The sequence below is a fragment of the Carcharodon carcharias genome, chromosome 9 (assembly GCF_017639515.1).
Source record: "Carcharodon carcharias isolate sCarCar2 chromosome 9, sCarCar2.pri, whole genome shotgun sequence".
NCBI lineage: Eukaryota > Metazoa > Chordata > Chondrichthyes > Lamniformes > Lamnidae > Carcharodon > Carcharodon carcharias.
In genome coordinates this window covers 69,972,845-70,044,933 of record NC_054475.1, presented here as the reverse complement: position 1 = coordinate 70,044,933, position 72,089 = coordinate 69,972,845, and the positions used below count along the sequence as shown (strand labels likewise).

The 72,089-nt window shown below is 47.5% G+C and overlaps 1 protein-coding gene and 1 pseudogene across 1 annotated transcript; both read left to right on the top strand.

Moving 5' to 3' along the window:
• The first annotated feature begins 34,986 nt into the window (after window positions 1–34,986).
• Window positions 34,987–45,570, top strand: rabif (RAB interacting factor). The gene is made up of 2 exons (XM_041195893.1): window positions 34,987–35,211; window positions 45,037–45,570. The coding sequence occupies exons 1-2, from the start codon at window positions 35,005–35,007 to the stop codon at window positions 45,283–45,285; spliced, it is 456 nt and encodes a 151-aa protein (XP_041051827.1). The 5' UTR covers window positions 34,987–35,004; the 3' UTR covers window positions 45,286–45,570.
• Window positions 45,571–52,016: 6,446 nt separating this feature from the next.
• LOC121282429 lies at window positions 52,017–56,477 on the top strand (annotated as a pseudogene).
• Window positions 56,478–72,089: the final 15,612 nt, after the last annotated feature.

The window sequence follows — 72,089 nt, the reverse complement described above, 5'->3', positions numbered from 1 at the left end:
GTGGCCGGGAATGGGCAGGGATGTGGCAAAACATTGTCAGCGATGTGTTACCTGCACCCAGTTTAACACTGGTAAAGCTGTAAAAATCAAAATAGCCCATCAGCCCAGACCCAAGGGGCCTTGGGAACACATCCAGATAGACTTTACCAGGCCATTGCCCCCCCAGCCAGTGCATGATGTACTGCTGAGTCATAATGGACCAGTCCACCTGATGGATCAAAGCATATGCGACGTGGTTGTTCCGCTAATACTGTAGCAAGAATTTTTGCTGAAGGCTCTCTCTCTCTCCACGCCCCCCCCCCCCACCCCCCCCACCCCGACACCTTAAACCAGCTTATATTTCAACTCTTTCTTGGACTTGAACTCAAGTTCTGTCGAAGGGTCATGAGGACTCAAAACGTCAACTCTTTTCTTCTCCGCCGATGCTGCCAGACCTGCTGAGTTTTCCAGGTAATTCTGTTTTTGTTTTGGATTTCCAGCATCCGCAGTTTTTTTGTTTTTATTTAGACCGAGGGATCCAGCCAGGCCTGTTCTACAAGAGCTCAAGCAATGCCAACTGTGATCAGGAGCCCTTAAATATCACTGTTAACAAACAAGTGTGCCTAAGATGTATCCCAGGGCACTTGGGATTGGAACAATGGCACCATGAGAAGTACCCTTGGAATCTCCTGAGTAAAGGGGACAAGAGAAAAGAGACAAGCCTGACCCTCCCCGATGATGCATCAAGTGTCCGTGATAAATGTTTTGATATTGTATGCATACCAGATGTAATAACTGACAGCACCACCTCAGATTCCCTGAGTCTCAACTTAACGGGCTGGGAAATGTGTCGCTGGAATGGTTTGAGGGAGTTTTGGAGGGATTAAGGCAGGTGGAGGGTGCGCCTGTGGAATGTTCCAAAAGCCATGCCCTCACCATTAACCAGGTGTCAGCATTCCTACATCAGACCTTCACACACGCAGGCAGGGACTGTGTGTGCATAGCCTAGCACATGGAGAAGTCCAGCACAATTTGGCCCAACTCCACAGCGGAGATGTGCCAGACTGAATCATGGGTGACACATTATAAACTTGGGTGCCCAAAGGTGGAAATTATGCACCATGAAAAGACTGATATGAGCTTACCCAAGAGCTAAATGCTGTGACACCACACACTTGTGATTAAGTGTGTCCTGGCCATACTTCAACAAGATAGAAAATATCAAGATCATAAGAGCTGGCAAATGGCTAAAGTACTACCCTGTCCAAATATGCAACCCAGAGGAGACCCCTCTTTACAGGAATCTCGCTTGTTGGGTGTAGAGACAAAGGGAATAATGTTGCCTGCCCACTAGGGAAGGGGACGAGAACTTCCAAAGTTTTAAAACCACCCTGAACTGTACCCTTGAAATTTCTAGCACCCTCCATGAACCAATGCAGATAGTATACCATGGAGAATGGGAATACTACATGACCACCAACAAGCCCCAGTACCAGTATGGTAACATCCACTGTCCAGTGATCAACTCAAGTTTCTGCTTCCGCCCCCGGGCCCCAACAACAGTTAAACATTCGGCAATAACCCACATCTGGCCTCCTCGTAAGAAGCATGTGAATATAACCGATGATTTAAAGGAGGACTTATTGAGATGCTGGCTTCCTGAGGGAAAGCAAAACCCAAAGTTGCTGGAACATCTACTGGAGTTGAATACAGGCCTAGTCAATCCAATCTCTCCTCATACGACAATCCTGCCATCCCAGGAATCAGTCTGGTGAACCCTCTCTGCACCCCCTCTATGGCAAATACATCCTTTCTTAGGTAATGAGACCAAAACTGCACACAATACTCCAGGTGTGGTCTCACCAAGGCCCTGTATAGCTGCAGTAAGACATCCTTGCTCCTGTACTCAAGTCCTCTCGCAATGAAAGCCAGCATACCATTTGCCTTCATAACTGCTTGCTGAACCTGCATGCTTGCTTTTAGTGATTGGTATATACAGACCCCCAGGTCCCTTTGTACATCAAAATTTCCCAATTTATCACCATTTAAATAATACTCTGCCATTCTGTTTTTCTACCAAAGTGGATAACTTCACACTTATCCATGTTATACTGCATCTGCCATGTACTTGCCCATTCATTCAACATGTCTAAATCACATTGAAGCCTCTTAACATCCTCCTCACCACTCACATTCCCACCAAGTTTCTTGTCATCAGCAGACTTGGAAATATTACATTTGGTTCCCTCATCCAAATCATTGATATATTTTGTGAATGGATGAAGCCCAAGCACTGATCCCTGCAATACCCCACAAGTCAACGCCTGCCATTCCAAAAAAGACCCGTTTATTCCGACTCTCTGTTCCTGTCCGCTAACCAGTTCTCAAACCATGTCAATATATTACCCCCAATCCCATGTACTTTAATTTTACACACTAATCTCTTATGTGGGACTTTATCAAAAGCTTTCTGAAAGTCCAAGTACAGCAGATCCACTGGTTCTCTGTTATCTACCCTGCTAGTTACATCGTCAAAAAATTCCATTAGGTTTGTCAAACATGATTTCCCTTTCATAAATCCATGTTGACTTTATCTAATCCCACTAATCTTTTCTAAGTGTCCTGTTATCATATCCTTTATAATAAACTCTAGCATTTTCCCTACTACTGATGTTGGGCTAACCGTTCTGTAACTCCCTGTTTTCTCCCTCCCTCCTTTTTGAAATAGAGGGGTTATATTTGCCACCCTCCAATCTGCAGGGAGTGTTCCAGAATCTACAGAATTTTGAAAGATGACAACCAATGCATTTTCTAATTCTATGGCCACCTTCCTTAGTACCCTGGGATGTAGATTATCAGGCCCTGGGGATTTCTAGGACTTCAGTCCTATTAATTTCTCCAGCACTATTGTTTTAGTAATACCTTCAATTCCTTCAATTCCTCTTCTCACTAGATCCTTGGCTTCCTAGCATTTCTAAGGAGTTATTTGTGTCTTCCTCTGTGAAGACAGAACAAAAGTAGTTGTTTAATTGCTCTGCCATTTCCTTGTGCTTCATTATAAATTCTCTTGTTTCAGATTGTAGGGACCTACAATTGTCTTCACTAATCTTTTTCTTTTTACATACTTACGGAAGATTTTACAGTTTGCCTTGATGTTCCATGCAAGTTTTTTTTATTCATTCATGGGATGTGGGCGTCACTGGCTGGGCCAGCATTTATTACCCATCCCTATTTGCCCTTGAGAAGGTGGTGGTGAACTGCTTTCCTGAACTGCTGCAGTCCCTGTGATGTAGGTACACCCACAGTGCTGTTAGGAAGGAAGTTCCAGGACTTTGACCCAGCAACAGTGAAGGAATGGTGATATATTTCCAAGTCAGGGTGCTGAGTGACTTGGAAGGGAACTTCCAGGTGGTGGTGTTCCCATCTATCTGCTGCCCTTGTCCTTCTAGATGGTAGTGGTTGTACGTTTGGAAGGTGCTGTTGAAGGAGCCTTGGTGAGTTCCTGCAATACATCTTGTAGATGGTACGCACTGCTGCTACTGTGCATCAGTGGTAGAGGGAGTGAATGTTTCTGGATGTGGTGCCAATCAAGTGGGCTGCTTTGTTGTGGATGGTGTCAAGCTTCTTGAGTGTTGTGGGAGCTACACTCATCCAGGGAAGTGGGGAGTATTCCATCACACTCCTGACTTATGCCTTGTAGATAGTGGACAGGCTTTGGAGAATCAGGAAGTGAGTTACTCGTCGTACAATTCCTAACCTCTGACCTGCTCTTGTGGCCACAGTATTTATATGGCTAGTCCAGTTCAGTTTCTGGTCAATGGTAACCCCCAGAATGTTGATAATGGGGAATTCAGTGATGGTAATGCCATTGAACATCAAGAAGCAATGGTTGGATTCTCTCTTGTTCGTGATGATCATTGCCTGACACTTGTCTGGCGCAAATGTTACTTGCCACTTGTCAGCCCAAGCCTGGATGTTGTCCAGATCTTGCTGCATTTGGACATGGATTGCTTCAGTATCTGAGGAGTCGCAAATGGTGCTGAACATTGTGCAATCATCAGCGAACATCCCAACTTCTGACCTTATGGTGGAAGGCAGGTCATTGATGAGGCAGCTGAAGATGGTTGGGCCGAGGACACTACCCTGAGGAACTCCTACAGTGATATCCTGGAGCTGAGATGACTGACCTCCAACAGCCACAACCAACTTCATGACGCCAACCAGTGGAGAGTTTTCCCCCTAATTCCCATTGACTCCAGTTTTGCTAGGGCTCCTTGATGCCACACTCTTGTTAAATGATGCCTTGATGTCAAGGGCAGTCACTCTCACCTCACCTCTGGAGTTCAGCTCTTTTGCCCATGTTTGAACGAAGGCTGTAATGTAGTCAGGAGCTTGGTGGCCCTGGCGGAACCCAAACTGGGCGTCAGCGAGCAGGCTATTGCTACGCAAGTGCTGCTTGATAGCACTGTTGATGACCCCTTCCATCACTTTACTGAAGATCGAGAGTAGACTGATGGGATGGTAACTGGCTGCATTGGATTTGTCCTGCTTTTTGTGGACAGGACATACCTGGGCAATTTTCCACATAGCTGGGTCAATGCCAGTGTTGTAGCTGTACTGGAACAGCTTGGCTAGGGGCGCGACAAGTTCTGGAGCACAAGTCTTCAGTGTTATTGCCGGAATATTGTCAGGCCCCATAGCTTTTGCAGTATTCAGTTGCTTCAGCCGTTTCTTGATATCACATGGAGTTTACTCTCATACTCTATATTTTTCCCCTCTTACTCAATCTCTTGGTCCTCCTTTGCTAAATTCTAAACTGCTCACAACCCTTAGCAAAAACAGAATTACCTGGAAAAACTCAGCAGGTCTGGCAGCATCGGCGGAGAAGAAAAGAGTTGACATTTCGAGTCCTCATGACCCTTCGACAGAACTAAGTAGAAATAGGAAAGTGGTGAAATATAAGCTGGTTTAAGGTGTGTGTGTGTTTGGGGGGGGGGGGGGGGGGGGGGGGGGGCGGGGTGGGGGGGTTGGTGGGTTGGGTGGGGATAGAGAAGTGGAGGGGGGGTGTGGTTGTAGGGATAAGCAAGCAGTGAAAGAAGCAGATCATCAAAAGATGTCACAGACAACAGAACAAAAGAACACATAGGTGTTGAAGTTGGTGATATATATCCTCAGGCTACTTTTTCTAGCAACTTTATATGACTCCTCTTTGGATCTAATACTATCCTTAATTTCTTTTGTTAGCCACGGTTGGGCCACTTTTCCTGTTGTGTTTATACACCAGAAAAGAATGTATAACTATTGCAAGGCATACATTCTTTCCTTAAATATTAGCCATTGTGTATTCACCATCATGACTTTCAATGAAGTTCCCCAATCTACCTTAGCCAATTTGCCTCAAAACCTTTGTAGTTTCCTTTGTTCAGATTTTCGGATCAGACTACTTCACTTTTCATCCTAATGAAGAGTTCTATCATGTTATGGTCACTATTTCCTAAAGGAACCTGCACAACAAGGTTATTAATTAAACCCTTCTCATTGCACAATACCATATCTAGGATAGCCTGTTCCCTAGTCCGTTCCTTGACATATGGTCTAAAAAAACATCTCATACACTCTCCAGGATTTCATCCACCACAGTATTATTGCTAATTTGGCTTGCCTAGTCTATATGCAAATTAAAGATACCCATGATTACTGCAGCACCCTTATTACATGCATCTCTAATTCCCTATTTAATGCCATCCCCTACCTCACCACTACTGTTTTGAGACTTTTTGACAACTCCCACTAATGTTTTTTACCTCTTGGTGCTTCTTAGCTCCACCAGACTGATTCTACATCTAGATTTTCTGAGCAAATATCCTCTCTCACTATTGCACTGATTTCATCCTTAACTAACAACACCATGTGGTGGCCTAGGCACCTACAGGGAACCAATTTAGTGCTAAAAGGGTTAATGGGGAAATTGAATTATATGCCTAGGCCTGAGAGAAAAATACTGCAACCTTGAGAACAATACCATCTTGTCTGACCACAGTTGTAGGATGAGCCCTGAGACATTACATTTCGTTCTTTCTCAGGCCGAATGTAATCAGGATCATGATAAGCATTTGCGTTAAGCACAACATCTGTTGTGCTGGGAATGAAAATTTACTGAAATATGGATTGGTCAGTTAACTTATGCAAATAAGCGGATAGGTTTGTGCAAAATTTACTGATTGGCTGTAAAAATGCTTTTAACAGGTCTGCGGGTACTCTACTATGAGATGGTACAATAGCTCTCGTGTTTTCTCCCTTGTGCACAAGTAATAAATGGGGTTTCTAAGTACTAAATGATACCTTGGTGTGATTAATCTCTGACAACCACCCCACCTCCTGTTCCTTTTTGCCTGTCGTTCTTAAATAATGAGTATCCTTGGATATTCAGTTCCCAGCCTTGGTCACCCTGCAGCCATGTCTCTGTAATCGCAATCATGTCGAACCCGTTAAAATCTATTTGCTCTGTGAATTTGTCTACCTTATTGTGAATGCTTCCTGCATTCAGTTACAATGCCTTTGAGAAGGAGCATCGCTCCTAGATGCCCTTGTTCTGTTCCATCATGACTATACCTCCCAGTTTTTGGCACACTCCCCAGCTGCTCCATATAGATTAGGCAAGCCACATTAGCAATAATACTGTGGTGGATGAATATCCCAAGCACCTGACTTGATGGTGAAGGGGACAAAGGATCGGTCAGCCTAGTTCCCCAGAAAAATGGCCTCACTATTGCCACAATTTGCTTTTGCTCCCGAATTCAGTTCAAACTGGCCTCAGATGCTCATCAATCTGCAAACCAACAGCAGATCCAAATAAAAGATGGCAACATCATCCATGTACAGGGAGCCTTTGACCTGAGAGCTACCGTAGCCTGGGATTGACACCACTCTTATGCCTGTATCCTTCCTGATGGATTTAATAAAAGGTTTGCTACAGCACATGAACAAGAGGATAACCCTACCTGACTTCAGATTTGATCAGAACACTTTCCAAATCCCACCCACTGATTGAAATTGCACTACTGATGTTTGGATCCAATTGCAGATTCCCTCCCCAAACCCCATTTTGGACAGCACATCCATCACGTAGGTGTACAATATTCTGTCAAAGGTTTTGTCCTGGTCAAGGCTGAATCATATCCCTGAGTAACGTGAGGCTATCAGAAACCTTTCTGCCGAGTACAGCACAAGTCTGATCAGGGTGGATCACCAACTCAGGAGCAGACTTGACCCCATTGATGATGAGCTTGGATAGAATTTTGTGGTCCACTTCTGCTTCTAGATTTGGTCTTTCCTCATTTGCCTTTCCTCATAGATTCTGGCATGTTATTTGTCAAAAGCATACTCTCGTATATTTCCAGCAGGTCTGGGCTGATCTAGCCCCACAGAGTCAAATAAAATTCAGCCAGTAAACTGTCTCTTCCAGGAGTTTTACTCATCTTGAAGGACACAACAGTCTTTGTCAGCTTATCCAGAGTAAGCAGTTTCTCCAGGCACTCCCATGTACTGTTGTCTAAGACCTCCTTATAGATGACAGGCAGGACTGGGAGGCTGTGTTTTTCACATTGTACAGCCCAACATAAAAGGATTTGTTGATGCTCAATAATGTCAGGCGGCCTTGACATTATTGACCATCTTCTTCCTTCAGGCTGCTTATCACAGAGCTCCATATGTGTTCATTTTGGAAGCTGAAACACAAGCACATCTTATCCTGCTCAATGGAGCACTCTCTGGACCAGAAGATGGTCTTGGATGCCTCTGCAGCAGAGTGATCCCTGCTGACTCTTCACCTCTTGGAGATCCTTCTGCACGTTGACCCCACAGACTGCAGCAGGATCAGATTCTGCATGCTTTTCTGGAGCTGGGATATTTCCCTCCATCTCTTTCACCTTCTGAAGACCTTTGAGTATGATGAGCCTCTTGAAATTTGCACTGATCACTTCTCACCAATGCATCAGGGACTCAAAAGAAGAGTTTCATGATTCTCGAATCTTTGTAATCCCTTTTGAGTTCATCAATGTTTACTGGGATGAACAGTTTAACATTCAGCTCCTCTGTCCCCCTGCCAACTCTCTGGTCTTCCTGCAGATGACAGTCAGCCAGTAGGGGGTAGATCAAAGAATACTGGCTTGACATCATGGTTCTGACCATGAATTCTTCAGAAACAAACAGGAAATCTATCCTGGAACGGACAGACCCATCTGGCCTTGGACAGGTGCAGCTGTGCTGCACTCTATCTGCGGGGTTGCTGAAAATGCCATGCAGCTTGGCATGTTTTACCATTTCCATCAGGAGTTTTGATGTAGCATCCAATATGCTGTTGGCAGCAGATCGTCAAGCAGCACTGATGATGCAATTGATGTTATCAGCTAGAATGATCAGTCAGGACATCACCAGCAGCAGTGGGAGTTTTGAAGATGGTGAACCTGCCTCCCTGCAGCAGAATTCCCAGACTGGAGGAAGGGGAACCATTTCCTCCTAACCAGATTGAAAGCCTGTGGGTCCACCAGTGTGACCATTGCCTGTAGGTGCTCAGCTGTAGTATTCTGCACTCCTATAGAAACAACAGGTCAGCTTACACCTTGGCAAGGTATCCCAAGGCTGAAAGGCATTGTGCAGTTGATTTAACACTACACATATTAATGGAGGCAAACTTTACACCCAGTAAGACTATGGCTGGAATTTTCCATCCCCTTTGGCATCAGGCATCATAGCAGTGTGAGTGGACAATATGGCAGGAAGGCCAAGAACAGGAAGGCCAAAAATCAGTTTCACACAATCATGAAACCAGCTTGCAATTGTCCACTCCACCCATCAATGGCAGGCCACCTTTCCCGTCATTGCACATCAGGAATGTCATTTTAATACATCTACATCGAATTATAAGCCCTGCTCACCAGAATCATCCCCCAGGTCAAATTTACCACCCACGTCAGCAGGAAAACACACCGGCCCAGAACACGTCTTGAGAAGTGTGATGTGCAGAAGTTGGGACTTATCACTAGGGCCTTGTTCACATTACCGACATCCAAAGAGCAGAAGCCTTACAGCTGCCAGACCCTGGAGGAATACATGTATTGCATGCTGGGCAGATTCTCATGGACATGGCTCCACCATAAAGCAGCTCAAGGAAGCTGGGAGGTCTCCATTGATGTCTGGAGTCTGCTTCGGAATATCATGGTCTTGGCCATGGGCTGCTACAGATGATCAGCAAGGAGGGGTTGAGGAAGGTCCAGCAGCGAGTGGGAGAAGAAGGTGTAGCGGGTGGGGGGGTGGTGTTTGTGGAGGTGGGTGTGGAGAGGAATGTCTAGGTTTGGCTGGGGGAGGAAGATGAACCGGGGTGGGGGTATGAGGTTGAGAGGGGGGAACAAAGGTGTTGGGGGAGGTGAGATTGGACAGGGGGAATGAAGGTGTGAGTGGGGCTAAGGTTGGGGGGGGTGGGTGAGGGATTCCGGGTTGGAGGGTGTAACAAGGGAGAATACGGCCACTGGGGAGGTAGCTGTAAGGTGGGGAGGAAGTTGCAAGGGAAGTAGCTCAGAGGGGGGAAGGAGTCCAGAGAGGGGAATGACTTCATGGGGAGGAAGGAATTTGGAGGTGGGTGGAGAAGGATTCCCAGGGAAGGAATTAGTTCAGAGTAGGAGAAGGAGTTCAGAGGGAGGAAGGAGTACAAAGTGGGGAAGGAGTCCAGGAAATGGAAGGAGTTCGGTGGGGGGTTGCGTGGTGGTGGTGGGGGGTGGGGGGGGGGGGAAGGAGTCCAAGAGGAGGAAGGAGTCAGCAGGAGGGTGGAGGAGGGAGTAAGGGAAGATGTCCAGCTGAATGTACAAGGGAGGGGACTGCCTCCTGGGGTGCAAACTGAGGATGGGCATGGTAGGAGGGAAAGGCGAGTATGAGAGGGGCAGAGTGTGAGAGGGTGAGGGTGCAAAGGTAGCAGTAGAAGGCAAGGCGAGGGTGTTTGATGGGGACACGGAGGCAGACACAGACCCTCAGGGTGGGAAGGAGGAAGTTGGGGAGGTCAGTGTGGATGGGGGTGGGATTCTCAGGATGGTAGGGAACATGCACATTCACCTGGACATCCTGGAAAGAAAAGGGTTCTGGATGGTAGGTGATGGTGGGGAGGTGGAAGGTGATGTCAGGAGCGTCAATAGTGATGGGGGGAAAGGATATGGGTGACTGGGGTAGGGTGCTGGAGGGTGCTGCATAAGTATGATAAGTGGGCGGGTGGAGGTACAGATAGACAACTGAAAGAGAACCCCAGCAGGCGGCATTGAAAATGCTCGGGACATTAAGATGGAGGAAGGCTCTGCATGCAGGGAGAGTGCCTGCACAAGGCTCCAAAAGGCCCTACCACATAAATACACAGTTCTTCCTGCAGAATCACTTGTGGCTCAGCTGCATGCAGCTGCACTGGTAGGGAGGACTTGCGAAGCCTGTAAATGATGCTCAAAGACACCATTACACATTACTCAGTGAAAGTGAATATATTTTCAGATTATAAAGTGGCAAAATGTGTTCATCCATGCAGCCACTTCTGATCAGAAATTCTTAACTTTTCCAGGCCTACCACTCCTTCTAGGTGCTGCACTGACCTCCGCAGAAGGAGTGGAGACATCCTATGCAATGTTTGGCCCTGTGAGGACTTTGTGTGGGTCCTTTGTTGAGTTGAGGGCCCTCCTGGATTGCTCTGACTGTCCTCCTGTGGGCCAGCTGCTTCCTCTGCAGTGACAGAGAACAAGGCTGAGGGAGTCATGGGCAAAGCAGACTCGGAGGGAACGGACAGCCTCTGAGATTACTGAGTGGTTGACCCACGGGTCTCCAGCTGCCGCTCCTCCTCCCTTCAGGTGCATAAGGGCCCCAGCCTGACTCCTTGACGGGAAGGAGCACCTAGAGGGATGTCAAGGTGTCCCGTTTCCCTCTCATATTGTCACTGCAGGAAGTCACCTATGGCGACTGCGATGGAATGCAGGTCTGTGGGCATCCCCGCATTCTGCTGCACCAGGGTCTCCATGGCCTCCACCACCTTCCCCATGGAGACCTCAATATACGCACATGTAGGCACCGCTTCATCAGAGAGCAGGCGGACACACTCCTCCAACTCATATGCCACTCTACTGAGGGCTTCGAACAGCTCTGCATAATGTTTCCCGCTTTCTGCTGACTCTCCACAATAAGTTGGAAGGCCAAATTCAGAGGCTCATCATCTGATTCGGACCTCATAGATACCTCTTCTTCAGCAGTTATCCAAGCACCAGGGAGGTCAGCTGAACCTGCCTCCTCCTGCTGTGGACACGTGTCCATGCAGTGACCACCAGATTGTGAACTCGAGCCTGCTCCAAATCTAAGTCCCACCGAGGTGTGTATCTCTGCTCTGGTGGAGGGTATGGGTAAGCTTTGTGATGGGTCTTCTAGGCTGTTTATTTCCAGCTCTTCAATGGAGGGGGGTGTCCTCTTGGCTGGAGATCAGGACATGGATGGAGCTGAGGGACTGGCTGGCTAAGGGTGTCAGTCACTTGGCAGAGCACCCTGTGAACCAAAGTAGAGATAATTAATGCATGGCAGCAGAGTCAAAAGCAGGAGAGAGAGCACTCACATTTGCATTGAGAGAGGGAAGAGGTGGTGCAGGATTCTCACACGGGCATTTGCCACGACCTTAGTGTCGCCTCAGACGCGGTCTACATACTCACCAGTCAGCGCGACAGCACACTCCTCAAAGTGAATTAGGGGTCTAACATGGGACATTCCACCCCCGATCTGGGACTCTTCCCTGCGTGTCAGCCACTTCTCCTGCATGAAAACAGATGGAGAGAGTGTGAGCATGGCACTGTGTGGAATATTTGTGTGGTGAGAGGAGAAGAGAAATTGAGACGACTGATGTCACGCTGATAGTTCTCAATGAAAAGATCAAGAGAAGGTAAGAATCCAGAGGGAGGGGTCCAGATGGAGGGAGACTATTGGAGGCGGGTAAAAGGATCTGTTGCTCACTTCTTTGGGCAGCAGTCCTCTCCTCGTTCAACCCGCCTCCAATATTCTCCCTCCATCTGGAGCCCTCCCTCTGGATTCTTACCTTCTCTTGATCTTTTCATTGAGAACTGTCGGCGTGACATCAGTCGTCTCAATTTCTCTGCTCCTCTCACCCACTCTAACCTGTCTCTCTCTCTGAACTTGCTGCACCCCGTTCTCTCAGGCCCGACCCTGACATTGTCATCAAACCTGCTGACAAGGGTGGTGCTGTTGTTGTCTGGTGTACTGACCTCTACCTCGCAGAGGCTGAGCGTCAACTCGCAGACACTTCCTCCTACCTCCCCCTGGACCATGACCCCACCACTGAACATCAAGCCATTGTTTCCAGGACTGTTACTGATCTCATCTCCTCTGGAGATCTTCCTTCCACAGCTTCCAACCTGAGAGTCTCCCAACCTCGGACAGCCTGCTTCTACCTCCTACCCAAAATCCACAAACAGGACTGTCCCGGCAGACTGATCGTGTCAGCCTGTTCCTGCCCCACGGAACTCATTTCTTGCTATCTTGACTCCATTCTCTCTCCCCTTGTCCAGTCCCTTCCCACCTACTCTGTGATTCCTCTGACACCCTACATCATATCAACAATTTCCAGTTCCCTGGCCCCAATTGCCTCCTCTTCACCATGGACGTCCAATCCCTCTACATCTCCATCCCCCACCAGGATGGTCTGAGGGGTCTCCATTTCTTCCGCGAACAGAGGCCTGAACAATCCCCATCCACCACTACTCTTCTCCGTCTGGCTGAATTTGTTCTCACACTGAACAATTTCTCCTTAAACTCCTCTCACTTCCTCCAAATAAAAGGTGTGGCTATGGGTACCCGCATGGGCCCCAATTATGCCTGTCTCTTTATGGGGTATGTGGATCATCCCTTGTTCCAGTCCTACTCCAGCCCCCTCCCACAACTCTTTCTCCGGTACATCAATGATTGCTTCAGTGCTGCTTCATGCTCTCGTCTGGACCTGGAAAAATTTATTAATTTTGCTTCCAATCTCTACCCCTCCATCATTTTCACATGGTCCATCTCTGACACTTCCCTTCCTTGACCTCTCAGTCTCAATTTCTGGTGATAGACCAATATTCATTACAAGCCTACCAACTCCCACAGCTACCTCGACTACAGCTCCTCACACCCCGCTTCATGTAAGGACTCCATCCCATTCTCTCAGTTTCTTCGCCTCCATCGCATCTGTTCTGATGATGCCACTTTCAAAAACAATTCCTCTGACATGCCTTCCTTCTTTCCTAACCGAGGTTTTCCACCCACATTGGTTGACAGGGCCCTCAACCGTGTCCGGTCCATCTCCCGTGCATCCACCCTCATGCCTTCCTCTCCCTCCCAGAAACATGATAGGGTACCCCTTGTCCTCACTTATCACCCCACCATCCTCCACAATCAAAGGATCATCCTCCACCATTTCCGCCAACTCCAGCATGATGCCACCACCAAACACATCTTCCCTTCAACCCCCTGGTGACATTCTACAGGGATCGTTCCCTCCGGGACACCCTAGTCCACTCCTCCATCACCCCCTACACCTCAACCTCCTCCCATGGCACCTTCCCATGCAGAAGGTGCAACACCTGCCCCTTTACTTCCCCTCTCCTCACCGTCCATGGGCCCAAACACTCCTTTCAAGTGAAGCAGCATTTCACTTGCACTTCCCTCAACTTAGACTACTACATTCGCTGCACCCAATGCGGTTTCCTCTACATTGGAGAGACCAAATGCAGACTGGGTGACCGCTTTGCGGAACACCTTCATTCTGTCTGCAAGCATGACCCAGACCTCACTGTCGCTTGCCATTTCAACACTCCACCCTGCTTTCATGCCCACATGTCCATCCTTGGCCTGTTGCATTTTTCCAGTGAAGCTCAATGCAAACTGGGGGAACAGCACCTCATCTTCTGACTAGGCGCTTTACAGCCTTCCGGACTGAATATTGAGTTCAACAATTTTAGATCATGAACTCTCTCCTCCAACCCCACCCCCTTTCCGATCCCCCTTTTTTCCAATAATTTATATAGATTTTTCCATTATTTTTAAATGTATTTCCATCCATTGTTTTATCTCTGCCTTTTAGCCTATTTCAATCCCTTCCCCCCACCCCACCTCCACTAGGGCTATCTGTACCTTTATTATCACATTCCTTAGATAATATCACCAGCTTCAACGCCTCTTTGTCCTTTTGTCTATGACATCTTTTGGTTATCTCCACCTATCACTAGCCCTCTATCCAGCTCTACCTGTCCCACCCACCCCCCACTATTAAACCAGCTTATATTTCATCTCTTTTCTATTTTTCCTTAGTTCTGTTGAATAGTCATATGGATTCGAAACATTAACTGTGTTCCTCTCCGCAGATGCTGTCAGACCTGCTGAATTTTTCCAGGTATTTTTGTTTTGCTTTTAAACTGTACTATGTTGTGGTCGCTATCAATACAATGCTCGCCCACCACCACCTCAGCCACCTGACCGGCTTCATTCCCCAGAATTAGGTCCAGCACTGCACTGTCCCTTGTTGGATCCTGTACATATTGACATAAAAAGTTCTCCAATACACATTTCGAGAAATCCACTCCATCCAAGCCCTTAACACTATGTCTATCCCAATTAATGTTGGGAAAGTTGAAATCACCAAACCTATTGCTATCGTTTTTACATACCTCCTCAAATTGGGCACATATTTGCTCCTCAATTTCCCGCTGACTATCTGGGGGTCTATAATAAACACCTACCAATGTGGCTGCCCTTTTTTATTCCTAAGCTCTACCCACAAAGCTTCATTTGATGCCCCCTCCAAGATATCATCTCTCCTTACTGTAGTAACTGACTCCTTAACTAATAATGCAATGCCTCCTCCTCTTTTACCCCCTCCCCTGTCTCGCCTGAAGATTCTATATCCCGGAATGTTGAGCTGCCAATCCTGCCCTTCCCTCAACCACATCTCAGTGATGGCTACTATATCACAATCCACGTGTCAATCCTCACTCTTAACTCATCCGTTTTACCTGTAATACTCTTGACATTAAAGTAGAGGCCATCCAGCCTTGCCTTACTCCCTTGAAACTTAATGCAGCTGTACTCCCTCTGACTTGATTGTTTTACTGTATTATGATGTGTCCCTATTCTGCTAACATCCTGTGTCCCCTCCCCCTGCCGAATTAGTTTAAACTCCTCCAACAGCACTAGAAAACCCACCCACAAGGTTGTTAGTCTGGCTCTGGTTCAGATGTTGACTGTCCTGCTTGTAAAGGTCCCACCTTATTTAGAAACAGTCCCAGAGATCCAGGAATCTAAAACCCTCCCTCCTGCACCAACTCTTAAGCCGCATATTCATCTGTGCTATTCTCCTATTTCTGAGCTCACTAGCATGTGGCACTGGGAGTAATCCAAAGATTACAACCCAAGAGGTCTTGCTTTTTAGTCTACTGCCTAATTCCCTGAATTCTTGATGCAAGGCCTCGTCCCTCTTTCTACCTATGTCATTGGTACCAACATATACCATGACCTGTGCCTTATCACCCTCCCCCTTCAGGATGCCCTGCAGCCATTCAGTGACATCCCGGACCCTGGTTGATGGCCACAGTTGTGCCTATCTGTTCCCCTGACTATAGAATCCCCTATTACTGTTGCTCTTCCTCCCTTCCTCCCCTCCTGTACAGACAGGCTGCCTGTGGTGCCAGAAGCTTGGCTCTGTCCACACTCCCTGGAGGAACCAGTGCCCTCATCAGCCTCCAAAACAGAATACCGATTTGCGAGCGGGACCCCAGAGGTCTCCTGAACTACCTGCCTGTTTCTTTTGGACTGCCTGGTGGTCACCCATTCCCTTCCTCCCTCAAGTCCCTTCAGCTGCGGTGTGACCACTTCTCTAAACGTGCTATCCACGATGCTCTCAGACTCGTGGATGCTGCACAGTGACCCCAGCCGCCATTCCAGCTCTGAAACCCGAGCTTCCAGGAGCTGCAGCTGGACACATTTCCTGCACACATGCTGGTCCTGGGCACTGGAAATGTCCTCAGCTTCCCACATGGAGCATGAGGAGCACACCATGGCTTTGAGCGCTCCTGCCACGACTTATCCCTTTACATTTAACCGTATAAGTCAATTACTCTAGGGCCCTTCTTTCCTGATCCTCATTACTGTAGAATATACAAACTGTAAACCACAAAAAGATCTTAAACTATAAGCGATTAAGGTAGTAAATACCTTACCCACTACTTACCAGTGATTCCTTTCCCTTGTAACCTCTCCTGCTGCAGAACACTCTGAAGATTTAAGAAGTTGGATAGCAAGGAAAAAATCAAAGAACACCTCATCCCCTAAGCATCGAATTCCCGTTTTGCACCAAATTCCAAATACCCACTCTGGCTGTGCCCCATTCAGGATGTGCTCTCTCTCCTGTTCGTGTGCAAGTACACAGTTCACAGCAGTTTCCTATCCCTTGAAGAGTGCTCTATTCAGGGGCGGCCTTTAAATATGGTGCCCACTTTACTGAAGGCTTGAGGTGACCGCAGGGCAGGTGAATCAAGAGGCCACCCGCCATCGACCTGGCGTGTTTCCTGAGAAGGCATAATGAATGAGACGGGAATGGGACGATACAGCGTGAAAAGCCACCATTGCGGCTGACGGGTAAAACGTCCTTTTTCCCACCCGCTACTACATTTAGTGCAAATCTAGGACGATTCTGCCCTGTGTGTTGCTTACCAGTCCCATTGTCTGTGATAGTTCTGAGTCTTGGGTATGTTCCTGCTTTCACATGGTATTCACAATCATTTTCACCATTGTTGGGCTGAGAAAACAGTTCTGGTCTACTCCGATAGGGTTGTTCCACCAAGCAGATATTGGGGGAGGTCCTGTGGACATGGAGGTTTGGGCTGTCTTCCATTGGTGCTGTTTCGCCAGTCTGTTCCTCCTCAAGGGCGTTACTGCTCCCAACTTCCCAGAGCTGGGGTGTGTTGGGTGCTTCACTGACCCAGCCTGTTCATCCTTTCCTGATATATATACATAGACATTTCTTGTATCATCCTTGTAAATCTTCTCCACACCTTCTCCAGAGCTTCTATATCCTTTTTATACTATGGCAACCAAAACTGAAAGCAGCACTATAAACATGGTCCAGCCAAGGGTCAATGCAGTTTTAGAATAACTTATCTACTTTTCAATTCTATCCCTCTAGAAATAAAGCCTAGTGTTTGGTTTACTTTTTTTACAGTCTTGTTAATCGTGGTGCAACTTTTAGTGTGTCACATATTTGTACTCCAAGATCCCTTTGCTGTTCTGCCGCACCTAGGCTTTCACCTTCCAAATAATAAGTGACCTCCAAAATGTGTTAAACTTCATTTGTCAATTATTTGCTCATTCTGTCCTCCTAATACTTGTTGCAATGCAATATTCCTCAGTATTAACTATCCTGCTTCCCACCTGCTCCCGATGGCCCAATTTGATGTCGTCCACAAATTTAGAAATTGTGGACAGAATTGTGCACCCAATTCCACTCTTGGAAGCTCATTAATTAAGCACAGGTGAGTATCGGGCCGAATCAACTGGTGGGTCGGGTGCTTATTCATCTGCCCACATCAGCAGGTGGGCACCACATTTAAATGCCAGTCCAACACATACATCTCACTCTCTCACACCCACCTGTCTCCAGAACACATGCAGAGATGTCTTCCAGCCACAAGAAGAAGGCCAAAAGACTCAAGAAGAGGGCAGCACCCTGCTTCACCCTCCAGGACCTCCAGGCCTTGATCAGAGGAGTGCAGGTGCACAGACAAGTCCTGTATCCCAGAGATGGCTCCAGGAAGCACAGCAGCCTCACATCTCTGGCCTGGGAGGCTGCCGCAGAGCAGGTCAGCGCAAAATATCATCTAGTGCAGGAAGAGGATGATTGATCTCATCCGATCCACCAGAATAGGTCATCCTTCAACTCCCTCCAATATCAAAATCTCATCATGGCATCATGCACTCAAAAGGCTACTGTCTTCAGGGATCTCAAACAACCAATTAGCGGGGGACACATATCAACACTCATTCTCTCACCAAGGCTTTCACTTCACCACCATCCCATCTATCATGTTGCTCACACTCCATCCTATAGCCCTTCTGGAAGGGTTGACCACAGGGGACATGCATCTCACCCAACCTCAGCTTCATCCCTTCTCATCCCATGCCTTTCTTTCTTCTTCATACAGGCCAAGCTGGCACACAACCAACATGAAAGATCACAGACCGGAGGAGTGACGGCTGACATCATTGCCCTTACTCAATTTGAGAAGGCTGCAGCCAAACTGGTTGAGGCGAACAGGAATTGCTCCTGTTGGGAAGGGAGATTGGACTCTCCCAGCAACCTAGTGCAGATCACAGCTCCATCACTTCATCAAATCCTGACAATCACAATGAGTCACATGCAGTCTTATCTAGCTCATGCTCATTAACTGAAAGTTTATTTTCTATTTTCTACTCACCAGCAGATCGAGGCCCACAAGGCAGTTGAGCACCAGCGTGAGCCCCCAGACCACATCTGAAGAGGAAGCTTTGGAGGAACCATCGCAGCATTCACAAGCACCCTCCTCCTGCTCGGAAACACACACCTTGGTGAGGCATATCTCTAGATTAGGCTTGGGGTCACCTACTGGAGAACACCTCACTGACATGTCCCCACAGCAGTTGGAGGGCTGCTAGAGACCAGCCACCAGTTCATTCCGAGTCAGGTGATGAGCCTCTGGAAGCAGCTGCCAATTCAATGCTGGAGATGCAATGACTAGTGGCAGAACATCAGGCAGAGATTCAACAGTCATTCAGCATGCTAGAGCAAACTATGGAGGAATCCGTATGCGTTCTGTCTGATATCATGGCTCCGACATGCGAGCGCCTTGATGTTACCATGGGAAATCTGGCAACCACCATGGAGACCTTGGTCCAGCAGGTCTTGCTGGATTTGCATTCAGCCCTGCACCCCATGGCCACACACATGGGGACAAGGCACCTTGACCCCGCTGGAGGTGGACAATCTCCTGCAGGAGTCAGGACAGAGCCCTCAAGCACCCACAGGGAGGATGGGCGTCAGCCAGACATCCAAGGGGCCTCCTCTCAGGACTCTACAAGGGTGTGCAGCTGCTCACAGCCCCCTCTGCCTGTGACGCCATCCACTCCAGCTGCTCAGACTGCCAAGGCGGTTCTGCCCCTGAGCAGGTGACCCTTATCAGGCTGGGGCCCTCCAGACCTCAGGCCACCAGAGGAAGTTTGCCAAGGTCATCACAGACCTCTAGACATAGAAGTTAGCAGGCTGCCTCCACCTCTGCTGCAAATGTCAGGGTTGCACCCAAGCATAGCAGTAGGGTTAAGAAAATTAAGAAAATGTGATGTCACTTTTGGGTCACAGGTGTGCTATAACTGTAAAGAAATTGCACTTTGTGAATACATTTGATGGTTATATGAATGTTTTGGTCAACTGAAGGTGTTGTGATTTTGTACATTGGAATCCTCTTATGTAAAGGTTCAGCCATCCTCCCACTCAGTGATAGTGTCCCACTGTGAGATCAACATTCCTGTGATGTCAACTAGTTCAACTAGTCTCCGCAACCTTGTGTGATGTAAGGGATATGTGTTTAAAGCTTTTTTTGAAGTGCTCGATGTAAGCATTTCTAACCTTTCTTCTTCAAGGAACACCACTGAGTGATGGCAGCTCATCAGCATTGATATTCTAGTGGCATTTGTGTCTCCTCAGGGATAGTGGCAGAAGACAAGACATGTATGGGCCGGGGGAGGTCCCTAGACATGTCCACATCTCAGTCGCAGCAGTGTTTGCATTATTACTTGCATTACAAGTCTTCTCTCGCATCACTCTTGTTTCTCAGTGGACTCTCAGCTTCCAGAGTGAACCGATTCACAGGGCACTGCAGACCAAAGTAAAGATCACGGCCTCGTGATTCATGAGGCCAGAACGCGCAAACTCTGTCCATGTCACTCATAATTTTCTAAACTTCTATCAAGTTGCCCCTCAATCTCTGTCGCTCTAGTGAGAACAATCCAAGTTTCTCCAACCTCTCCTCATAGCTAATAACCTCCAGACCGCGCAGCATCCTGGTAAACCTACACTGCACTCTCTCCAATGCCTCCATATCCTTCTGGTAATTTGGTGACCAGAATTGCACGCAATATTCTAAGTGTGGCCTAACCAAGGTTCTAAACAGCTGCAGCATGACTTCCCAGCTTTTATACTCAATACCCCTGCCAATGAAGGCAAGCATGCCATATGCCTTCCTGACTACCTTATCCACCTGTGTTGCCACTTTCAGTGACCTGTGGAACTGTACACCCAGATCCCTCTGCCCGTCGATGCACTTAAGGGTTCTGCCATTTACTGTATAATTCCTAACTGTATTAGACCTTCCAAATTGCATTACCTCGCATTTGTCCGGATTAAACTCCATCTGTCATTTCTCCGCCCAAGTCTCCAACCGATCTATATCCTGTTATATCCTTTGACAATCCTCTTCACTATCTGCAACTCCTCCAACCTTAGTGTCATCTGCAAACTTACTAATTAGCCCAGTTACATTTTCCTCCAAATCATTTATGTATACAACAAACAGCAAAGGTCCCAGCACTGATCCCTGCAGAACTCCACTAGTTACAGCTCTCCATTCAGAAAAGCACCCTTCCACTACTTTCGTATCCATCTTCCAGCTCACCTCTGATCCCATGCGACTTTACCTTCTGTACCAGTCTGCCATGAGGGACCTTGTCAAAGGCCTTACTGAAATCCATGTAGATAACACCCACTGCCCTTCCATCATCGATCATCTTTGTCACTTCCTCGAAAAACTCGATCAAGTTAGTGAGACACGACCTCCCCTTCACAAAACCATCCTGCCTCTCACTAATATGCCCATTTGCTTCCAAATGGTAGTAAATCCTGTCACGAAGAATCTTCTCCAATAATTTCCCTACCACTGACGTAAGGCTCACTGGCCTGTAATTTCCTGGATTATCCCTGCTACCCTTCTTCTTAAACAATGGAACAACATTGGCCATTCTCCAGTCCTCTGGGACCTCACACGTAGTCAGTGAGGATACAAACATTTCTGTCAAGGCCCCAGCAATCTCCTCCCTTGCCTCCCTCTGTACTCTGGGTTAGATCCCATCTGGCCCTGGGGATTATCCACCTTAATATTTTTCAAGAGCCTAACACCTCCTCTTTTTTGATCTTAACATGATCCAGAATATCTACACACTCTTCCCTAGACAAATCGACTGCTAAGTCCTTCTCTTTGGAGAATACTGATGAGAAGTATCTCATCCATTTCTTCTGGCTCCAAACACAGAATCCCACCTCTATCCCTGAGCGGGCCTACCCTTTCCCTGGCTACCCTCTTGCTTTTTACATATGTATAAAAGGCCTTGGGATTTTCCTTAATCCTGGTTGCCAGTGACTTTTCATGACCCCTTTTAGCCCTCCTGACTCTTTGCTTAAGTTTCTTCCTACTTTCTTTATATTCTCCAAGGGCTTCATCAGTTCCCAGCCTTCTAGCCCTTACAAATGCTTCCCATTTATTTTTGACTAATTTCACAATATCCTTCGTTATTCAAGGTTCCTGAAACTTGCCATGCTTATTCTTCATCCTAGCAGGAACATGCCGGTCCTGAATTCTTATCAACTGATGTTTGAAAGCCCCTCCACCTGTCAGTTGTTGATTTGCCCCCAAACATCCGCCTCCAGTCTAGATTCCTCAGTTCCTGCCTAATATTGTTATAATTAGCCTTCCCCCACCTTAACCCGAGGATTCCTGTTATCCTTATTCACCAGTACCTTGAAACTTGCTTAATTGTGGTCACTTTTCCCAAAATGGTCCCTTACTGAAACTTTAACCACCTGGCTGGGTTCATTCCCTAATACCAGGTCCAGTATTGCCCCTTCCCTCATTGGACTATCCACATACTGTCTCAGAAAGCCCTCCTGGATGCACCTTACAAATTCTGCACCATCCAAACCCCTAGCACTAAGTGATTCCCAGTCAATAAAGGGAAAGTTAAAATCACACACCACAACAATCCCATTGCTTTTACACCTTTCCAAAATCTGCGTACATAACTGTTCCTCAATCTCTCGCCGGCAATTGAGAGGCCTATAGTAAACACCCAACATTGTGACTGCACCCTTATATTCCGGAGCTCTACCCATATTGCCTCGCTGTATGAGCCCTCCGAGGTGTCCTCCTGTCGTACAGCTGTGATATTCTCCTTAACCAGCAGTGCAACTCCCCCACCTCTTCTACATCCCTCTCTATCCTGCCTGAAACATCTAAATCCTGGAACGTTTATCTGCCAATCCTGTCCATCCTTCAACCAAGTCTCTGCAATAAGAATAACATCATAGTCCCAAGTACAAATCCAAGCTCAAAGCTCATCTGCCTTGTCTGTTATACTTCTTGCATTGAAACAAATGCATTTCAGACCCCAGTCCCACTGTGTTCAGTAATTTCTTCCTGCCTGCTCTTCCTCTTAGTCCTACTGGCCATATTCACTGGTTCCCAGTCATTTATTTCACCTGCTGACCTATTGCTCTGATTCCCACCCCCCTGCCATACTAGTTTAAACCCTCCCGAATGACACTAGCAAACCTCGCAGCCAGGATATTGGTGCCCCTCCAGTTTAGATGCAACCTGTCCTTCTTGCACAGGTCCCACCTGCCCCGGAAGAGATCCCAATGATCCAGATATTGGAAACCCTCCCTCCTACACCATCTGTTCAGCCACATGTTTAGCTGCACTATCTTCCTATTTCTAGCCTCACTGGCACGTGGCACAGGGAGTAATCCTGAAATTACAACCCTAGATGTCCTGTTTTTTTAACTTCCTGCCTAACTCCCTGAACTCCCGCTGCAGGACCTCGTTATTCTTCCTGCCTATGTCGTTGTTACCAATGTGTACCATGACTTGTGGCTGTTCTCCCTCCCCCTTCAGAATGTCCCGTACCCGATCAGAGACATCCTGGACCCTGGCACCAGAGAGGCAACATACCATCCTGGTGTCTCTTTCACAATAACAGAAGTGCCTATCTGAGCCCCTGACTATAGAGTCCCCTATAACAATTGCTCTTCTGTGCTGTGACCACCCCCCCGTTGAACAACAGAGACAGCCGTGGTGCCACCGCTCTGGCTACTGCTGTTGTTTTCCCCTGATAGGCCAGCCATCCCCACCCCTCCCACCCCCCCACCCCACCCCACCCCACCCCACCCCCCCCCACCCCACCCCCACACCCCCCCCTACCCCCCTCACCCCAACCCCCCCACCCCACCCCCACACCCCCCTCCTACCCCCCTCACCCCACTCCCTCACCCCAGTGGCACAGTGGTATTATCACTGGGGTAGTAATGTAGATACCCAGGATAATGCTCTGGTGACCTGGATTCAAATCCTACCATAGCAGATGGTGCAATTTGAATTGAATAAAAATCTGGAGTTAAAAGTCTAATAATGACTATGAATCCATTGTTGATTGTTGTAAAAACCATCTGGTTCACTAATTTGTCATCCTTACCTGGTCTGGCCTACATGTGACTTCAGACACATAGCAATGTGGTTGACTCTTAACTGCCCTCTGAAATGGCCTACCAAGCCACTCAGTTATATTAACCACCAAGAGGCCTATAAGGAACGAAACCGGATGGACCACCCGGTATCAACCTAGGACCGGAAACGACAACGGCAATCTCAGCCCTATAGACTCTGCAAAGTCCTCCTTACTGACATCTGGGGGATTGTGCCAAAAATGGGAGTGCTGTCTCACAGACTAGTCAAACATCAGCCTTTCATAGTCATACTCACTTAATCATATCTTACAGATAATGTTCCAGATGCCACCAGACACCACCATTACCATCCCACTGGCAGGACAGACCCAGCAAAGATGGTGGCACAGTGGTATACAGTTGGGAGGGAGTTGCCCTGGGAGTTCTCAACAACGACTCCGGACCCCACGAAACCTCATGACATCAGGTCAGACATGGGCAAGGAAACCTCCTGCTGATTACCACATACCTCCCTCCCTCGGCTGATGAATCAGTGCTCCTCCATGTTGAACACCAGTTGGGTGAAGCACTGAGGGTGGCAAGGGTGCAGAATTTACTTTGGGTGGGGCACTCCAATCTCCATCACCAAGAGTGGCTCAGTAGCACCACTACTGACCGAGCTGGCTGAGTCCAAAAGGACATAGTTGCTCGACTGGGTCTGCGGCAGGTGGTGAGGGAATCAACAAGAGGGAGAAACCTACTTGACCTCATCCTCACCAGCAAGCCTGCCGCAGGTGCATCAGTCCATGATAGTATCAATAGGAGTGACCACCGCACAGTCCTTTTGGAGACAAAGTCCTGTCTTCACATTGAGGGTATCCTACATCGTGTTGTGTGGCGCTACCACTGTGCCAAATGGGATAGATTTTGAACAGATCTAGCAACCCAATGCTGGGCAACCATGAGGTGCTGTGGGCTATCAGCAGCAACAGATTTGTACTCAAACACAATTTGTAACCTTATGGTTTGGCATATACCCCACTCTACCATTATCATCCAGCCAGAGGATCAACCCTGATTCAATGAAGAGTGTAGGACAGCATGCCAGGAGCCGCACCAGGCACACCAAAAAATGAGGTGTCAAACTGGTGAAGCTACAACACAGGATTACTTGAGTGCCAAAGAGCAGAAGTAGCAAGAGATAGACAGAGCCAAGTGATTCCATAACCTACATATCAGATCTAAGGTCTATAGCCCTGCCACATCCGCTCGTGAATGGTGATGAACAACTAAACTCACTGGAGGAGGAGGCTCCACAAATATCTCCACCCTTAATGATGGAGGAGCCCAGCACATCAGTGCAAAAGATAAGGCTGAAGCATTTGCAACAATCTTCAGCCAGAAGTGCTGAATGGATGATCCATCTTCGGCTCCTGCAGAGGTCCCCAGCATCACAGATGCCGGTCTTCAGTTAATTCGATTCACTCCACGTGATATCACGAAATGGCTGAAGGCACTGGATACTGCAAAGGTTGTGGGCCCTGACAATATTCCAGCAATAGTACTGAAGACTTGTGCTCCAGAACTAGATGTGCCCCTAGCCAAGCTGTTCAGTACAGCTATAACACTGGTATCTACCTGGCAACGTGGAAAATTGCCCAAGTACATCTGGATACAAAAGGCTGGACAAATCCAACCCAGCCAATTACCGCCTCATCAGTCTACTCTCGATCATCAGTAAAGTGATTGAAGGGGTCATCAAATGCTATCAAGTGGCACTTGCTTAGCAATAACCTGCTCACTGACGCTCAGTTTGGGTTCCACCAAGATCACTTAGCTCCTAACCTCATTACGGCCTTGGTTCAAACATGGACAAAAGAGATGAGCTTCAGAGGTCAGAGTGACTGCCCTTGACATCAAGACATCATTTGACAGAGTGTGGTATCAAGGAGCCCTAGCAAAACTGGAGTCAATGGGAATCGGGGAAAAACTCTACGTCAGTTGGAGTGATACCTAGTTCAAAGGAAGATGGTTGTGGTTGTTAGAGGTCAGTCATCTCAACTCATCATCACTGAAGGAGTTCCTCAGGGTAGTGTCCTCAGCCCAACCATCTTCAGCTGCTTCATCAATGATCTTTCTTCCATCATAAGTTCAGAAATGGGGACGTTCGCTGATAATTGCACAATGTTCAGCACCATTCACGATGCCTCAGATACTGGCACAGTCCATGTCCAAATGTAGCAAGACCTGGACAATATCCAGGCTAGGGCTGACAAATGGCAAGTAACATTCAAGACACACAATTGTCAAGCAATGACCATCTCCAACAAAAGAGAATCTAACCATTGCCCCTTGACATTCAATGGCATTACCATCACTGAATCCCCCACTATCAATATCCTGGGGGGTTACCATTGACCAGAAACTGAACTGGACTAGCCATATAAATACTGTGGCTACAACAACAAGTCAAAGGCTCAGAATCCTGCGACGGGTAACTCACCCCCTGATACCTCAAAGCCTATCCACCATCTCCAAGGCACAAGTCAGGAGTGTGATGGAATACTCTCCACTTGTCTGGATTAGTGCAGCTCCAACAACACTCAAGAAGCTTGACACCATCTAGGACAAAGCAGCCCACTTGATTGGCACTCCGTCCACAAACTTTCACTCTCTCCATTACCGATGCACAGTGGCAGCAGTGTGTACATCTACAAGATGCACTGCAGGAATTCACCAAGTTTCCTGAGACAGCACCTTCCAAGCCCACAACCACTACCATCTAGAAGGATAAGGGCAGCAGATAGATGGGAACATCACCACCTGGAAGTTTCCCTTCAACTCTCTAACCACCCTGACTTGGAAATATATGCCTGGTCCTTCACTGTCGCTGGGTCAAAATCCTGGGACTTGCTTCCTAACAGCACTGTGGGTGTACCTATACCACATGGACTGCAGCGGTTCAAGAAGGCAGCTTACCACCACCTTCTCAAGGGCAACTAGGGATCAGCAAAAAATCCTGGCCTAGCCAGCGATGCCCACATTCCCTGAACGAATTTTAAAAAGTTGAAACATTTCTTTAATGAGTGGAGATATCTGTGTACAACCAAGCATTCTGGAAGAAGCAGATGATGACCTACAGCAGGGCAACTGGATGCCTTTCAATGGAGGAATTTCAAACGTCATTTCCAGAATGAATGGATTTTTATTCAACAGCAGCTGGTGAGGTTTATTCCTTGAGCGGTGGGTCATTCTCCATCATAATGACACCCAGGGCAGAGATAAAGATTGTGGACCTCCCAACTAGCTAGGACAAAGAATGTGGACACAGCAGGCACTGCAGCAGACAGTGAGCATCCACAAAAGCTCCTAAACCTGGTTTGGCTCTTTCCTGAGGAAGGTTATGAAAAAGATATCATAGCACTGAGTAATCCATTGGAAGATGAGGTCTTAGAGATTGATATGTTATTCTACGGCTGAGGCATATAAAGCATATGTTGTTTTTTGAGGAGTCAGCAATGTTTGCTGTGGAAGAGCAGAATTTGTCCCACTGAACCCACCAACAAGATGCCTTGGATATCACTGGTTGATCGTGGAGAGTTGTCCGAGGAAGAAAAGCTTGATTACATAGAGGATCACACTGCCAGAGCGTTGGTAGAGAACATTAGCTTGAGTAAAAGTAAGTCAATACCCTCTTATTACCAGAAAATAATCTGTTATGGCCCGTTCCTGGGCGAGGTTCCCCCAATTTGTTATGATCCCGGACGTGGTATCCCAAACTGTTAAGCTCCCTGGTGAGGAGGAATGAACTGGCTCCCCTTCTTTATTCAACCTCTTCAATTGGTCACAACAAGATTAATTTAAAAAGGATCCCATCCCTAATGGATATCTATTCCCAGACCAAATGTATTCATGTTTTAAAAGGAGCTAATTTAATCAGGCTTTCTTAAGTCAAGGAATAAGTGTATTTATTAGTTACTAAAACGCAAGAAAAAAATAATAAAAACGCAACACACATACACACAGATTAGAAATGAGAAGTGAGTCCAGAAATAAAGATATAAAAAGCTATATGAATCAGTCTTTTGGCTTGTCAGTGTGGAGTAGATGATGAAACGTTGCAGTTGTAAAGTCTGTGACCTGATTGGCTGGTAGAGAATCTACACTGAATTTGAAACTAAAACATTGTTAAACTAAATAAACCAAATAAATTAATCACTTAATTAATAAGTACAGGGTATCCAGACCAGAAGCAGGGGATTACTGTTCTTAGAATTTAGCATTTATAGCAGAAATCTAGCCCATGGGAACGTATAGTTAATAAGGAGTCAATAAGCAGTTAGATTTAAATTAGATTTAAATTAATTTGTTAAATAGTTCTAGAAATGGCAGTTGCTGGGGTGAAGTGTTTCACCTGTGGGATGTGGGAAATCTGTGATGCTTCAAGTGTCCTGGACAACTACATCTGCAGGAAGTGTACCCAATTGCAGCTCCTCACAGACCACATGGATCAGTTGGAGCAGCAGTTGGATGCACTTAGGAGCATTCAGGTGGCAGAAAGCGTCATAGACAGGAGTTTTGCAGACGTGGTCACACCCAAGGTGCAGACAGATAGATGGGTGACCGCTAGAAGGGGCAGGCAGTCAGTGCAGGTATTAGGGAATGAACCCGGCCAGGTGGTTGAAGTTTCAGTGGGAGAAGTGACCACAATTAACAAGTTTCAAGGTACGGGTGGATAAGGATAACAGGAGTCCTCAGGTTAAGGTGCTTAATTAGGGGAAGGCTAATTATAACAATATTAGGCAGGAACTGAGGAATCTAGACTGGAGACAGATGCTTGAGGGCAAATCAATAACTGACATGTGGGGGGGCTTTCAAACATCAGTTGATAAGAATTCAGGACCGGCATGTTCCTGCTAGCTTGAAGGATAAGCATGGCAAGTTTCCAGAACCTTGGATAACGAAGGATATTGTGAGATTAGTCAAAAAGAAGAGGGAAGCATTCGTAAGGGCTAGAAGGCTGGGAACAGATGAAGCCTGTGGAGAATATAAAGAAAGTAGGAAGAAACTTAGTCAGGAGGGCTAAAAGGGGGCATGAAAAGTAATTGGCGACCAGGATTAAGGAAAATCCCAAGGCCTTTTATGCATATGTAAAAAGAAAGAGGGTAGCCAGGGAAAGGGTAGGCCCACTCAGGGACAGAGGTGGGAATCTGTGTGTGGAGCCAGAAGAAATGGGAGAGATACTAAACAAGTATTTCTCATCAGTATTCACCAAAGAGGACTTAGCGGTCGATTTGTCTAGGGAAGAGTGTGTAGGTATCCTGGATCATGTTGAGATCAAAAAAAAGGTGTTAGGCATCTTGAAGAATATAAAGGTGGATAAGTCCCCAGGGCAGATGGGATCTACCCCAGAGTACAGAGAGAGGCATAGGAGGAGATTGCTGGGGCCTTGACAGAAATCTTTGTATCCTCACTGGCTACGGGTGAGGTCCCAGAGGACTGGAGAATGGCCAATGTTGTTCCATTGTTTAAGAGGGGCAGCGGGGATAATCCAGGAATTACAGGCCTGTGAGCCTTACGTCAGTGGTAGGGAAATTATTGGAGAAGATTCTTCGTGACAGGATTTACTACCATTTGGAAGCAAATGAGCAAATTAGTGAGAGGCAGCATGGTTTTGTGAAGGTCATGTCTCACTAACTTGATCGAGTTTTTCGAGGAAGTAACAAAGATGATCGACGATGGAAGGGCAGTGGATGTTATCTACGTGAATTTCAGTAAGGCCTTTACAAGGACCCTCATGGCAGACTGGTACAGAAGGTAAAGTCGCACAGGATCAGAGGTGAGCTGGCAAGATGGATAGAGAATTGGCTTGGTCATAGAAGACAGAGGGTAGCAGTGGAAGGGTGCTTTTCTGAATGGAGAGCTGTGACTAGTGGATTTCTGCAGGGATCAGTGCTGGGACCTTTGCTGTTTGTAGTATACGTAAATGATTTGGAGGAAAATGTAACTGGGCTAATTAGTAAGTTTGCAGACGACAATAAGGTTGGAGGAGTTGCAGATAGTGAAGAGGATTGTCAAAGGATACAACAAGATATAGATCGGTTGGAGACTTGGGCAGAGAAATGACAGATGGAGTTTAATCCGGACAAATGCGAGGTAATGCATTTTGGAAAATCTAATAGTTAGGAATCATACAGTAAATGGCAGAACCCTTAAGTGCATCGACGGGCAAATCGATCTGGGTGTACAGGTCCACAGGACACTGAAAGTGGCAATGCAGGTGGATATGGTAATCAGGAAGGCATATGGCATGCTTGCCTTCATTGGCAGGGGTATTGAGTATAAAAGCTGGGAAGTCATGCTGCAGCTGTATAGAACCTTGGTTAGGCCACACTTGGAATATTGCGTGCAATTCTGGTCACCACATTACCAGAAGGAGGCATTGGAGAGGGTGCAGAGGAGGTTTACCAGGATGCTGCTTGGTCTGGAGGTCATTAGCTATGAGGAGAGGTTGGAGAAACTCGGATTTTCTCCCTAGAGCGACGGAGATTGAGGGGCAACTTGATAGAAGTTTAGAAAATTATGAGTGACATGGATAGAGTAGATAATCAGAAGCTTTTTCCCTGGGTGGAAGAGTCAATTAATAGCGGACATAGATTTAAGGTGAGAGGAGAAAACTTTAGAGGAGATGTACAGGGCAAGTTTTTTATGCAGAGGGTAGTGAGTATCTGGAATTCACTGCCAGAGGAGGTGGTGGAAGCAGGTACGATAGTGGTGTTTAAGAGGCAGCTTGACAAATACATGAATAGGATGGGAATAGAGGGATACGGACCCCGGAAGTGCGAAGTGTTTTAGTTTGACAGGCAATATGATTGGTGCAGGCTTGGAGGGCCGAAGAGCCTGTACATATGCTGTACTTTGCTTTGTTCTAAAGTTGGATGATTCCGGTAGAGCTGACTTTGGGCAGTGGGTTTGGAGATTCTTGGTTCTGCAGGTTAGCTGAAAGTTGTTCTGTTCCCTTTTTGACTGTGGCATCACTGACTTGTGACTTGCCTCCAGCAATCAGAAAGGAACACACCAGGTCTGTTACAGCACCCAGAGAGCAGGGCTGTAGTTGACTTTTAACCCGTTTTCTTATGTATTCCTGGAAGGGAAAAAACATGTAAATCAGATCTGCTTTCTTCTTCAACTCACATCATGTCCACAGTCTGGGATATAACTCACAGGATGTAGTTTCTGCTGAGATGGTAATCAGCCTTTATTATCTCTGCCGCCACAGGAGATTACAGTTCAGTTTTGACATTGCATCTCTTCCTTTGAAGTGTCTCTGACTGAAGCAGGCCTTGACATCCTTTTAGGTGTGACATTCCATTCTCTGGTCTAGTTGGTCAAGTGTAATCTGCATTGGAATTTTCCAGCAAGTGATTGCTTTACAGTCTCAGCCAGTTTTTGTTTGTAGGTTCTTTTTTAAAAAACAAGTCTTACTTAAAAAGTTCAATAATGCAATGCAGGCTATGGTGCATGACACTTCTTTCCACTAAATTTGTCCTTCAGTCCAGAAGCCAAATCCACAGTCTTACAGCTGAAGAATCCCATACAAGAATTTTGTCGAGATTTTGTTCTGCAGATTTGTTCCATTATTGAAGATGGTGTTACCTTTTCATCTTATCCTGACACAGTCATCCCATTGCCTACAAAGGAGCAGCCCCTGAAGCAAGTGTGACAGCATTACCAGTATCTACAGAAAGTGAAAGTAGATTCCAAGGTGTCAGGAAATCATATCTTCTTTAGTTTCTGCAATGTCCATAGGAATGTTATCGTTCTTCTTATTGTCATCCAGATTTGTTCAAAAATCAAATGTTGAATACCTGTTTTGCCTTCATGTATCCACAAGATCTTCCCAGAGAACCAAAACACTGTAGGAATTGAATCCCTTGTAACAATGATTTGGAGTTCAGGGGGAGGTGGGGGAGAGTAGGAGTTGGAAAGAACCTGTAACAGTAAAGGGGGCTACAGGAGTTTCTAAAAGCAATGTAAGTATTTTAAGAAATAGTTTAACATTGTTATTAAAGAAGCTGATTTGATACTTGGGAGATCTGTAGCATAATGGGTTAATTATTATGGTAATGAGAGAGTGATGTGTTTCATAATGTAAAAGTAACATCAGCAATCATGTGTCGAAACTATGGAGCAGGTGGAATAGTCTGTATACTAGAGAGATGTGCCTACCTAGTAACTTACCCTGTATATAGTGTAAATGAGGCCGTAGTTACTTGTGAACAGGGGAAAACGTTCGCAGCATAGATTAGGTCATGAGACAAACCACAAAACAGCTCGCTCAGGTATTTCAGGCCTGAGGCTCGGTCAGGAATTGAAGGCTCGCTCAGATATCTGGAGCATAAGTCTTGGCAGGCGTCCAGGCCCTTCTGCCTCCCCAGCCTCAGCAACCCATATCACCAGTCTTGCCAGCAACTTATGTCCCACTGCTCTCTGGCCTCGCCAGCCACCACCTGACTTCTTGTCAGCAGACCCCTCTCCCTTCCTTCACACTCTCCAGTCTCAGTATCAACTACTAACGCCCACCCTGATCGGCAGTCTCATTAGCCTCTGTCCACCCACTCTTTCGCTGCTTTTGCCAGCACCAACAAACCCCACCAGCGAAGCGTCCCTTATTTTATTTCCTCAGAGTTGGTCATCCTGCCGCAGGGAGTGTTTGAAACTAATAGCACTGATGCATTTAAGGGGAACCTATATGAGTGGTTAATGTTAGGGATTAAGTCAACCAAACTTTTCCCAGTTCTGATGAAAGGTCACAACCTGAAAGAAATACTAACTCTGTCTCTCTCCAGACATGTGGGAAGGCAGTGACATAGTGATATTGTCACTGGACTGGTAATCCAGAGACCCAGGCTCTGGGGACCTAGGTTCGAATTCCACCACAGAAGATATTGAAATTTGAGTTCAATAAAAATTTGGAATTAAAAGTCTAATGATGACCATGAAACCATTATCGATTGTCATAAAAACCCACCTAGTTCACTAATGCCCTTACCTAGTCATCCTTAGCCATCCTTACCTAGTCTGGCATATATGTGACTCCAGACCCACAGCAATGTGGTTGACTCTTAAATGCCTAGCAAACCACTCAGTTGTATCAAACTGCTAAAATCTCAATTAGAAGGAATAAAACTGGACGGACCACCCAGAAATGAAAATGGCAACCCAGCCCTGTTGACCCTGCAAAGTCCTCCTTACTAACTGGGGGCTTGGGAGAGCTCTCTCACAGACTAGTCAAGCAACAGCCTGACACAGTCATACTCACAGAATCATACCTTACAGATCATGCCCCAGAGACCAGCATCACCATCCCTGGGTTTGTCCTATCCCACCAGCAGGACAGACCTAGCAGAGGTGACAGCACAGAGGTATAGTCAGGAGGGACTTGCCTTGGGAGTCTTCAACATTTGGACCCCATGAAGTCTCTTGGCATCAGGTCAAATATGGGCAAGGAGACCTCCTGTTGATTACCACATACCACCTCCCCTCAGCTGATCAATCAGTGCTCCTCCATGTTGGAGGAAGTGCTGAGAGTGGCAAGGGCACAGAATGTACTCTGGTGGTGGACTTCAATGTCCATCACCAAGAGTGGCTCGGTAGCATCACTACTGACCAAGCTGGCCAATATAGATATAACTGCTAGACTGGCCCTGCGGTAGGTGGTGAGGGAACCAACATACTCAAGCATACTCATCCTCACTAACCTGCCTGCTGCAGATACATCTGTCCATGACAGTATCGGTAACAGTGACCACCACATGGTCCTTGTGGAGACAAAGTCCTGTCTTCACATTGAGGATACACTCCATCGTGTTGTGTGGCACTACCGCCGTGCTAAATGGGACAGATTTTGATCAAATCTAGCAACTCAAGACAGGGCATCCATGAAGCGCCCGCCGTGGGCTTTCAGCAGCAGCAGAATTGTACTCAATCACAACCTGTAACCTCATGGCCTGGCATATCCCCCACTCTATCATTACCATCAAGCTAGGGGATCAATGCTGGTTTGCAGGAGGGCATGCCAGGAGCAGCACCAGGTGTCAACCTGGTGAAGCTACAACACAGGTCTAAGCAGCAAATAATAGACAGAGCTAAGCGATTCCACAACCAATGAATCAGATCTAAGCTCTACAGTCCTCCCACGTCCAGTCGTGAATGGTGGTGAACAATTAAACAACAAACCGGGTTGCTATTTGTGGGGGACGCTCCACAAATATCTCTATCTCAAAGATGGGGGATCCCAGCTCATCAGTGCAAACGCTAAGGCTGAAGCATCCACAACAATCTTCTGCCTGAAGTGCTCAGCGGGTGATCCACCCCGGCCAGCCTCCGGAAGTCCCCAATTTCACAGATGCAGTCTTCAGCCAATTCGATTCACTCCACGTGATATTAAGAAACGGCTAAAGGCCCTGATAATATTCCAGCAACAGTACTGAAGACTTGTGCCCCAGAACAACACTGGTATCTACCTAGCAATGTGGAAAATAGCCCACGTATGTCTGTATGTCCTGTCCACAAAAAGCAGGACAAATCCCACCAATTACCAAAAAGAAACAGAATTACCTGGAAAAACTCAGCAGGTCTTGAGTTCTCAAGTTCTGTCGAAGGGTCATGAGGACTCAAAACGTCAACTCTTTTCTTCTCCGCCGATGCTGCCAGACCTGCTGAGTTTTTCCAGGTAATTCTGTTTTTGTTTTGGATTTCCAGCATCCGCAGTTTTTTTGTTTTTATACCACCAATTACCACCCCATCAATCCACTCTAGATCATCAGTAAAGTGATGGAAGGGGTCATCAACAGTGCTCTCAAGTGGCACTTGCTGAGCAATAAGCTGCTCACTAATGCCCAGTTTGGGAACACTACCACCTGGAAGTCCCCCTCCAAGTCACTCCCCAACCTGACTTGGAAATATATCACTGTTCCTTCACTGTCGATGGGTCAAAATCCTGGAACTCCCTCCCTAACAGCACTGTGGGTGTACGTACACCACATGGACTGCAGTGCTTCAAGAAGGCAGCTCACCACCATCTTCTCAAGGGCAACTAGGGATGGGCAGTAAATGCTGGCCTAGCCAGTGACACCCACATCCCATGAACGAATAAAAAATCAAGCTGCCACACATGCACATATTTCCTAGTTTTCAGAATTCCAGCAACTTTGCTTTTGTTAGCATTTGAGAAAGATGGTAACGTTGATAGATTTAAATGAGAAAAGATGGCTCCTGTGGAGTATGAACACCAGCATTAACGGCCTGGGCCCAAAGGCCTGTTTCTGTGCCTGATTTTGAGTTAAATTGACTGTCTCTCGGTTATTTTCCTCAGGGTTCAGTATCCGAGGGAACTTTTTCACCGCAGACACAGTCCGATATTCCAGGACGGTACCGGAAGCGGAAGTTGCATGTCTGGGTGCGGAGGCGCCATGGAGCGGGGGAGCGGGAGCGGAGCGGAGGCTCAGCGGGCTGGGCCTCCGGAAGCTGAGGTTGGGCCCGGGCCAAGCTCCTCCAGTTTAGTGAGCGCCACCGGCACCAACGGAAAGGCGGTTGTGTGTGAGCGGTGCGGCTCCCGGGTGCTGGGCCCAGGGACAGCGCGGTACCGGCGAAGAGAGGTGGGTGGCTGAATGACCGGGAGGGGAGGGGAGGGGAGGGGAGGGGAAGTTGGAGGGGAGGGGAGGGGAAGTTGGAGGGGAGGGGAAGTTGGGGGGGAGGAAGGGAAGTTGGGGGGGAGGAAGGGAAGTTGGGGGGAGGAGGGGAAGTTGGGGGGGAGGAAGGGATGTTGGGAGGAGGAGGGGGGGGAAGGGATGTTGGGAGGAGGAGGGGGGGGAAGGGAAGTTGGGGGGAGTTGGAGGGGGGGGAAGGGAAGTTGGGGGGAGGAGGAGGGGGGGGAAGGGAAGTTGGGGGGAGGAGGAGGGGGGGGAAGGGAAGTTGGGGGGAGGAGGAGGGGGGGAAGGGAAGTTGGGGGGGAGGAGGGGGGGGGGAAGGGAAGTTGGGGGGAGGAGGGGGGGGGAAGGGAAGTTGGGGGGAGGAGGGGGGGGGGAAGGGAAGTTGGGGGGAGGAGGGGGGGGAAGGGAAGTTGGGGGGGGGAAGGGAAGTTGGGGGGAGGAGGGGGGGGGGAAGGGAAGTTGGGGGGAGGAGGGGGGGGGAAGGGAAGTTGGGGGGAGGAGGGGGGGGAAGGGAAGTTGGGAGGAGGAGGGGGGGGAAGGGAAGTTGGGAGGAGGAGAGGGGGGGGAAGGGAAGTTGGGAGGAGGAGGAGGGGGGGAAGGGAAGTTGGGAGGAGGAGGGGGGGAAGGGAAGTTGGGAGGAGGAGGAGGGGGGGAAGGGAAGTTGGGAGGAGGAGGAGGGGGGGAAGGGAAGTTGGGAGGAGGAGGGGGGGGAGGGAAGTTGGGAGGAGGAGGGGGGGGAAGGGAAGTTGGGAGGAGGAGGGGGGGGAAGGGAAGTTGGGAGGAGGAGGGGGGGAAGGGAAGTTGGGGGGAGGAGGGGGGGGAAGGGAAGTTGGGGGGAGGAGGGGGGGGAAGGGAAGTTGGGGGGAGGAGGGGGGGGAAGGGAAGTTGGGGGGAGGACGGGGGGGGGGGGAAGGGAAGTTGGGGGGAGGACGGGGGGGGGGGGGAAGGAAGTTGGGGGGAGGACGGGGGGGGGGGAAGGGAAGTTAGGAGGAGGGGGGGGAAGGGAAGTTGGGAGGACGGGGGGGGGAAGGGATGTTGGGAGGAGGAGGGGGGGGAAGGGAAGGTGGGAGGAGGGGGGGGGGGAAGGGAAGTTGGGGGGAGGAGGAGGGGGGGAAGGGAAGTTGGGAGGAGGAGGAGGGGGGGGAAGGGAAGTTGGGAGGAGGAGGGGGGGAAGGGAAGTTGGGAGGAGGAGGAGGGGGGGAAGGGAAGTTGGGAGGAGGAGGAGGGGGGGAAGGGAAGTTGGGAGGAGGAGGAGGGGGGGAAGGGAAGTTGGGAGGAGGAGGGGGGGGAAGGGAAGTTGGGAGGAGGAGGAGGGGGGGAAGGGAAGTTGGGAGGAGGAGGAGGGGGGGAAGGGAAGTTGGAGGAGGAGGGGGGGGAATGGAAGTTGGGAGGAGGAGGGGGGGGAAGGGAAGTTGGGAGGAGGAGGGGGGGGAGGGAAGTTGGGAGGAGGAGGGGGGGGAGGGAAGTTGGGAGGAGGAGGGGGGGGAAGGGAAGTTGGGGGGAGGACGGGGGGGGGAGGGAAGTTGGGAGGAGGAGGGGGGGACAGGAAGTTGGGAGGGGGGGGGTAGGGAAGTTGGGGGGAGGAGGGGGTGGGAAGGGAAGTTGGGGGGAGGACGGGGGGGGAAGGGAAGTTGGGAGGAGGACGGGGGGGGGGGGGGGGGGAGGGAAGTTGGGAGGAGGACGGGGGGGGAAGGGAAGTTGGGGGGAGGACGGGGGGGGAAGGGAAGTTGGGAGGAGGACGGGGGGGGGGGGAGGGAAGTTGGGAGGAGGACGGGGGGGGAAGGGAAGTTGGGAGGAGGACGGGGGGGGAAGGGAAGTTGGGAGGAGGACGGGGGGGGGAAGGGAAGTTGGGAGGAGGACGGGGGGGGGGAAGGGAAGTTGGGAGGAGGACGGGGGTGGGGAAGGGAAGTTGGGAGGACGGGGGGGGGGGGGGGGGAAGGGAAGTTGGGAGGAGGACGGTGGGGGGGAAGGGAAGTTGGGAGGGGGGGGGAGGGAAGTTGGGGGGGAGGGGAGGGGGGAAGGGAAGTGGGGGAGAGGGGAGGGGGAGGGAAGTGGGGGAGGAGGGAAGGGAAGTGAGGGGGAGGGGGGAAGGGAAGGGGAAGTTGGGGATGGGGGAGGGAAGTTGGGGGGGAGGGGGAGGGGAAGTTTGGGGGGGAGTTGGGGGGAGGGGGAAGGAAAGTTTGGGGGGGAGTTGGGGGGAGGGGGAAGGGAAGTTTGGGGGGGAGGAGAGTTGGGGGGAGGGGAAGGAAGTTGGGGGGGAGGGGGGAAGGGAAATTGGGGGGGGTGGGAGGGGAGGGGGAGGGGAGGGAAGTTGGGGACGGGGGAGGGAAGCTGGGGAACGGGGGAGGGAAGTTGGGGGGGGGAGGGAAGTTGGGGGAAGGGAAGTTGGGGGGGAGGAGAGTTGGAGGGGGGAGGGGAAGGGAAGTTGGGGGGGAGGGGGGGAAGGGGAAGGGAAGTTGGGGGGGAGGGGGGGAAGGGGAAGGGAAGTTGGGGGGGAGGGGGACGGGAAATTGGGGGGGAGGGGGAAGGGAAGTTGGGGGTGTGGGGAGGTGGGAAGGGAAGTTGGGGGGGAGGTGGGAAGGGAAGTTGTGGGGGGAGGAGGGGGACGGGAAATTGGGGGGGAGGGGGAAGGGAAGTTGGGGGGGAGGTGGGAAGGGAAGTTGTGGGGGGAGGAGGGGGGAAGGGAAGTTGTGGGGGGAGGAGGGGGGAAGGGAAGTTGTGGGGGGAGGAGGGGGGAAGGGAAGTTGTGGGGGGAGGAGGGGGGAAGGGAAGTTGTGGGGGGAGGAGGGGGGAAGGGAAGTTGTGGGGGGAGGAGGGGGGAAGGGAAGTTGTGGGGGGAGGAGGGGGGAAGGGAAGTTGTGGGGGGAGGAGGGGGGAAGGGAAGTTGTGGGGGGAGGAGGGGGGAAGGGAAGTTGTGGGGGGAGGAGGGGGGAAGGGAAGTTGTGGGGGGAGGAGGGGGGAAGGGAAGTTGTGGGGGGAGGAGGGGGGAAGGGAAGTTGTGGGGGGAGGAGGGGGGAAGGGAAGTTGTGGGGGGAGGAGGGGGGAAGGGAAGTTGTGGGGGGAGGAGGGGGAAGGGAAGTTGTGGGGGGAGGAGGGGGGAAGGGAAGTTGTGGGGGGAGGAGGGGGGAAGGGAAGTTGTGGGGGGAGGAGGGGGGAAGGGAAGTTGTGGGGGGAGGATGGGGGAAGGGAAGTTGTGGGGGGAGGAGGGGGGAAGGGAAGTTGTTGGGGGAGGAGGGGGGAAGGGAAGTTGTGGGGGGAGGAGGGGGGAAGGGAAGTTGTGGGGGGAGGAGGGGGAAGGGAAGTTGTGCGGGGAGGAGGGGGGAAGGGAAGTTGTGGGGGGAAGGGAAGTTGTGGGGGGAGGAGGGGGGAAGGGAAGTTGTGGGGGGAGGAGGGGGGAAGGGAAGTTGTGGGGGGAGGAGGGGGGAAGGGAAGTTGTGGGGGGAGGAGGGGGGAAGGGAAGTTGTGGGGGGAGGAGGGGGAAGGGAAGTTGTGGGGGGAGGAGGGGGCAAGGGAAGTTGTGGGGGGAGGAGGGGGGAAGGGAAGTTGTGGGGGGAGGAGGGGGGAAGGGAAGTTGTGGGGGGAGGAGGGGGGAAGGGAAGTTGTGGGGGGAGGAGGGGGGAAGGGAAGTTGTGGGGGGAGGAGGGGGGAAGGGAAGTTGTGGGGGGAGGAGGGGGGAAGGGAAGTTGTGGGGGGAGGAGGGGGGAAGGGAAGTTGTGGGGGGAGGAGGGGGGAAGGGAAGTTGTGGGGGGAGGAGGGGGGAAGGGAAGTTGTGGGGGGAGGAGGGGGGAAGGGAAGTTGTGGGGGGAGGAGGGGGGAAGGGAAGTTGTGGGGGGAGGAGGGGGGAAGGGAAGTTGTGGGGGGAGGAGGGGGGAAGGGAAGTTGTGGGGGGAGGAGGGGGGAAGGGAAGTTGTGGGGGGAGGAGGGGGGAAGGGAAGTTGTGGGGGGAGGAGGGGGGAAGGGAAGTTGTGGGGGGAGGAGGGGGGAAGGGAAGTTGTGGGGGGAGGAGGGGGGAAGGGAAGCTGGGGAGGGGGGAAGGGAAGGGAAGTTGGGGAGGGGGAAGGGAAGTTGGGGAGGGGGGAAGGAGGAAGGGAAGTTGGGGAGGGGGGAAGGGAAGTTGGGGAGGGGGGAAGGGGAGTTGGGTAGGGGGGAAGGGGAGTTGGGTAGGGGGGAAGGGGAAGGGAAGTTGGGTAAGGGGAAGGGAAGTTGGGGAGGGGGGAAGGGAAGTTGGGGAGGGGGGAAGGGAAGTTGGGGAGGGGGGAAGGGGAAGGGAAGTTGGGAAGTGGGGGAGAGGGGAAGGGGAAGGGAAGTTGGGGAGGGGGAAGGGGAAGGGAAGTTGGGGAGGGGGAAGGGGAAGGGAAGTTGGGGAGGGGGAAGGGGAAGGGAAGTTGGGGAGGGGGAAGGGGAAGGGAAGTTGGGGAGGGGGGAAGGGAAGTTGGGGAGGGGGGACGGGAAGTTGGGCAGGGGGGAGGGGGGACGGGAAGTTGGGGAGGGGGGAAGGGAAGTTGGGGAGGGGGAGGGGGGAAGGGGAAGTGAAGTTGGGGAGGGGGGAGGGGGGAAGGGAAGTTGGGGGGAGGGGGGAAGGGAAGTTGGGGAGGGGGAAGGGGAAGGGAAGTTGGGGAGGGGGAAGGGGAAGGGAAGTTGGGGAGGGGGAAGGGGAAGGGAATTTGGGGAGGGGGGAAGGGGAGTTGGGAGGGAGGGGGGAAGGGGAGTTGGGAGGGAGGGGGGAAGGGGAGTTGGGAGGGAGGGGGGAAGGGGAGTTGGGAGGGAGGGGGGAAGGGGAGTTGGGAGGGAGGGGGGAAGGGGAGTTGGGAGGGAGGGGGGATGGGGAGTTGGGAGGGAGGGGGGATGGGGAGTTGGGGGGGAGGGCGGATGGGGAGTTGCGGGGGAGGGGGGATGGGGAGTTGGGGGGAGGGGGAAGGGAAAGGAAGTTGGGGGTGAGGGGGGAAGGGAAGTTGGGGGGAGAGGTGGGAAGGGGAAGGGAAATTGGGGCAGGAGGGGGGAAGGGTAGTTGGGGGGGGAGAGGGGGGGAAGGGAAGTTGGGGGGGAGGGGGGAAGGGGAAGGGAAGTTGGGGGAGGGGGAAGGGAAGTTGGGGGGGAGGGGGGAAGGGAAGGGAAGTTGGGTGGGAGAGGGGGAAGGGGCAGGGAAGTTTGGGGGGGAGGAGGGGGGAAGGGAAGTTTGGGGGGGAGGAGGGGGGAAGGGAAGTTTGGGGGGGAGGAGGGGGGAAGGGAAGTTGTGGGGGGAAGGGGGAAGGGAATTTGGGGGGAGGGGGAAGGGGAAGGGAAGTTGGGGGGTGGAGAGGGGGGAAGGGAAGTTGGGGTGGGAGGGGGGAAGGGAAGTTGGGGGCGTGGGGAGGGGGGAAGGGAAGTTGTGGGGGGAGGAGGGGGAAGGGAAGTTTGGGGGGGGAGGGGAGTTGGGGGGAGGGGAGAGGGGAATGGAAGTTTGGGGGCGGAGAGGAAGGGAAGGGGGGGGAAGAAGGGGGGAGGGGGGGAAGGGAGGGAAGGGGAGGGGGCAGGGGAAGTGGGGAGGAGGGGAGGGGGTAGGGGAAATGGGGGGAAGGGAAGGGGAGTGACGGGGAAGGGGAGTGAGGGGGGAGGTGGAGGGGGAGTGACGAGGAAGAGAGGGGAGGGACGGGGGGAGGGGGACTGTCGAGGGAGTGATGGGCCTGTGGGGGTGGCGGGAGGTTAGAGGCGTGTGTGGGGGTGAGAGGTTGGTGGGGGATGGGAGGTTCGAGGGGGAGGGTAAGGGGAGTGGGGGGAAGGGAGGGGGTATGGGGGGATGGGGAAGGAGAGGAGGGGAGGGGGAAGTGGAGGGAGAGGGGGGAGGAGGGGCCCCCCGAGTGATGGTGAATGGGGGAGGGGAAGGGGGCGAGTGATGGGGAGGAGGGAAGGGGGAGGGGAAGGGGGGAGTGAGAGGAAGGGGAGGAGGAGGACGGGGCGGGGGAGGAGGGGGGAAAGGGGAGTGACGGGGAAGGGGGGAGGGAAGGGGAAGGGGCGAGTGATGGGGAAGGGGAAGGGGGGTGACGGGGAAGGGGAAGTGGCAGGGGGGAGTGGTGACGGGGAAGGGGCTGGGGGGAGTGACGGGGAAGGGAAGGGGCAGGGGGAGTGACGGGGAAGGGGCGGGGGGAGTGGCGCAGAAGGGAAGGGGTGGGGGGTGGGAGGGAGGAGGGAGGGCAGGTGGGAGGGTGTGGAGCAGTAGTGGGAGGGAGAGGGAGGCGTGAGTGACGGGGAAGGGAAGAGGGGAGTGACGGGGAAGAGAAGGGGGGAGTGACGGGGAAGGGGAGTGAGGGGGGAGGGGAAGGAGAGGGGGAGTGATGAGTAAGGGAGTGATGGGCCTGTGGGGGTGGCGGGATATTAGAGGCGTGTGTGGGGGTGAGAGGTTGGTGGGGGGATGGGAAGTTCGAGGGGGATGGGGTGGGCAGGCAGGTTGGAAGCTAAGGGTTGGGTGGGAAGGGAGGGCTGTTGGGGGTTGGGTACCCCCATGCTCTGAATTCCTTCTGAGGGAACAGCTTTGCCAAATCTACCCGACCAAATCTATCAATCATTTTAAACATGCTGCTATTCAATTATTTTAAACCTTTTATATTCAAGGGAATAGAGCCCTAGCCTATCTAACTTGTCCTCATAATTGAACCTTTTTAGCTCCAGTACCATTCTGGTGAATCTGCACTGCACCCTGCAAGTGCAATATACCTTTCCTAAGTGTGGTGCCCAGAACTGCATGCAGTTACTTCAGATAGGATCTAATCAAAGCTCGAGGTAATTAACGTAGCTTTCACTCCTCTATATCCGAGCCCACCTTAAAATCCAACATTTCGTAAGAGCATTAGAAGTAGGAACAGAAGAAGGTCATACAAGTTGGGCCTGTCCTTCCATTTGGTATGATCATGGCTAATCTTGGGCTTCAACTTCACTTTCCTGCCCATTTGCCATATGCCTTGATTGCCTGTGAGACCAACAATCTGTCTATCCCAGCCTTAAATATATTCAAGGATGGAGCATCCACAACCCTCTGGGGTAGAGAATTCCAAAGATTCACAACCCTTTGAAGAAATTTCCCCTCATCTCAGTCCTAAATGAGTATCCCCTTATTCTGAGACTGTGCCCCCATGTTAACTAGATTCCCCAGCCAAGGGAAACAATATCTCAGTATCTACCCTGTCGCTGTCAAGCTCTTTCACAATCTTTGTATGTTTCAATGAGATCAGCTCTGATTCTTCTGAACTCTAGATAGCGTAGACCCAATTTACTCAGCCTGTTACCGTACAACAACCTTCTCATCTATTCTAGTGAACCTTTACTATACTGTCTCCAGTGCAAGTATATCCTTGCTTAGATAAGGAGACTGAAATTGCACACAGTAGTCCAGGTGTGGTCTCACCAAAGTCCTGTACAATTGCAACAAATCATCTTTATTCTTGTACTTGCATCAAAATCCTGGAACTCTCTCCCTAACAGCCCTCTGTGTCTACCTACACCATGTGGACTGCAGCAGTTCAAAGTGGCAACTCACCACCACCTTCTCGAGGGCAATTAGGGGTGGGCAATAAATGCTGGCCTAGCCAGCGAAACCCATATCCCATGAGTCAATAAAAAAACTCCAATCCCCTAACAATAAAGGCTAACATACCATTTAATTGTTTGTTATACATGCTCACTTCTTGTTTCTTGTACAAGTCTCCCTGAACACCAACATTTACAAGTTTCACACCTTTTAAAAAATATTCTGCTTTTCTATTCTTAATACCAAAGTGAATAAGCTCACACATCCAGATGTTATGTTCCATCTGCCAACTTGTTGTCCACTCACTTAACCTGTCTATATCTCTTTGTTGTTGTCCTCCTCACAGCTTGCATTCCCACCCAGCAAACCTCAATGCATTACTCTGTCCCTTTAAGTCATTAATATAAATCATAAATAACTGAGGTCCCAGCACTGATCCTTGCAACACTCCACTAGTCTCAGCCTGTCAACTTGAAATTGCCCCAATTATCCCTATATCTGCTTCCTGTCCTTTAACCAATCCTCTGACCTTGCCAGTCTATCACCGACCATCCCCTTCCCCACGAACTCCATAAATTTTTTATCTTGTTAACCTTTTGTGTGGCACCTTTATCGAATGTCTTTTAGAAATCCAAATATACTATATCTACTGGTTCCCCTTTATCCACCCTACTAGTTACATCATCAAAAAGCTCTAATAAATTTGTCCAACGCCATTTCCCTTTTGTAAAACCATGTTGACATGGTCTAATCAAAATATGCTTTCCTAAGTGCATTGTTTAAGACTTCCTTAATCACAGATTCCAGCACCTTGATGACTGTCAGGTTAACTGGCCTGTAGTTCCCTGTTTTCATTCTCACTGCTTTCTTGAATAGCGGAGTTACATTTGCTAATTTCCAATCTGTTCCAGAATCTAGCGAATTTTCAAAAATCATAGCTAGTGTACCCATTATTTCTACAGCTATCTCTTTCAGAACCCTAGGATGTAGGCAGTGAGATCCTGGGGATTTGTTGGATGTCACATCTTCTACTGTGAAGACAGGCACAAAATATGTCTTCAATGTTCCTGTCCTTTCTTCATTCCCCATGATAATTTTTCTTGTCTCTGTTTCTAAGGGACCAATGTTTAGTTTAACTATTCTCTTCCATTGTACTTGTAAACGCTCATACAATTTGTTTTTATATTCCTGGCCAGTCTACTCATTCTACTTCCCTTTTTATCAACTTTTTAGTAGCCTTTTTCTGATTTCTGAAACACTTACAATGCTCAGACTTGCTACCATTCTTGGCAATGATATCAACCCCTTTAATCTAATACTATCCATAACTTCCTGAGTAAGCCACTTATGGATCTATCTTGTTGAGTTTTTGTTTATCAATGGAATGTATTTTTGCTGAACATTGAAATTTTTCCTTAAATATTTCCCACTGTTTATTTACCGACTTACCCTTTAGTCCATTTACCCAATTGACCTCAGCTAGCTGTCCCCTCACCTATGTAATTATTTAGCTTTATTTAAGTATAAGATTTTTGTTTGTGATTGGAGTATGTCATGTTCAAACCTAATGTGGAAGTCAATGGTATTATGATCACTATTTCCCAGTGTATCTTTACTATGACAATTAACCCTGCCTCATTGCACATTTTTTATCTGTTCACAAGCTTACTCTGATTTCTGTAGAGACTTCTAACTCTCTCTCTGCTCCTCCACAGTTCAGCATTCAGAAAATTACTCTGATCTACCTTTACTAGGTCCAAAGTGGATGACCTTTCACTGCCCCACATTGAACCCATCTGCCTCAGTTTTGCCCAGTCACTCAAACTATCCATGTCCTTTTGCAATTTTTTGCTGTACTTGTTGTGGCCCTAAATTGGTGTCATCAGCAAACTTGGATTGAGGTAATTGATATACACGGTGAAAACCTGAAGCCCCAGTACAGATTCCTGAAGGGTGGACACCACTAGTCACACCTGACCAATAAGAAAACATTATGTTTATCCTTACACTCCCTTTAACATCCCAACCAATTAATGAACCATCACAAGGTTACTGCAATGTCTTGTACATTTATTTTTGCTAATGACTTTTGTGAGAACTCAGAATGCCTCTGGAAGTCCACATAGACAACATCCTTACACACTGTCCGACCCACCATATTAGTGACCTCAAAAAATTCATTCTGCTGCAAATACGACCTAGTTATCGTAACCATGGTGGAGCTGGTGCTGAGTCGGCAATGTAGGTAATGGGTGTGCTTTATTTTGCAGCTCTTTCTTCCATCTATGAGGCAGAGAGTGGCACTGGGCACTGAGGAAAGCTCAGTAAAAGGGGACATGCTACAAGAACACTGGTTCGTTGATGACATGTACACCTTTGAGAATGTTGGCTTCACCAAGAACGTGAACAATATCAAGTACCTGGTTTGTGCCGACTGTGAAATTGGGCCCATTGGCTGGCACTGCCTGGATGACAAGAAGAGCTTTTATGTGGCTTTGGATCGAGTGCAGCATGAATAGTGGGCAGTCAGGAGCCAGCAGGGGCACAGGACAATTCACTGATGGGGTGAGTCTGTCTCTCACTCTCCATTCACACAATGCCTACAGCCTGTTACTGGCGCTGGAGACAGACTGCCTCACATGTTATCACCAGTGGAAAACTACATACAAATATTGGTGTGAGTCCCAGCGCAGATTGCAAGCAGCAGCTCACCAGTCCAGTATTCTAGGGTTATGTGCAGCAATGTTCTGACAAGCTGATCGCTCAACCTGGATCTTTTTGTTTATTAAAAAAATTCTAAATGCTTTGTGCATTGTGCCATTGCTATCCCACAGGGAGGGAGCGGCAGTGCCCCTTCATTCCAACAGGGAGGGAGAGGGCTGAACCACTGCTATTCAACAGGTGGGGGGAGGGCTGAATCACTGCTATCCAACAGGAGAGGGGAGGGCTGAACCACTGCTATACAACAGTAGGGGGAGGGTTGAACCACTGCTATCCCATAGGGAGGGAGGAGGACTGAACCAGTGTTATCCAGCAGGGAGGGGGGTGGGCTGAAGAGCCACTGCCTTCCAACAGGGAGGGGGGAGAGCTGTACAACTATCCAACAGTGAAAGGGAAGCAAGGGCTGTAGACTTCCCTACTTTTATGCTCATTTCCCTTGCATCAAAGGCCAACATTCCATCCACCCTCCTAATTGCCTTCTATACTTGCATCCCAACACCTCGTGATTCATGTTAAGTACACTCTCCAGACTGCAGCACTCTGCTGTCTCTCTGTTCAGTCTGTCATTCCTCTTGCGAAAGTAGACGATGTCACACCTTCCTACATTATACTTCATCTTTCAAAATCTCGCCCACTCACTCAACTCATCCACATCCTTTGTAGACTCCTTGCATCCGCCTCACAAACCACCGTCCTACCCATCTTTGTATCATCAAATTTGGCTACAATGTACGGTCTGTTTCTTCATATCACCAATACAGATTATAAGTAGTTGAGGCCCCACTGATTGCTGTCAGACTCCACTCGCCACAGTTTGCAGTCTTCCTCCATTTAAATAATATTCAGCTCCTTCCTGCCAAAGCCTCACATTTTCATACATTATATCCCACCTGCCAAGTTTTTGCCCATTCACTTAACCTGACTATATACCTTTGTAGACTTTTTGTGTCATCCTCAGCTTGCCTTCTCATCTATTTGTGCAAACTTAGCGACAGTACATTCACTTCCTTCATTCAAATCATATATTGTAAATAGTTGTGGCCCAGATACTGATTCCTGTGGCACTTCACTAGTTACAGGTTGCCCATCCTGAAAATGCCCCCCTTATCCCAACTCTCTGTTTTCTATTAGTTAGCCAATCCTCTATCCATGCTAATGTACTACCCCCAACACCATGGGCTCTTATCTTATTAAGTAGCCTTACATGTGGTACCTTATTAAACGCCTTTTGGAAATCCAAGTATAGTACATCTACTATACTACAAGGGGAGAGAGAATGGAGTCAAGATAATGAGAAATGAGTTCCGTGGGGCAGGAACAGGCTGACATGATCGGTCTGCTGGGACAGTCCTGTTCGTGGATTTTGGGTAGGAGGTAGAAGGGGGCTGTCCGAGGTTGGGTGACTATCAGGTTGGAAGCTGTGGAAGGAAGATCTCCAGAGGAGATGAGGTCAGTGATAGTCCTGGAAACAATGGCTTGATGTTCAGTGGTCCAGAGAGAGGTAGGAGGAAGTGTCTGCGAGTTGACGCTCAGCCTCCACTAAGATCATTTCTTGCTATCGTACTTATTCCATCTTGTACTAACAAAGCTACCCCACCACCCTTTTCTTCCTGTTTTTTTCAAAAAGTCACATACCCCTGAATATTTAGTTCCCAGCTTTGATCTCATTGTAACTATGCCTCTACAATGGCTATAAGATCATACCCACTAACCTCTCTTTGTGCCGTTAATTCATTTATTTTGTTCTCAATACGACGTGCATTTAAGTAAAGAGCCATTAATTTTGCCTTTTTACCATATTTCCCCCCTTTGACCCTTTTTTTTAATTCATTCACAGAATGTGGGCTTTGCTGGCTGGGCCAGCATTTATTGCCCATCCCCGGTTGCCCTTGAGAAGGTGAGCTGCCACCTTAAACCGATGCAGTCCATATAGAGTAGGTACATCCACAGTGCTGTTGGGGAGGGAGTTCCAGGATTTTGACCCAGTGACAGTGAAGGAACGGCGATATATTTCCAAGGATGGTGAGTGACTTCGAGGGGAACTTCCAGGTGATGGTGTTCCCATCTATCTGCTGTCTTTGTCCTTCTAGATGGTAGTGGTCGTGGTTTTGGAAGGTGCTGTCTAAGGATCCTTGGTGAATTCCTGCAGTGCATCTTGTAGGTGGCACACACTGTTGATCTTGTGCGTCGGTAGTGGAGGGAGTGAATGTTTGTGGATGGGGTGCCAATCAATCGGGCTGCTTTGTCCTGGACGGTGTCAAGCTTCTTGAGTGTTGTGGGAGCTGCACTCACCTAGGCGAGTAGGGAGTATTCCATCACACTCCTGACTTGTGCCTTGTAGGTGGTGGACAGGCTTTGGGGAATCAGGAGGTGAGTTACTCATCACAAGAGTCCTATTTGCTGCTGTTTTTTTATGTTTGTACACTGTCCTTTCCTGTCACACTCTGGATATCATTACCTAAATAGCTACCCTTCCATATCCTTTTGCTATATAAGCCTACATATCCGCTGTACAGAACCCTCTCCTACTCAATTTAATTTAAAGCCCTACAACCCTTGTTATTTGATTTGCCAGGACACTGTCCCAGCATGGTTCAAGTGAAGCCCGTCCCATTGGAACAGCTCTCTTCTACCCCAGTACTGGTGCCAGTGCCCTATGAACTGAAACCCTTTGACTCCAGTTAGCTATTGTATTTAACTCCTAGACTCTATTTACCCTATGCCAGTTTGCCCATGGGTCAGGTTGTAATCCCGAGATTATTACCTTGGAGGTTCTGCTTTTAATTTGGCTCCTAACTGATCAAATTCTTTCAGCGTAACCTCCTTTCTAGTCCTATTGATGTCGTTGGTACCAAAGTGGATGACGACAACTGGATCCCTCCCCACCCACTCCAGGACAAAGCTTGATTGGCACCACATCCACAAACATTCACTCCACCACCGAAGCACAGTAGAAGAAGTGTGTACCATCTACCAGATGCACTGCAGGAATTCACCAAGGTTTCTTCCACAGCACCTTCCAAACCCATGACCACCACCTCCAGAAGGACATGGGCAGCAGATAGATGGGAACACCGTCACCTTGAAATTCCCCTCCAAGCCACTCACCATCCTGATTTGGAAATATATCGCTGTTCCTTCACTGTCACTGGGTCAAAATCCTAGAACTTCCTTCCTAACAGCACTGTGAGTGTACCTGCACCACATGGACTGCAGTGGTACAAGAAGGCAGCTCACCACCAAGGGCAGTTTGGGATGGGCAATACATGCTGGCCCAGTCAGTGAAGCCCACATCCCGTGAACATCCAAGTTCCTCTCCAGCCTTGAGGAGATGTCCTTAATCCTGGCACTGGGCAGGCAACACAGCCTTCGGGACTCACACTCAAAGCTGCAGAAAGCAGCATCTATCCCCTAATTATACTGTCCCCTACCAGTACTATGTTCCTATTTTCTTCCCCAACTGGAATGGCTCCCTGTACCATGGTTCTGTGGTGTGTTCACTCATCTTCTCTGCAGTCCCTGCTCTCGTCCACACATCTTGCATGAACCTAGTGACTACCAATTAGACCAGGCTGCCTTGCCCCCCCCCCCACATAACAACTCACCTCACAGCATACTGCATTGCCCCCTATTTGCCCCAACCACAGTGCAGTCCTTACCCCAGCACCGCACTGTCAGCCAGCCGGGAAAAAGTAACTTGCCTATACTCTTGCCTGAATGTGTGGCTCCTCAACCTTGAAGTCAAACGGGTGACCCTCGCGAGCACTGCGCAACGTTAGTGAGCACTCACATCTGAGTTCCCCTCAAAGTACACGCCTTATAAATGCTGTTGTGAAACATGTTGGCGTGCAATCACGCTAACTTGCCTGGATGATCCAGCATGGGAGGATCATTCTGGTGAGCATGGCTTATAATGCTATGCAGATGTATTAAAATGAAGGCAGCCTGCCATTGATGAGTGAAGCGGACAATCGCAAGTTGGTTTCACACTGGCGTGCATCCGATTTTTGGCCTTTGTGCCATATTATCCCCTGACGCCGACGACAATGAGCACAGAAAATTCCACCCTTAGAAACTATACGCTTTATTAACTGCTCTCTCAACATGCCATGCCATCTTCAATGACTTACGCACGTACACATCAAAGTTCCTTTTTTTTCAATTTGTTCCTGGAATGTGGGTGTCATTAGCAAGGCCAGCATTTATTGCCCATCCCTAATTGCCCTTGTTCAGAGGGCATTTAAGAGTCAACCACATTACTGTGGGTCTGAAGTCACTTGTAGGCCAGACAAAGGAAGGACAGTAGATTTCCTTCCCTAAAGGACATTCCTGCAATTTCTTTACAGTCTCCCTACATTTTGTACTCTCTATATTCTTCCTACCAAAATGAATCACCTCACACCTCTCTGCTTTAAACTTCATCTGCCACTTGTCTGTCCAATCCATCAACATTAGGGAAGGCAGTATTCCAGTGACCCAGGGTAATGCTCTGGGGACCCAAGTTCAAATCTCAGAATCACAAAATCCCACCAGGGCAGATGGTGAAATTTGAATTCAATAAAAATCTGGAATTAAAAGTCTGGTAATGACTATGAAAGCATTGCCAATTGTCATAAAAACCCATCTGATTCACTAACGTCCTTTAGGGAAGGAAATCTGCCATCTTTACCTGGTCTGGCCTACATGTGACTCCAGACCTTCAGCAATGTGGTTGACTCTTAAATGCCCTCTGAGCAAGGGCAATTGGGGATGGGCAATAAATGCTAGCCTAGCCAGTGATGCCCACATCCCATGAATGAATAAAAAAAAGTCTATGTCCTTTTGAAGTTCAAGACTGTCCTCATCATAGCTGACAATGTTTCCAATCTTCATATCTGCAAATATTGAAAGCATGCCCTGAACACCACAGTTTAGCTCATTAATATATATCAGGAAGAGCAAGGGTCCCGACACAACTCCAGTACAAACCTTCCTCCAATCTGAAAAACACCCATTTATCACTTCTCTCGATCCCTGTCACTCAGCCAATTTTTTTTATCTCAGTGCCTACTTTCCCTTTTATTCCATGAGCTAGAATTTTGCTCATAAGCCTGTTGTGTGGCACTGTATTAAATGCCTTTTGAAAATCCATATACACCAGCTCAGCAGCGTTGCCCTTATCAGCCTTCGCTGTTATCTCTTCAACAAACTCCAGCAAGTTAGGTGAACATGATTTTCCCTTAATGAATCCATGCTGGCTTTCCTTAATTATCCTGCACTTGTCTAACTGATTATTGATTTTGTCCCTAAATATAGCTTCCAGAAATTATCCTACTAATGATGTCAAACTGGTCTGTAGTTGCTGGCTTTATCCTTGCACCCCTTTTTGAACAAGGCTGTAACATTCGCAGTTCTCCAGTCCTGTGGCACCACCCCTGTGTCTAAAATCTCTGCAATTTCCCCTCATTTGCTTCAGTACCCTTGGACGCATCTCATCTGGTCCTGGTGCCTTATCTACTTTAAGTAAAGATAATCTTTCTAACACCTCCTCCTCTTCAATTGTAAATTCTTTGAATGTACTAGTTACCTCCTCTCTCACCTCGGCCTGGGTAGCATCTTCTTCCTTCGTAAAGACAGATGCAAAGTACTCGCTTAATATCTCCGCTATTTCTCCTTCCTCCACTTGGAAGTCCCTTTTTTATCCCTAATCTGCCATACTCTTTCTTTTACCACCTTTTTACTATTTATTTACTGACACAAGACCTCAGTCCTTAATGCTGGGGGGAAAACCTAACATTTCCATGAATGCTAAAATGCTGATAAATGGGATTGGAGGAGAATACATGTCTGGTCCCCTATATTGGATCCACATACAATATGACAATTTTACTTTGATCAGCAGACTGGACTTTACAATTACCCTAACTCTCAGTACTACTACAATACATAAACTCCACAATATTTATACAAGGATGCAGCAAAGCAACAGTTTCTGGGCCAATTATTGTAGGGATTGTCCCTAACCTGCTGGTGGCTGGCATAGATTTTCTGCTTGGTAACGATTTTTCTGGGAATAGGGTGATTGTGCCTCCTCGAGTCCTAGACCAACCAAGCGAGAAAAAAGAGACAGAACAGTTACAAGAGGAAGTCCCTGGGATTTTCCCAGACTGTGTAGTGACCCGATCCCAAGTCAGGCAGACAGGTTTAAATAACAAAGAGCCAGTAACTCAGTTAGATGAGTGAGAAAAAAGCAAAATACTGCAGATGCTGGAAATCTGAAACAAAAACAAAAATAGCTGGCAAAACCCAGCAGGTCTGACAGCATCTGCGGAGAGGAACACAGTTGACATTTCTAGTGCGTATGACTCTTCAACAGAACTAAGGAAATAGAGAAATGAGGTGAAATATAAGCTGGTGGAGGGGGGTGGGACAGGTAGAGTTGGATAGAGGGCCAGTGATAGGTGGAGGCAAAGAAGAGATTGCCAATGATGTCATAGACAAAAGGACAAAGGGGTGTTAAATGTGGTGATATTATCTAAGGAATGTGCTAATGGGGACATTAAGGGTAGCAACCAGGACAAGTAAGTGGCAGATGGCCTGAATGGGGGTGGGGGGAAGGGATCGAAATGGGCTAAAAGGTGGAGATAAAACAATAGATTGAAATACATTTAAAAATAGGTGGGAAAAGAAAAATATATTTTTTAAAATTATAAATTATTGGAAAAGGAGGGATCGGAAAGGGGGCGGGGATGGAGGAGAGAGTTCATGATCTGAAGTTGTTGAACTCAATATGAAGTCTGGAAGGCTGTAAAGTGCCTAGTTGGAAGATGAGGTGCTGTTCCTCCAGTTTGCGTTGAGTTCACTGGAACATTGCAGCAGGCCAAAGACGGACATGTGGGCATGAGGGCAGGACGGTGTGTTGAAACGGCAAGTGACAGGGAGGTCTGGGTCATGCTGGCAGACAGACTGAAGGTGTTCCGTAATGCGGTCACCCAGTCTGCGTTTGGTCTCTCCAATGTAGAGGAAACCACATTGGGAGCAACGAATGCAGTCAACTAAATTGAGGGAAGTGCAAGTGAAGTGCTGCTTTACTTGAAAGGAGTGTTTGGTCCCTTGGACTGTGAGGAGGGGGGAAGTAAAGGGGCAGGTGTAACACCTTCTGAGGTTGCATGGGAAGGTGCCGTGGGAGGGGGTTGAGGTATAGGGGTGATGGGGGTGTGGACCAGGGTATACCGGAGGGAACAATCCCTGCGGAAAGCCGCCGGGGGGGGTGAACGGAAGATGTGTTTGGTGGTGGCATCATGCTGGAGTTGGCAGAAATGGTGGAGGATGATCCTTTGAACGCGGAGGAAGGTGGGGTGATAAGTGAGGACAAGGGAGACCCTATGATGGTTCTGGGAGGGAGAGGAAGGTGTGAGGGCGGATGCGTGGGAGATGGGCCGGACACGGATGAGGGCCCTGTTAACCACCGTGGGTGGAAAACCACGGTTAAGGAAGAAGGAAGACATGTCAGAGGTACTGTTTTTGAAAGTGGCATCACCAGAACAAATGTGACGGAGGTGAAGGAACTGAGAGAATGGGATGGAGTCCTTACAGGAAGCGGGGTGTGAGGAGCTGTATTCGAGATAGCTGTGTGAGTCAGTAGGCTTGTAATGAATATTAGTGGACAGTCTATCACCAGAAATTGAGACTGAGAGGTCAAGGAAGGGAAGGGAAGTGTCAGTGATGGACCACGTGAAAATGATGGAGGGGCGGAAATTGGAAGCAAAATTAATAAATTTTTCCAGATCCAGACGGGAGCATGAAGCAGCACTGAAGCAGTCATCGATGTACCGGAGAAAGAGAGGGAGAGGGCCTGAGTAGGACTGGAACAAGGAATGTTCCACACACCCCAAAAAGAGACAAGCATAACTGGGGCCCTTGCGGGTACACATAGCCACATCTTTTATTTGGAGGAAGTGAGACGAGTTTAAGGAGAAATAGTTTAATGAGAGAACAAGTTCAGACGGAGGAGAGTAGTGGTGGATGGGGACTGCTCGGGCCTCTGTTCGAGGAAGAAGCGGAGAGCCCTCAGACCATCCCAGTGGGGGCTGGAGGTGTAGAGGGATAGGACGTCCATGGTGAAGAGGCAGTTGGGGCCAGGAAACTGGAAATTATTGATATGATGTAGGGCATGGGAGGAGTTGCGGATGTAGGTGGGAAGGGACTGGCCAAAGGGAGAGAGAATGGAGTCAAGATAGCAAGAAATGCGTTCCGTGGGGCAGGAACAGGCTGACACGATTGGTCTGCCGGGACAATCCTGTTTGTGGATTTTGGGTAGGAGGTAGAAGCGGGCTGTCCAAGGTTGGGAGACTATAAGGTTGGAAGCAGTAGAGGGTAGATCTCCAGAGGAGATGAGGTCAGTGACAGTCCTGGAAACAATGGCTTGATGTTCAGTGGTGGGGTCATGGTCCAGTGGGAGGTTGGAGGAAGTGCCTGTGAGTTGACACTCAGCCTCTACAAGGTAGTGGTCAGTGCTCCAGACAACAGCTCCAGTCTTGTCAGCAGGTTTGATGACAAAGTCAGGGTTGGACCTGAGAGAATGGAGTGCAGCAAGTTCAGAAAGAGAGAGGTTAGATTGAGTGAGAGGAGCAGAGAAATTGAGACGACTGATGTCACGCCAACAGTTCTCAATGAAAAGATGAAGAGCAGGTAAGAATCCAGAGGGAGGGCTCCAGGTGGAGGGAGAATATTGGAGGCAGGTAAAGGGATCCGTTGAACAGGGAGAGGACTCCTGCCCAAAGAAGTGAGCACGGAGACGAAGGCGGCGGAAGAAGAGTTCAGCATCGTGCTGAGCCCGAAATTCATTGAGGTGAGGGCGTAAGGGTATGAAACGGAGTCCTTTGCTGAGCACTGAACGTTCAGCATCAGAGAGGGGAAGGTCAGGGGATATGATAGAGTGAGAAGTTTGGTTGGCTGAGACCTTTGGGAACCTGACTAAAGGAGAGGAGGTGCTCAGCAGAGAATCCTTTCAGCCGCCATTAAGCATGATGGCAAAATTATTGGTGTTGATTTGGCAAAGAGTGCAAGGAAGGACCTCTCCTTTGGTGATGGAAATCGGATCATTCCGTGATTGTTGCAAGTACAGTCATTGCTGCAGCTCAGTGGTCATCAAGCCAGGCTCAACAGGGTTCAGTTTACAATTACCTCCCACTATCTGAACTTGATAAGTATGGTGAATATTAAATACAGTAGTTGCAGGAATACCAGCACTTTCAACAAGGGCCTATGGACCACAGTCAACAACCATCTGTCACATACTAGGCATCAGCTACTTTCACAGGTCCTGCTGTTAGTACTTCTGAAAACACACCTATATTGTCGGTTCAAATATATTCAAGAAGCATGCAAAGCTACCAGCAAAGTGCTCAGATAGATAAAAACAAAAAAACTGCGGATGCTGGAAATCCAAAACAAAAACAGAATTACCTGGAAAAACTCAGCAGGTCTGGCAGCATCGGCGGAGAAGAAAAGAGTTGACGTTTCGAGTCCTCATGACCCTTCTGTCGAAGGGTCATGAGGACTCGAAACGTCAACTCTTTTCTTCTCCGCCGATGCTGCCAGACCTGCTGAGTTTTTCCAGGTAATTCTGTTTTTGCTCAGATAGATGTTGGACGTCTAAGTGACACATGCCGGTCAATAGCATACCCAGGTGCTGCTTCTTCAGACTCCAAATTCTCTGTACCTGATGTTTCCAGTTACCATTATGATGATTCATCTGGATTTTACTTGATCAGCAGCCTGGACTTTACTATGATCCTAACTCTCAGTCCTACTATAGTACACAAACTCTACAATATTTATACTGGAATGGAGCAAAGCAGAAGTATGTGCATGCATCCAAAAATACTGCACAACAGAATGCTGCTGCTAGTGCAGCTAATAAAGCTGATAAAGAGAAAAAAGAAAAACCAAAGAGCAAAACTGCACAGCAAATTGACAAAGACCTGGAACAATGGGCTAAGAGTTTGAATAAACAAAGAAAATTTCGAATCCAGCTTCTAGGCCATTGGGCAACCCAGAGAGGATGAGTGGAAGGAGTCTGCAGTGGCAGATGCTGGCTTTGCGTCGTTTGAGAGAAAGCAACGTACTTCAGCAGAGAGGTCACTAGCAACAGTCAAAGTCCTAAGGAGGTCTGCTCCTCCTGATGAAGGGACTATATGCTGAAGAGCCCACAGTAAGGTCCTATAGCAGCTTACATTGGAGAAAGTGATACTGAAGAACATGAAAAGGCCAATGATGGAAAGGAGAAACTGACAGATTGGAAGAAAGTGGCCTGCTTTTTGTATAGAAGACAGTTCCCCAGTAAAGAAATATTCATCGGATGTCAGCAACCCCTGAACTGCACAAGCAAAATCTAGAGATTCACAGAAGAGTAAAAGTGACAGAACTTGAAGCTTTAGAGAAGGCTGAATGAGAGATGAAGAACAGAAACAGGGCAGCAGAAATGAAAGAGAAGCATGGAATCCCAGAGCCCAAGAGGAAAACGTTTTTTTACACTCCAAGTTATTGATTTTGAGCAATCAACTAAAGTTGGAATTGGCAGAGATAATATTGGAAGCTGGATGTTACGAGCCAAAGGCTGGAACAAAGGTTCAGGACTTGGTTGAAACCAACAAGGCATTCCTGCTCCAATTGAGGCACAATTGAGAGTGAAAGAAGCTGAACTTGGAACATGTGAAAATTCTTACAGTGTCAACACTGCAGATATATCTAAAGATTCTGTCCCAGAAGCCATTTTTGCCAGATTCTCAGTAATGGAATAATATTTCTTGTGTTGTAAATATTGTAAATAATGATACGATGATTGCTTTGTTGTGCAAGAAAGGACATTAATGGGTTAGCTTTTTTTCACTTTTTCTGCTTTGGTTACATTTGTAAGTTTAACAACTACATTTTAATCTTTTAAGTTCTGACTTTATAAAACTGGAGGTTATGGTGGGCATGTGACACAAGTGAAAGACTGGCTGTTAAGTGTGGATGTTAGAATGAATATGTTATTATGATACTTGCTGGAGAGCAGGAGGTCGGGAACTCCAAAGGATTGACAAACTTCAGAGTTTCCATGCATGCAAAGACTGGGAGTGGGCAACACATGCTTTTCTGCATTTTTAAGTTCTTCAGGCTGAGGACCAGCCTGTGCATGAAGAAAAATGGCATGAAAACTGAGGCCAAGTTTTTGGTAAGATTCAGTTAGGGACCAATAATGTTTTAAAGTAGACAAAGTTTGAGATTCAAGACGCTTGTTCAGTGAATAAAGCCAGAAGATTCCACTGATTTTGAACAAACAAACTTTACTGTACAAGGTCAAAAAGATAAAACAATTTGCAATATCTTTCTTGTACTCCAACATTCAGGTTTAATATGAGGTACATGCGAATTAACAAGTAAGCCATGGTCAAACACACCGCACTTCACAATAAATGGCCAATGCGACCAAGAGAGAGTGCATGGAGTTCTCAACAACTCACCCAGATGTCAATAAACAGTCGCACTGAAACTCTGTCTCTCTTACAAAGGATTCCAGTATTCACCTCCGAAGATCATGTCTTGAAATTCTCAGCACAAATCTCTCCAACTCAGATGGCATCAACGATGGCCCACCTCGCAGGGTTTCAGTTTCATCTCCTGAGATCCCGTTCCCTGGATCCCTGAGTATGCATTCAAGCACTAACTCACAAGCACAACTTCAGCCCTTGGGCCGTGCCGAGCAGACACTACTGCTCCAAAAGTGTACCTTCACCCCTGTGGCCCAAAGCTGGAGTCACCAATCTTCTGCTGCTTTCTTGGATCTTCAGGGCTTCTCCTGAGCTTAAAGTCTGCTAACCGCAGCCTTATTTTTTAAACTTAACTGGGACCTCTTCCTGTCCCTGTATCCTGTCTGGGACTCTTCTATTGGGACTTCTCCCTGCCCCCTCACCCTCTCCCCTGCCTGGGACACTTGTTTTCAATTGCGCTCCGCTCCCAGTCACATAACCTGGATTTTCATGCCATTTTTCTTCATGCACAGGCACGCTGGGCTGGTCCCCGGACCACAGAGCTTAAAATGCGGAAATTCATGTGTTGCCCACTCCCAGCCTTCTCATGCATGGAAACTCTGAGGTCTGCCAGGACTTGGAGTTCTGACCTCCCACTCTCCAGCGAGGTAAGTGTAGCTTTTGTAACACATTCTGCCTCTTGGAAGAAAGAATCACAGAATCACACAGTGCAGAAGAGGCCCTTCGGCCCATCGAGTCTGCACTGACATGTGAGAAACACCTGACCTACCTACCTAATCCTATTTAACAGCACGTGGCCCATAGCTTTGAATGTTATGATGTGCCAAGTGCTCATCCAGGTACTTTTCAAAGGATGTGAGGCAACCCGCCTCCACCACCCTCCCAGGTAGCGCATTCCAGACCGTCACCTGTTAGTGACGTCACCTGTCAGCACAAAAATTTCTCCTGTACACATTTCAAGAAATCCACTCCATCCAAGCCCTTAACATTATGTCTATCCCAATTAATGTTGGGAAAATAGAAATCACCTAATATAATTACCCTAATGTTATTGTTTTCAACACACCTCCGCAAATTGTGCACATATTTGCTCCTCAATTTCCTGCTGACTATCTGGGGGTCTATAATAAATACCTAACAATGTGGCTGCCCCTTTTTTATTCCTAAACTCTATCCACAAAGCTTCATTCGATGCCCCCTCCAAGATATCATTTCTCCTTACTGCAGTAACTGACTCTTTAACTAATAATGCAATGCCTCCTCCTCTTCCCCTGTCTCGCCTGAAGATTCTAAATCCCGGAATGTTGAGCTGCCAACCCTGCCCCTCCCCCTCCCTCAACCACGTGTTGGCGATGGCTACTATATCATAATTCCATGTGTCAATCCTCACCCTTATCTCATCCATTTTACCTGTAATACTCCTGGCATTAAAGTAGAGGCCATCCAGCCTTGCCTTACTCCCTTGAAACTTAATGCAGCTGTACTCCCTCTGACTTGATTGTTTTACTGTATTATGATGTGTCCCTATTCTGCTAACATCCTGTGTCCTCTCCCCCTGCCGAATTAGTTTAAACTCCTCCCAACAGCACTAGCAGACCCACGCACAAGGATGTTAGTTCCGCTCTGGTTCAGATGTAGACTATCCCACTTGTACAGGTCCCACCTTCCCCAGAAACGGTCTGTGAAACAGGAATCTAACACCCTCCCTCCTGCACCAACTCTTAAGCCACGTATTCATCTGTGCTATTCTCCTATTTCTGAGTTCGCTAGCTTTTTAGTCTATTGCCTAACTCTCTGAATTCTTGATGCAAGACCTCATCCCTCTTTCTACCTATGTCATTGGTACCAACATATACCATGACCTGTGCCTTAACACCCTCCCCCTTCAGGATGCCCTGCAGCCATTCAGTGACATTCCGGACCCTGGCACCAGGGAGGCAACGTACCATCCTGGAGTCATGTTGATGGCCACAGTTGCGCCTGTCTGTTCCCCTGACTATAGAATACCCTATTACTATTGCTCTTCCTCCCCTCCTGTACAGACAGGCTGCTTGTGGTGCAAGAAGCTTGGCTCTGTCTGCACTCCCTGGAGGAACCAGCGCCCTCATCAGCCTCCAAAACAGAATACCGATTTGCGAGTGGGACCCCAGGGGACTCCTGAACTACCTGCCTGTTTCTCTTGGACTGCCTGGTGGTCACCTATTCCCTTACTTCCTCAAGTCCCTTCAGCTGCTGTGTGGCCACCTCTCTAAACGTGCTATCCACGATGCTCTCAGACTCACGGATGCCCCACAGTGTCCCCAGCTGCTGTTCCAGCTCTGAAACCTGAGCTTCCAGGAGCTGCAGCTGGACACACTTCCTGCACACATGCTGATCCTGGGCACTGGAAATGTCCCTGGCTTCCCACAAGAAACATGAGGAGCACACCACGGCTTTGAGCTCTCCTGCTAGACTTATCCCTTTAAATTAAACCTTTTAAAATCAATTACTCTAGGGTCCTTCTTTCCTGATCCTTGTTACTATAGAATATACAAACTATAAACTCCTCAGCTACTGGCACAGTGCATGTCTAAAGAGCAGGCCAGTGGCTCGGTATCCCACAGCAAGTAACTCACCTTCTGATGCCCCCACAGCCTGTCCACCAGCTACAAAGCACAAGTCAAGAATGTGATTGAATAATCTCCACTTGCCTGGATGAGTGCAGCTCCAATAACACTCAAGAAGCTTTGACACCATCTAAGACAAAGCAACCCCCTTGACTGACATAAAAGCAAAATACTGCAGGCGCTGGAAATCTGAAACAAAAACAGATAATGCTGGAAAACCTCAAGTCCAGCAGCATCTGTGGAGAGAGAAACAGAGTTAGTGTTTCAAGTCCATATGACCTGAAGAAGGGTCATACAGGCTTGAAATGTGAACTGTTTTTCTCTCCACAGATGCTGCAAGACCTGCTGAGTTTTTTCCAGCTTTTTCTGCTTTGGCCCTTGATTGCACTCCCTCCAAAGACGCACAGTGAAAGCAGTTTGTACAATCTACAAGATGCACTGCAGAAACACACCAAACATCCTTGGAAAGCACCTTCCAAACCTACAACCACTAATATCTAGAAGGACAAGGGCAGTAGATGCATGGGAACACCACCACTTGGAAGTTCATCTCCAAGCCACTCACCATCCTGACTTGGAACTACAGCGCCATTCTTTCACTGTTGCTGGGCCAACATCTTGGAACTCCCTCCCTAACAGCACTGTGCACTGCAGTGGTTCAAGAAGGCAGCTCACCACTACTTTCTCAAGGGCAATACCAATGGGGAATAAATACTGGCCTGGCCAGTGATATCCACATTCCATAAATTAATTTTTTAAACATTCTGGGACAGGAGGCATCTATTCCAAAGGGGTGGGTTGCACCTCAACTGGCCTGAGACCAATGCTCTCCCAGGGAAGTTCACTAGTGTGACTGGGGAGTGTTTAAACTAAATTGGCAGGGTGTGAGAATGGATTTTTAAAAAAATTAAGCTGGGTAAGAGAGTGATAGGAACCTGAAATAAAAACAGAAAATGCTGGTAAAACTCAGCAGGTATGGCAGCATCAGTGGAGAGAGAAACAGAGTTAACATTTTGAGTCCTTACGTGGACCCAAGAGGGCATTGGTCTCAGTCCAGTTGAGGTGCAACCAGCATTTAATGTTTTTATTTCAGATTTCCAACATTTGCAGTATTTTGCTTCTATGTTATATTGATAGGAATTAGGTTGTCTGGGAGGTTGGAAACATGAAAAGGATAGAGTTTTGAGGTACAAGTAAATAGGTTAGATCTAACATTTGCATTTTTCGAAAAGTTGAAAGTTTGCTTGAATATCAAAGGGGAGTCAGAGATAACAAGAAATATGTTTGCATCTTGCAGGAGCTCCATAAGTAAATAGTAGTGGGGATATTATATTTTATTGATCTGAACACAAGACAAGATGGAAACATGTAAGATCTTATATTTGGAAGGGTCTGAGTTTCAAACAGGTGTGAGAACAATGGAACCGAGGTTAAGGGGTGGGGGAGGTATTTTAGATTTGTTCTAGAGCTTGAGCCGAAGAGATCAGTAGGGTTAGCTGGAGTTATTTCAGCTGTTGATCTATAGCTGGAGCTCTGGGCAGGGAGAGGATACAGCTTGAATCATCCATCCAGTCAAGCCAGAAAAGTCTTGGGCTGCAGCGAGCAGTTTTATTCTGAAGTGGATTCGACCGCACAGTGGAAGAGCGTAAATGTCATGTAGTATGCCTTTATTGAAGCTACAGCAGTTTGCCTTGTGTAAAATTACTGGATTTCATAATAGACATCTATAAGGGAGTGTTGCCTGGAAGGTTTACTTGTGGGTTTGAACAAGTCAAGAGTTGAGAGAATGTTTTGTAAGACTAACCTTAATTGTGTAACTGTAATCTTGTGTGCTGAAGTTTTATTTTAGTTAATAAAACTTTTACTTTTAATTTTTAAAATCGCAAAAGTGTTACTGGACCTTTTACTGCTGAGCTCGATACATCTCCTCATTTTCAGAATACAAAAAAAGAGGGTGTGGCCCGTAAGCCAAATTTCCCCTTGGGATTTGGTTTGTGCAGCAATTAAGACCGCCTGTGGTTATAACAAATTTGGGGACTCTTTGCAGGATTATTAAAATTCCTTGATTGGGTTGGAGTTTGTGAATCCAAGGGATATGAGTATGAGAAGAACGCTGAACCCATGAATTTTGTGATGAGGGGTTGGACTGCAATTTGGCAATTGCTATGACTTTTCTGGGAGTGGAAATTGTAACTGTGGAGTATTTAAAATCTCTGACTAAAACTCAGTTGAAATAATTAGCAGATGAAGTGCAGGTGGAGATAAAAGGAATTTCAAAAGGCTGAAATGGTTAAAGTACTTACCCAGCATTTAAAATTGGACCTGAAACTAGTGTGTCACAGCTGCTGGTAGTAAGACTTCAGTTGCAAATGAAGCAGTTTGATATAGAAAGAGATTTAAAAAAAAGCTTGAATGGAAGAAAGAGAAAAATAAAGAGAAATGAAAAAAACTCAAGTTAGAAAGAAAAGAAAAAGATAGATTAAAAGAAATCGAAATTTAATAAGCTTCATTGGGAAAGAAAGGAGTAGGGAAAGGAAAATAAAAGACTACAAGAGATAGAACTGCGGAAGCTTGAACCTGAATTTAACAATTGAGGAAAGGGAGAGGAAAAGAGATAAAGAGCTTTAGAGAGACAGAAAGAAGTCAGATGGTATGAATGGTCTAAAGTGGAACTTAGAATGAAGGAATAAAGGAGACATGGTGATTCCGATGGTGATTTTGACTCCTTTGAGGAATTTGATTTAACTAAAAATCTTTGGTTTAGTGCCTAAATTTATAGACAATGCAGTTGAAAGATATTTCACCTCATTTGAAAAGATAGTTATGAAATTGAATTGGCCAAGACATGCTTGGACTATCACGTTACAGAGTTTTTTTTTCAGGTATAGCCATGAATGTATATGCAAGCTAATCAAAGGTTATCAGCTAGTAAAGAAGGCAATATTAAATGTTCGTGAGTTTGTCCCTGAAGCTTATCAGTAGAAGTTTAGGACTTTAAGGAAAAGACTTAATCAGACTTATGCAGAGCTTACAAAACAAATTACCTGGGATCGATGGTTCATTGCATTAAAATTAGAAAAGACTTTTGAAAATATAAGTGAGGTTATGATTAAGGAAGTATTTAGAAATAGCATTCCAGTAAACATTAAGACATGTTTAGATGAAAGACAAAGCAAAAAGATTGGGAAAACTGCTGTTTTAGCTGATATGTATGATATTTCACACAGTTAAGTGTAGAAAAAGGATCATATGGTAATCAGCAAGGAAGTTGGTAAAAATGTTAGTAATAGGCATCAAGCTGAATGACACCAGTCTATTAAAAATGGAAAGGTGGAAAGTAGAGTTGAAGGAAGGAAACTGATATGTTGTAATAAGGCTGGACACATGAAATCAAGTTGTTGGAGGTTAAATAGGAAACCGACTGCGGTAATTGGAACTTAGAAAAGTTCTGTAAGTAAGAGTACTGGCTCTGAGATCCAAAGGCAAGAAAAAAAACAATTGATTTTGTATAGATGGAGCAGGAAGAATCAGCGGTAGTGAGAGAAGTGGGAATGTGTCCTCAACTTCCCCAAGGGTGTCCTGAAGGGCAGGTTGTAGAGATGTTTAAAGAATTTATTTGCAAATATCCATGTGTACAGGGAACAGCAGGAAACAATTTCAAAGTTTTAAGGGATACCGGGACTAGCCAGTCCTTAATGTTATGGGATAGTGCTATCTGTTGTCCAGAAGGGTTATTGCAGGACAAGATATTAATTAAAGGAGTTCATGGTGAAGTAAAACCTATTTTATTGTGTAAGGTAAATTTAAAAAGTGATTTGAAAACAGGACAGGTGATTGTTGGAGTAATAGAGAAATTGCCCATTGCAAGGATTCAGTTTATTCTAGGGGATGATATAGCTGGGTTATAGATATTGACTGTGCCTACTGTAGTACAGCAGCCTGTTGACACGCAAGCAACAGAAGTTTTACAGAAAGAGCACATGGGATTGTTTCCAGGTTATGTGGATGATATCACAAACGCACAAGTTTAAACAGGAAGAGAAAGAATCTAAAAGACAGCAGGAGGATTCTGACATTCAGTTGGCTGGATCAATCTTTGAAAAGATTACTCAGGAGGAGAAGTGTAAAGACTATGAGCTGGAGGTGTTTAGTTCAGTGCAGTTAGTGGAATTGCAACAGAAGGATTTAGATTTGAAACGATTATATCAGACAGCTTATTCTGAAACAGAAGCAGAACACATTCCAGATTGATATTATATTAAAAGCAATGTGTTAATGAGGAAATGGAAACTGTCTTATGTTCAGTGGGATGGAAAGTGGGCAGTAGTGCACCAAGTAGTGATACCATCTGGGTACCGGAACAAAATTTTGAGAGTGACTCATGAAATTCCAATGGCTGGACATTTGGGAAATAGGAAAACTCAAGCTAAGATACAAAATCATTTCTATTGACCTGGACTACATAAAGACATGATTAAGCCTGCACCTTTAATTCCAATTCCAGCATTTGAGGAACATTTTAACAGGGTACTAATTGATTGTGGAGGACCCCTTCCTAAGACTAAAAGTGGAAATCAGTACTTGCTGACAATCGTGGATTTGTCCACTGGACTTCCAGAAGCAATACCTTTTAAGGAAAATTACAGTAAAGGTAATTGTAGAGGAGTAAACCAAATTCTTTATCAGGTATGGATTACCAAAAGAAATACAGTCAGATCAGGGTTCAAATTTAATGTCACAGGTGTTTGAAGTAATGAACAGCCTGGGCATAAAGAAGTTTAGGTCATCAGCCTATCACCCTGAATCATAAGGAGGCATCAGACTTTAAAGACAATGATTAGAGCATATAATCAAGACTATCTACATGAACGGGATTGTTGTTTGCTATTGGTGATGTCCCCAATGAGTCAACAGGGTTCAGTGCTTTCAAATTAATTTATGGTCATGAAGTAAGGGGTCCACTCAAACTGATTCAGGAGAAATTAGTGAATCAGAGTTCTGAAACAACAAAATTCAGAGAGAGATTAAGTAAGGTGTGTGAACTATCCAGATATCTCAGGAAGTGGTGAAGGCAAAGGCAGACAAAAGTGCAAAGGCTTGCAGTTTTGTGGCTGGGGAAAAGTGTTGGTATTGTTTCTAGTGTCAGGTGAACCGTTGAAGGAAGCATTTAGTAGACCTTACCAGATTGAAAAGAGACTGAGTGAGGTAAACTACATAGTAAATATCTCAGATGGAAGGAAGAGCCAGTGAGTGTGCCATGTAAATATGCTCAAAAAATACTTTGACAGAGAGAATAAACAGGAGGAGGTACTGGTAGTTGTAAGTAAGGAAACGGTGGTAGGAAATAAGGCTTCTTAAAATGATCTTCCTCTGATTAAATTGGATAATGAGGAAGTGCTTAAGAATCTAGGTGTAATGTTGAAGTACCTTCCAGAAAAGTGTCAGGGTGATTTAAAAGAGCTATTGCAGTCACACATAACAATTTATGGAAATAAACTGGGAAAAACAGATTTAGCTGTAAACAATGTTGATGTGGGGAACTTGGAGTCAGTAAGGCAACATCCATATAGATTAAATCCAATAAAACTAGCTCAAGTGCAGTAAGAAATTGAATTTATGCTTCAAAATGACATCATGGAGCCCAGTCAGAGTAACTGGAGTTCACCCATTGTAATGGTGCTGAAACCAGATGGATCACAAAGACTATGGCCAGAGTTTTCCCGTCGGCAAGTTGGGAGCGGGGCCTGCTCGCTGACACGAAAATGACGTGCTCTGATGTCATCCAGATCCATTTAAACCTTCAGGAAGGCGGGCGGACAGCGAAATCAGCTGTCCGCCTGCCAACCTGTTAATGGCCAATTGAGGCCATTGACAGGATAATTAAAGATCATGCCCGTCCAATCTTAAGGTTGGTGGGCAGGCCAGGAGCCCCAGCGGGATGAGGTTTCATGTCTGTATTTAAAAACCTTAATAAAGTTTCTGTGCTTCTTATTAACATGTCCCATCTCGTGTGACATTGTCACGTGAGGGGGACATGTTAATAATTTTTTTATTTTTAAAGTTTTTCAGACTGTCAGTAATCGCTGTCAGCAAGCAGCACTTAGTCTCAGAGAGATGTGCACTCTTTCGGGCACATGCGCGAAAGAGTGCACTTTGACAGTTGGGGAATCCCTCTCCCTCCCGCACAGGAAGCGCATAACGCTTCCCGTCGGGCAGCCTACTGGGCGGGCCTTAACTGGCCCGCCCACTCAAAATGGCGGTGGGCCCCGTTTCGGTGGCGGGGATCAGCTGCCCGCCTGCCGCCGAGCCAGTGGGGCCCGCCCGCCCACCAATTGCAAAATTCTGTCCAATGTATTGATTACCAAAAAGTGAATGCAGTAACTAAGGCAGATTCATATCCTATTCCACGATTGGAGGATTGTATCAAGAAAGCAGGACAATGTTTATCACAAAAATTGACTTGCTGTGAGGATATTGGCAAGTGCCCTTATTGGAAAGGGCAAAAGCTTTCATGACACTGGATGTTCTATATTAATTCAAAGTAATGCCCTTTGGTATGAAAAATGCACCAGCAACATTTCAGAGATCAACAAACAAAGTGATTGAGGGACTGAGCAATTGTGCTGTGTACAACACTTAAAGGAACTATTTGATTGACTGCAGGAAGCCAATTTGGTTGTGAATTTGGGAACAAGTGCAAGTTACATATTTAGGTTTTGCTATTGGGCATGGTCAAGTGGCCCCACAAGATGCAAAAATAAAAGCTGTTGTGGAATTCCCAGTGCCTGAAATGAAACAGGATGTTTTGAGATTTCTAGGCATGCGTGGATTTTTTCAGAAACTCGTGCCAAATTTAAGCAGTATAGTTGCTCCGCTGGCTGAATTATTATAAAAGAATAGAAAATTCCAATGGTCACTGAAGTGTCAGAATGCATTTGACAGCTTGAAAACTGTACTAACAACAGTTTAAGTTGGCTATTGTTGCCAGTGATGTTAGCGTTGGTGCCGTATTGCTACAAGAAGATGGACTAGGAATTGGGAAGCTGGTAGGATATTTTTCACGGAAGTTGAATGTACACCGGAAGCAATATTCAACCATATAGAAACAGGCTTTAAGTTTGGTGTTAGCTTTGCAGCATTTTGAAATGTGTGTTGCAAACAATTCTTCAGAGACGGTTATATATATTGACCACAATCCTTTGAGGTTTCTGGAAAAGTTTTGGAACAGAAATACAAGACTATTTCAAGTGGAGTTTATTATTGCAACTGTTCAACTTACAAATTATACAGGTGGCTGGTTGAGTAAATTTGATTGCAGATGTGTTGTCAAGAGTTTAAAATTCAAAAGAACTTGGATATTGGCAAATGGAGAATGGATTGGAATGAACTCTGTTTTTACAAATGACTTGTGTATATATTTTCATAGTTAATGCATGTTCGCTATAGTATAATTATTTTTTGCATAGTTAAATATAGGAGTGAAAAAGAAAAAAAGTTGAAAAATGAAACCATCTTTTTGAATTACGATGTTTCATTTTTTGTTAAGGAGGGAGGTGTGGAAATGGGTGTAATTTTTAAAAAATATTTTGGAATATTGTATTATTCTGTAAAGAAGGTTGGGTGCCTGTGTGCATGTGTGTGTGTGTGTGTGTGTGTGTGTGTGTGATTTAATTAAGCTGGGCAAGAGATTGATAGGAATTGGGTTGTCTGGGGGGTTGAAAACATGAAAAGGATAGAGATGTTAAGTTTGAAGTACAAGTAAATAGGTTAGATCTAACATTTGCATTTTTAGACAAGTTGAGAGTTTGAATATCAAAGGGGAGTTAGAGTTAACAACAAATATGTTTGCATCTTGCAGGAGTTCCATAGGTAAATAGTAGTGGGGATATTATATTTTATTGATCTGAAAACAAAGAGAAGATGGAAGCATGAAAGATCTTATGTTTAAAAGGGTCTGAATTTCAAAGAGGCGTGAGAACAGTGGAACTGAGATGAAAGGAGAGAGAGAGAGAAAAAGGTATTTTAGAGTAGCTGTTGAGCTGGAGCTGACAAGATAAGTGGAGATAGCTGGAGCTGTTGAGCTACAGCTGGAGCTCTGGACTGAGAGAGGATGCAGTTTGAATCATGCACCCAGTCAAGCCAGAAAAGTCTTAGGCTGCAGAAAGCAGTTTTATTCTGAAGTGGATTCCACCGCAGGGTGGAAGTGGGTAAAGGTCATGTAGTATGTCTTTATTAAAGCTACAACAGTTTGTCTTGTGTAATACTACTGGATTTCATATTAGACATCTATAAGGGTGCATTACCTGGATGGTGTTTATTTGTGAGTTTGAACAAGTGGAGAGTTTTGGGGGAATGTTTTGTGAGACTAACCTTAATTGTGTAACTGTAATCTTGTGTGCTAAAGTTTTCTTTTATTTTTAATTTTTAAAACCCCAGAAGTGTTACTGGATCTCTTATTGCTGAGGTTGGTATGTCTTCTTCTCATTTTCAGAATACAAAAAAAAAGGGTATGGTCTGTAAGCTAGGTTTCCCTCTGGGATTTGGTTTGCGCAGCAATTAACACTGGCTGTGGTCATAACAAGGGGGATGGGAACCAACATATAGAAGTAGAAAAGGTGCATAAAAGAGTGAGTGTTGGATAATACTAGAGAAGAAAGTCATATCCTATTAGGAGTAAACTAAGAAGGACTATGAGGAATACAAAGACAGGTTTACAGTGCAAGCATGTAAACACATAAAGTGTGGAGAATAAGGTTTGTGAGCTACAAGCACAATTAGCCATTTGTGAATATGATGTAGTGGCAATACCAGAAACATGGCTTAAAATGGTAATGACTGGGTGCTTAACATTCAAGGATATAAAGTGTTCAGGGAGTTGGGGTGGCAATACTGATTATGGAAGATATTGTAATGTTGGAAAGAAAGGATGCCCTTGAGGGGCCCAAGGACAATCCGTTTGGTTAATTTTGAGAAACAAAAAACCTATGATCACAGTACTGATGGGCTCTCCCATCATTGAGGATGGGGATGTTTCTGGAGCCTCCTCCTCCGGTTAGTTGTTTAATTGTCCATCATCATTCACAACTGGATGTGACAGGATCTTATATGTTGGTTGTGGGATCCCTTAGCTCTGTCTATATCTTTCTGCTGTTTAACATGTATGTAATCCTGTATAAAACAAAAACAAAAATACCTGGAAAAACTCAGCAGGTCTGACAGCATCTGCGAAGAGGGATACAGTTGACATTTCGAGTCCGTATGACCCTTCATACGTATGACCAAACGCAGACTGGGTGACTGCTTTGTGGAACACCTTCGGTCTGTCTGCAAGCATGACTCAGACCTCCCTGTCGCTTGCCATTTTAACACACCACCCTGCTCTCATGCCCACATGTCCATCCTTGGCCTGCTGCAATGTTCCAGTGAAGCTCAATGCAAACTGGAGGAACAGCACCTCATCTTCCAACTAGGCACTTTACAGTCTGTCGGATTTAATATTGAGTTCAACAATTTCAGATCATGAACTCTCTCCTCCATCCCCACCCCCTTTCCGATCCCCCTTTTTCCAATAATTTATAATTTTTTTTTTACAAATATATTTTTCTTTTCCCACCTATTTTTAAATTTATTTCGATCTATTGTTTCATCTCCACCTTTTAGCCCATTTTGATCCCTTCCCCCCACCCCACCCCCACTAGGGCCATCTGCCACTAGCTTGTCCTGCTTGCTACCCTTAATGTTCCCATTAGTATCTCCTTTAGATAATATCACCACCGTCAACACCCCTTTGTCTATGACATCTTTGGCAGTCTCTTCCTGGCCTCCACCTATCACTGGCCCATATCAAGCTCCTCCTGTCCCACCCCACTCTACCAGCTTATATTTCATCTCATTTCTATATTTTTTAGTTCTGATTAAGGGTCATATGGACTCGAAACGTCAATTGTGTTCCTCTCCGCAAATGCTGTCAGACCTGCTGAGTTTTTCCAGGTACTTTGTTTTTGTTCTAGATTTCCAGCATCAGCAGTATTTTGCTTTTATCTTATGTAATCCTACATTATGGTTTCACCAGGTTGTCACCTCATTTTCAGGTATGGCTGGTGCTGCTCCTGGCATGCTCTCCTATACTCCCCATTGAACATGGGTTGGTCCTCTGCCATGAAGGTAGTGGTAGAACAAATGGTATGTCGGGCCATGGGATTACAGATTGTGGTTGAATACAATTCTGCTGCTGTTGATGGCCCATAGTACCTCAAGGGTGCTTGATCCTTGATCTGGATCTGTTCCAAATCTATCCCATTTAGCAAGGAGGGTGATCTCTGTGTGAAGATGAGACTTTGTCTCCACAGTAACACAAGTGGTCACTCCTATCAGTACTGTCACAGACAGGTGCATTTGCAACAGGTAGATTGGTAAGGATAAGGAGAAGTAGATTGTTCCCTCTTGTTTGTTCTCTCACCATCTGCCGCAGACTCAGTCTGGCAGATATGTCCTTCAGGACTCAGCCAGCTCAGTGACTAGTGGTGCTACTGAGCTCCCAACCAAAGTATATTCTGTGCCCTTGCTATCCCCAGTGCTTCTTCCAAGTGGTTTTAAACATGGAGGAATACTAACTCATTAGCTGAGGAAGGGCAATAGGTGGTAATCAGCAGGAGTTTTCCTTGCCTCTGTTTGACCTGATGCTATGAGACTCCATGTGGCCTGAAGCCAATGTTGAGGCCACCCAGGCCATTCCCTCTCAACTGTATACCAACCATGCTGCCACCTCTGGTACCTTGCAAGGTATGATTCAGTGAGTATGACTATGTCAGGCTTAACTAATCAATAGGACAGCTCTCCCAGTTTTGGCACAAGTCAAGAGGACTTTGCAGGTTCAACTGGGCAAGGTGTGCTTTTGCGATTTCCAGTGCCTAAGTTGATGCTGGATGGCCCATCTGGTTTTGTTCTTATTTGACTTCTCTGTCATGGTTTGATACAACTAAGTGGCTTGCTAAGCCATTTCAGAGGTCAGTTAAGAATCATCCACATTGCTGTGGGTCTGGAGTAACATGCAGGCCAGACTGGATAAGAACGGCAGATTTCCTCCCCTTAAGGGCATTTATGAATTAGATGGGTTTTGAGGACAATCCGGTAGTTTTGTGGGGCTGGATTTAGCATACTCGCTGTGGATCCTGCTGGCGGGACCAGAACTTCTTGGGAACCTAGCGCAGGTTCATGGCAGCTGGCTGAACCCAATTACCTGGCAGCCAGCCAATTAGTGAGGGTGACATGGGATTCCCACCAGATCACATGGCAAGAGCGGCTCTGATGAAGGGAAGGCCTACAACACCTGATTGCTCTTCAGAACATGGTGCCATATTTAAAAGGCAGACAGCCCTGTCTGGGGATTCTTTCCATCAGCTTTTCTGTAAAATCTATGTACTTTAATTCTTTGTCAGCCGCATTATTAACCAGCAGAAAAGAGCATAGATGGGCCAATGAAAAGAGTGAGCCACTGTTTTTTTTTTGTGGCAATAGCAGGGCACCTGAAGTTGTCTCTGGTGCCACAGTCAAGCCAAATGATCACCCCATGGTTCAGTGAAGGCTCACTGTATGAACTGCTCCAGGTCGTATGCGAGCAGGGAGGTATGTTGTTTCCTGCTGATAGCCACAAGGGGACATCTTAGATGACCAAGGAGGCCTGGATAAAGCTTGCAGTGGAGGTGAACAGCTGGGGCGCAGCCAAGGACTGGGTGCAGTGCAGGAAAAGAATAAATGACCTACTTAGCACCACATGGATGAGTTTGACTGACAGATAAGCAAAACGTGGAATAAGGAGGGCCGAGGACAGAAGGGCCTCTAAATTGTTATGAGCTCGGATGGATGTTAATGCCTACACTTTCCCCCGCTCAACAGCCTCCTTCGTTGAGTTGGATGCATGTGTGTGTGTGTGTATGTGTGTGTGTGTGTGTGTGCGCGCGCGCGGCTTGTGGGTATGTGGGTGTGTATTTGTTTCTGTGTCAGAGGAATCTACTTCTTCCTCTGTCACCCACTTATCTTGAGAGTGAGTTTTGGAGGGACAGATGGGCATCGTGAATTTCAAGGGAATGGGGGGGCGTCTGGTAGCAAGTGTTCTCCAAAGCATCACATGAAGCCTCACCAACATTCCCCGTATGCTTGCAGGACTAAAGGGGCCAGAACAATAAAGAAAGGGTGAAGACTTATGGGGAAGTCTGTAACTGTCATGAAGAGACAGACACAGGCAACCACTCAGTGATGGTGTTAGCATAAACTTACAAACCATCTCTGGTGCCATGGGCTTACTGCAGCCCTGGGCCAGCAAAAAGTTGACGATGCCCCTGGACACCCTGTTACAATGGTCAGGTTTATAAGATTATTATGCTTTAGGACTATGGCTGGAATTTTCCGCTCCTGTTGGTGGCAGACATGTTTGGCAGTGTGAGCAGACAATATTGCGAGAAGGCCAAAAATCAGTTTCAC

Coding starts and splice junctions, on each gene's coding strand:
- rabif (XM_041195893.1), top strand. CDS start 35,005: ATGTCTGGGTGCGGAGGCGCCATGGAGCGGGGGAGCGGGAGCGGAGCG. Junction 35,212..45,036: donor CGCGGTACCGGCGAAGAGAG/GTGGGTGGCTGA, acceptor TTTATTTTGCAG/CTCTTTCTTCCATCTATGAG.